Genomic DNA, 72,089 nt, shown 5'->3' with positions numbered 1-72,089 from the left:
GTCCACCGCAGCACGATTTCTTCGTCTGTGACAATGAAAATTTTCGTGCCATTTCTGCATTAACCTATCGACAAATTCCGTGCCGTAAATTGCATCATTTGCAATCATTTGTAAAGACAGAATGCAAAAAAGAAAAGCTTTTTACTCGTCCCTCCAAAAAAACGACGTGACGCACACATTTTCTTTCTTTTTACAAACGCATTTTGGTGTAGCTGCATGAGATGGCATCACAAACTTTGCGGAGGGTCAAAATGGTAACTGTGTGGTATTCAAAGGTGGAAATTTGCCTTGCATGCGAAAATATGAGGAGACTTAGGTTGTGCCCACATATGTGGCCACAGCGCCTGAAGGGGATATATGGGCGTGTCTGGGAGGGAGAAAATGTGAGGGTGGGGGGAACCTTGAAAAGTGAGGTTTCAATGGTTTTTATCGCAAAACATTCTCTATGGAGGAGGAGAATTATCCCATAAATTGGCCATTGTTGATAATGGGTGTGCACTGTTTCAGATCTTATTTTAAAGGACTATAGACACCTAATATATTTGCATGCTTTCTTTTTTCAAAGAATGTATTAGACGTTGCAATGCGTGCATGACGTTTGCTTACGACTGCAAAATAATTTACAATTGGAATTCTTCCTTGGTGTTCTTGCGATTTCTTCAGCCAAGCGATGGCTGTGCAATGTAGTTCGTGTTAAGGCCTGTGAGGCACAGAAAAAAACAATATAATTAATCACTGATGTTTAGTTTTCATCCACTATAACATGTAAGCCAGCCTGCTTAAATGCTTGATTGTCAACAAATGATATATCATCAGTTATATTTTTTTTTCTCGTGCCTCACATGACCTAAACATCACCTACTCATGAGAGCAATCATTTGGTCACTGAAACCAAAACAGAAATAGCATCATGATGAAATTCAGTTATGAATTTGGCAGTTGTAGGTGAATATCGTGAGGTGGTGGTCCATGTATACTAACGTCTGACACATCAGTTTAAAGAAGAAAACATGCAAGCAAAAATTAGGTGCCTACATTTGTTTAAAACATGATGGAGTGAAGGGTTTCCTGGCATGCTATCACACAGAAGACCACTTGTTAGTGTGACATTTCATTTGTTGGCAGTGGCATAGGGTTCTCAACAAGTCATCCTAAATTGAAGGGGTTGCTGCAAAACTTTCACCACCATATGAGTACATTAGCATTTCTTAGAAGAATCCCTTTTGGATGCAGCTCACTTCGGATGCTACCCAAGTCAGTACTGTAGCACACCTCAGTATATGTGAAAAGGCAACGTGACTCTTTTGGCTGTGAAGATTCTAGGGTTCATGAAGTTGCAGAATGTTGAGAAATAAATTTTACTTCATTCTAGATTTCTGACTTTGTTTTGGGTATGTGGCTTGAGGCAGCTGCTGCAAAATGAAAACGACCATATGAAAATAACTTAAGCGGCTTACAGGTGAATAACCTTTGAAACATTTGGCTAAACAGCTAACAGTGCCTATAGGCTAACGCAAAAGTGTCAATAATAAATTTTTTTCAGTTGTAACTTTTTGCGACGGTATCATTTCTCTAAAGAAATAGGAATTATTGTTTTCAGGAGGGGGGGACCCAATTTATCTCCTGAGGCGCTCACATGGTGCTAAAGAAATAATCTTACGCCAATAAGCTGGCTACTGCGTTCCCTGCGCGAGCTCGTGTCAAGCACAACTGCATTGTATTATGCGCGTGCTAGTCGCAATTCCGACAGTCAAACCTTAGGCAAGCTGGTAAAATGAGCGGGCGATAACTATACATGCCACGCAAAGCCTGCCAAAAAAAGAAATAGAAATGGACGTTACAATTACTCACCGTAATATTGAGTGTGGCAACGGCAATGTCAGTGAAGGAGTCATGGTGGTCGATATGTTCCATGAGCTCTTGCCGTGTCCACGGTGTGTCGAAAGAGGGAACTATGCTCCGGTCGCGGAAGGAGAGCAGGCATTTTTATGTCATCTCGTTCGCTGACTCGGGAACTATGCCCGTGCGCTGTTCCCCGCCCTTCTCGGCTCACTCTCTTCCCCTTCTTTTTTTGATGCTTCGTGGTTAGGTTCGCCGGCGCTTGGCAATGCCAATTTCGCCGTGCTACTTCTTTGAAATGCTTCGAACGTGCTCTAAACAGAGGTTATGTAGCATTTCCACTTATTTGGTCGCCAACCATGAAAATATAACTTTTCGTTGCGTGGACAACTTTTGCAAAAGTACCGAAATGAAACCAGGAGTATGTACGCTGCACGGTAAATTTCCCCGCCGTGGTCCCGGGATACATGCCGTGCCTGCGGTACCTTCGTTCTTGCTACGTACGCTTTCTCGCTATTTTATCATTGTGTAAAAAGGTTGCCTGCTCGTTTCTCTCCGAACAAGCTTTTACCGTGGTGGTACACACTCGTGCGCGGCGGCGGTTCGACGTTGAAATATCTTCCGATCGAGCACCCTGCAGCACGAGCTTGATCAATACGAGACCCGGGGGCGTGTGTACCGTGCGTGTCGTGCGAGTGGATGCAACAGTGGAGATTAAATATTGCCCACGGTGCAATTTTTTTTCCGGCCAACTGACGAAAGTTGTGACTCACATAGGTTTAGTGCACAGTGCAGAGCCTAACTTCAGTGTGTACTGCGGTATTAATGGTTGTGCTAGCAGTTACACGAACTTTTCTTCGTACCGACCACATTTGTATCGCGGTCACAGAAGCGTGCTGGAAGAGAATGGTAGCCGTCAGCAAAGCTCAGCGGCTCGCCAGGCTACTAACAATTCAGAATTGTTAAATGGAGCAAATTCCGAGGTTTTACTGCCAGACAGTGAATGAATGTGTTGAGGGCAAAGAAAGCAGCACTGAACGCGGGAACGGCTCTCAGCATGGCAACAGCTCTCACCCCCAAGATGAAAAGGTGCTGTTGTCAATTCCATGGATCAAGAAGTAGTAACAACTGCTCATGGTTTCCAATGCTTTCTGGCAGTAGCAAAGAGTGCCATCTGGAAATTTTTTTTCAATGTTTCAGAGCAGCATTGTCTTCCTCATACTGCTGTTCGCAGGGTTTTTGCTGCGTGGCAGCTGCTCTTTGAGTGTATGCTTAAGGCATATGCAGATTGCGTTTCACATGCCATGCAAATGCTATCAGTGTCTCCCGACATGGAGTCTCTTTTGAAGTGCAGGTTTATACCCGAGCTCTTCAGTGGAATTCACAGCAAGGACACTATGGAACGTTATGCCAAAGAAATGTTTCCACATGTCCCACCACAAGAGGGGCTCCTCATTCAAAATGCTAAATACCACTATATTTCGTTGCCTGATCTGCTGTCGACACTTTGTGCAATCCCTGACATTGTGGCCCATTTAGTCACGTCAAATGTCGAAGCTGATGCTCCCACTGTGTATAAAGATTACACAGATGGTCTTCTTTACAGGGAGCACCTATTGCCACTAACTAAGGAAGACGTCACGCATAGTATAATCCTGTTACTGTACTCTGGCGAGATAGAAATTACAAATTCATTAGGAGTGAAACGAGGCATTTACAAGCTGCTGGCTATCTACTGCTCCCTATTAAACCTGCATATGCGTTACAGGCCACAGCTCCAAAACATATACTTGGTCATGCTGGTGCATTACAGCTATGTTAAGTCCTATGGCCTTGGTATAGTACTGCGTCCATTACTAAATGACCTGAAGGACCTACATGAGCGAGGCCTGCAATTTGACCTGGGGGATTGCGAGCACGTGCACAGGCGCTGGTTTTTTGCATCTGTGGAGATAATCTGTCGCTGAACCGCCTAGGGGGCTTTTTAACATGTTTCAGCAGTGGACGTGTTTGTAGATTTTGCATGGTCTTGTCACAACAATTGGCAAGCAAAACAAGTGATTCACAGTGCACAGCAAGCAGGCACCAACACCGCATTGAAGCCCTCGCAGTCAGTGATACAAACAAGTGCCTGTATGGCATTACTGAAGCATCTCCACTGCTAGGAGTGCCTTGTTTTGATGTGACACGCCAGCTGCCCCCAGACATAATGCATGACATTCTGGAAGGAGGGGCAGAATGTGTTCTGCGCCAGGTGCTCAGGACACTTCTTTCATCCAAGCTGTTGTAAAGACAAGACCTGGATGAGATCACTACTTTCTGCTATGGGCCTAATGATGCCAAAAATAAGCCCCCTGAAATAAATATGTCATTCATCACAAGCAATGCTGTGCTGAAAGGAACAGCATCAAGCAAGTGGTGTGTAATGAGGTTCTTCCCTCTGATATTTGGTGCAAAAGTACCAGAAGGAAATGAAGACAGGGAGCTATTCTTGCAGTTTCATGAAATAATGGACAATACATTTTCGTGGGACATGCCATCTGAGCGTTTGGCCCACCTTGATGTCCTGGTTCAAACATTTTTGACGAGTTTGCCGAGTGGTATGGCTCTGCTGCTGTAACTCCTAAGCTCCATTACATGACTCACCATGCAAGGTATGTGCGTGAGGTGGGGCCACTGAGGACCTTCTGGTCAGTGCGCTTTGAGGTAAAGCACCAGGAGTTCAAGAAATTAGCAACAAGAGTCAACAATTACAGGAACATAACACTGACCCTCGCCAGGCGCCACCAACTGATGCAGAGTTACCAGCTTCACACCTTCCAGCTGTACAAAGGTCTTGTAACAATGCACAGCAAACCTATTGGTCAAAACATCCTCCCGGCATGTGCTAAAGAAGTGTTGCCTGAAAATGTTTGTGAAGTGAAATCTGCAACTATTGATCATTGCCACTATCGGTCTGGGAGTGTTGCAGTGGTGCCGAATCGAGACAACCCAGTTTTACGAGGTTGAGTCCCTGTTTGTTGCTAAGGGAAAGCTGTACCTTTTGACAAAGACTTTAGTGCTGGAACACTGACAGGCACCGATTCTGTTACTGTGTCTACTGTGTCAAGTGGTCAGATGAGCAGCAAATGCAAGAGCCTACTGAAAAGTTTCACCACCACCTGCTCGACTTGTATGGACAAGGCGACATTGTTCCGAAGTGGGAGATTTGGTGAAGTTACTGTCATAGTTTCTACATATTTCGGGCTGAAGCTTAGCAGTCATACAGCACTTTGAACTGAAACGTTTCTCCGATTTCTGCTGTACCGTTGCTAGCTCCTTTTAGTAAAATGAGTAAAAAGTAGTAAAATTGCATAACCTTTGACTTGAGATCTCTAGCTGCCTGATTTTTATACATATAAATGGGGGTGGAATGAACAAATGCACTATATATCCTGAGCAGGATCAGCTGACTGCGAAATTTGATGGTTTCGTCCACGAGAGTGCTACTTTTTCCAGAAAAAGCCCTTTCGGCGCTAGTCAGGCTTCGAAGTTTTCTCTTTCGCATCCTTCTTTCGGCACGCCTTCTCGATGTGTCCCTGTGACTGCAGTAGTGACAAATGGCGGAATGGTAGGAGCAAGTATGTGCGTCTTGCTTGTCGGTGAAATGCCAACATTGCTGGCTCGGAGAATGGTTGGCTGACTTGGCATCCTGGCGATTGGGGTTCTTCTGCATTTGATGTGTTTCAGGAGGCGAACTCAACTTTGAGCGACGAAGCTCTTCGGTGTTGGTGGCTGCTTTTTCCGCCGCACGCATGATTAGGATGGCCTTGGACAGCCTGAGATCCAATTCAGACAGGATCAATAGCCGAGCGCACTAATCCGGAGTTCCCGGGTTCGAACCCGACCACGGCGGCTGCGTTTTTATGGAGGAAAAACGCTAAGGTGCCCGTGTGCTGTGCGATGTCAGTGCACGTTAAAGATCCCCAGGTGGTCGAAATTATTCCGGAGCCCTCCACTGCGGCACCTCTTTCTTCTTTCACTCTCTCCTTTAACCCTTCCCTTACGGCCTGGTTAAGGTGTCCAACGATATATGAGACAGATACTGTGCCATTTCCTTTCCCCAAAAACTAATTATTATTAATTATTATCCAGCCCTGAGCACCGCTGTCAACATGGCAGCACTTCTGCCTACGGCCACGATCGACGAATTCTCGCCTGCCGAGCCTACCGCCTGGCCACTCTACCTAGAACATCTTGAGTTCTACTTCCAAGCCCACGTCACCTAGTCTGATGACAAGAAATGGGCTCTCCTCTGCAGCGTATGAGGCTTCGATGCGTATACCCAGCGCTGGATTAAGAGGGGGGGGGGGGGTGGCTAAGGGGGCTGCCGCCCAGGGCCTCACCTTGGACAGTAGGAGAAGGGGCCCCATTTATTCTAACCTGCTTAGTATATGGAACCATATGGGCAACAAAACTTCGAGCAACATGTATGAAGCGAGAAAACCAGAATGAGCAGACGAGCCCCCCGCCTAAAGTAAGGGCTGGATCGGATCCAGGAGTTTTACCAGGGGCGGTCAGTATTAATTATGAACCTGAGTGCACTGATCGCGGGGATCGCATCCTCGTCGGCAGTGAAGTGTTCTCCGGTCGGAGCCAGCAATAAAACTTTATTAGAGCGGGAACATACAAGCAGGGTAGATAGTCTCGTGAGAAAGAGGAGAGGGAGTCAAGAGATTTCAGTGCCTTCATGTAGCAGCCTACACGCTGAGACCGGGAGCCCGGAGCCGTGGTAATGCGAGGGGATGAGGTGTTGAACTAAATACGGTGCTCAGGCTAGACAGTAGGCATTATACTTGAAGGGGCATTCGGAGCAGCAGTACCACAGTGATTTCGGGTTTGCTTTGAAGGTGGGTGACATGACCGCCAAAATCATATTTGTTACTGTAGCTTTGCAATTCCAGTGCCGCACACAGCAGCCTATGGTGTCTACCGGGCGGGCGGACGGGTTACGGCCCTCCATGTTGGGGGTCCGTACCCACGGCTCGCCGCCCGTTCTTGACGTTTCCCGGGTCGTGACTGCGCTACCACATTTGTGGCGGTTGTAGTAGTCTTCATCAAGCGTCTTGACCGTGGCATTAAGGTGATCGAAATGAGTGCCGATAGAGTCGGTGGACGCTAGCGATGATCTGGTTGTATCGCATTTGGTCTTCCATCCAGGATGTGAAAATTTCAAACAAGTCGCGCCTTCTGCAGAATAGGATTTTAAGCGCTGGAGTCCTCAACCCGCGGAACTTCCTCAACCCACGTTGGATGCAAGACCAAAACGAGAAATACAACCAGATCATCGCTAGCATCCACTGACTCAATCGGCACTAAATTCGACCACCTTAATGCCGCGTTCAAAATGCTAGACGAAGACTGCTGCAAACGCCACAAACGTGTCCGCGCAGTCACGACCCAGGAAACGTCAAAAACGGGCGGCGATCCATGGGTACGGACCCCTAACATGTCTGGCGGACGGATCCTCGGACGCAGGTTGAGGACGTTGCGCGGATGAAGGAAGTTGCGCAGGGTTAAGGGTGAAACTTATTCGCCAGTTCCTCGTAGCTGTGTTTCCACGGGTCCTTTAATTTCACGGATGATTTCCTCATATTGGTTTCGGTTGCTAAGTTGTTCAAACCTAGCAGTGAACCTGGCAGTAGCCGCGGATACAGTTTTCTATCATGGCCGCCACAGCAGTGGGAGGCAAAGGAGGCCCACTTGCCCGTGCAGGCGGCTTCTGTCGCTCGGGTGCTGCCTGGCTGACCAGGCTGCGAGAGGTAGAGCGGCTCTGGCCCGTGGGTCTGGATTCGGAATGCGATCGGGCTGGGGAATTCTTGGATTTGGAGTGGCCCTGCTCCTTGATGTTGCTCGAGGGTGAGTGGTTGTTCAGCAGAGGGGGTAATTTTCAGTGGTCACTTTGGGCGGCACGTGGCTCCTTGTTGGTCGTGAAACCCACGGTTTTGCTCTCGTTCTTTGGTTTACAGAAGGCCGCTGCTATCTACTACGACAGTCGAGTCCACTCGTGGTGTGGTCGCCGCTACAGAAGCTGCACATTATGGCACACTCATGGGCTCCTCCGGGTTCGGGTTGGCCGTAGTGGACATGCGTCCGTGCAATGGTTTTGCATGTGGCACCGCTTGCAAAGGAGTTCTTCGGCCAACCGATGCCATTCATGCCATGGGCGCTTTGGGTACCTATGCGGAGCACAAGGAAGCCCTCATAACTGCTCAAGAATGCCGCCTGTGCCTCAGCTGTACAGGCATCAGGGCACTTAAGCGGCTGGGACGTCACCTCCACACAGAAAACGTTTACGCACCATGGACCAGCTACCCTTGGCCACCCGCGGAGAGTATCACGTCCTCCCAATTCCAACCTATTTGGAACCCATACACCATGGTGCACGACAGAAGGCCTGAGCTAAGTAAAACAACACAAGGTCATACGTCGTAAAGCAGATATTCTTTTCACTGACGCCAGGCGCCCAACCGAGGTAGGGCGGCTGCGGTAGCAACCGTCATAGCCAACCTCGGGAAGGAGATAGCCAGCGCCACGATTCAAAGCCGAAACAGCACAGCGGATGCTGAGGAAGTCTCAATCGCGCTTGCCATCAAGCACACTCGCACCACCGAGCAATTGACTACGATCATGAGCAACTCACAGCAAGCCTGCAAGGCGTACCTCAATGGAGAACTCTGCCAAGCGGCCGCCCACATCATGAGGAATCGCACTCCCGGTACACGCACCCGTCACAGTATTCTGTGGATCCCTGCTCATCGAAGGCATATAGGGCAATGAGGCGGCTGACAGGATAGCTCGAGACCATACATTCCAAGCCCCATCGCCATCCACCTCCGAACCTTCGTCTCCTCTAACATGCGGTGAAATTAGAGTACCACCGCCTTATTCGCAGAAAATACGCAGCCCCCCACAAAGAACTCACTCGTCAGGAAGCCACTATGGCGAAACATCGAAGCCCGCACACTACCAAACTTAGTTCGACACAGTAAGATTTGGCCCGCGCAATACCCAACAAAGGCATATATGGACGGCCTGTGGAGAGATTTCAGACATCCTCCACATTAATTGTTTGGAACTGCCATGAGCAACGCAAAAGCGTACAGTTTATAGGAACTCAGCCATGGGCAGACGGATGCGAAGCTGGCTCACACAGAGCTCCCCCTTCAGTGCCAGCTGATCGGTCGAGCCTGGAGGGCCGTATTCACCAATGGTTTCCCAAACCTGTGTGAACCACGCGCCAATTATATTATATTAATAAAGTTTATTCTCTCTCTCTGGCTGGCATTGCTCGCAGTCCCGCGTCCGGTCTGGAGAAGATCACGCGCGCTGCGCCGCCGCAACTCCAGCCCGGCCATGGCAGTTCTTTATTGGTAGTGGCCTCTTCCGCCTGATGGGTGTTGTTGATCCAGAGCTCAGGTTCTGGGCTTAACAGAGTCTCCCAGGCTTCTCTACTATCAATATTTTTGCCCGCCGCTTGAAAGAAAGAAATAAAGAAGGAAAGTGTTACATCCTTTCAGGGAGGCAGGGTACAGACTGGCGGGAAAGCCGCCGTCACGTGACACATGGTAGCACAGGGTTGCTTGGCTCAAGATTGTCCCGCTATAACACTCCTCCCCCCTACATATCGAAGGCCTTCAGATATGCGGGACGGCTGCGTTGGCGGTGTGGTCGCTGGACTTGAAGGGATGCGCTCACTTTACGGTCCTCACCACAGGAACCAGATTCGGTTCTAGGCGTTGCAGCCTCCTCTCGTATTTCTCCTTGGTCCCGTCTTCCAGGGTCCTCTGGGCTTGAAAGAATGTCATGTCCGGAACACCCTGCCGGGGAAGCAACCAGTGGTTCCTCCTCTTCGCACATCCCAGAAGTGGAACTGTCCAATGCGTAGCTGGCAGAACGACTTCTGAGTTGATCGACATGACGTCTCCATCGACGTCTATCCTTGGTGACGACCAAGTACGACACTGGTCCAATGACAGCATTCACAATGCCTGGCATCCACTTGGGCCCATAGAGATAGTTGCGCACAAACACTTGACCTCCCACTTCAAATAGTCGCACTGCGTGTTACGGCGCTGCATCACCTGCTCCTGTTTCTGCTGCACACCGGACTGCAGGTCAGGGTGCAGATGCTCCAAAACAGCTGAAAGTTTCCTGCCCATTAGCGATTCGGCTGGGCTCTTGCCTGTTGTAGCATGAGGCAAGATATGCTCGGTTATTAAAAACCTAGCCAGACGTATGTCGATATTGCCTCCAACCATGCGCTTGAGTACTTCCTTGGTTTCACGCACCATCCGTTCTGCTTGACCATTCGAAGAAGGGTGATATGGGGCAACGGTCACATGTCGGATTTGATTTCGGCACATGAAGTCTCTGAACTCCTCCGAACAAAATGCATTTCCATTATCCGAAACAACAGTTTCTGGAATGCTATGGGTAGCAAAAAGAAAATGAAACTTCACACAAACTGCAGCTGCCGACATGGAAGTCATTCGGCACAATTCCAACCACTTTGAGTGAAAGTCCACCACAATGAGGAAGACGTTGCATTGGAAGGGCCCAGCAAAATCGATGTGTAGTCTTGTCCTAGGACACTTGGTGAATTCCCATGGGTGAATTTTTGCACCTGCTGGTGCAGACCTGGATTCCTGACAACGTGCACAGTCCCTCACTTTCTGCTCAACATCTGTGTCAATTCCTGGCCACCACACAGCTCCTCTGGCAAGCCCCTTCATCTTGACAATTCCTGGATGAGATGTGTGAAGAATGTCCATGACATACAGTCGAGCTGGCTCCAGAATGACCACACGACTGCCCCACAGGAAACAACCTTGGTACACCGGCAGTTAATGCTTGTGGCTCACAAACGCTGCAAACTCATCTGGTAGCTTGCCCTCTTGCCACTCATGCTGCACTCAATTGCAAAGTGTAGCCAACAGTTTGTCCCTTGACGTAAATCTTGCCACCTTCCTAGAGTTTCCTGTTACTTCTGGCACCATTTCCAGCATTCCTACTTCCAAAAGACGCTGCTCCTCTTCCTCTGCCTTACTGGCCCTCCATGGTAAACGACTGAATGCATCGTAGAACTGAGGATTGCGCGAGTTGGTGGTGATTCATCGCATTAAAAACCAGCGCTAAAAACACACACAGATGACGAGACAAGACACACGGAAGAGTTGTAAGTTCAGCGCCTTCCATGTGTCTCGTCTCGTCCTCTGTGAGTGTTTTTTAGCGCTGGTTTTTAATGCGATCGACTGAATGCGTCAGCATTGGAAAGCTTCTCCTCTGGTCAATACTCAATTTCATAGTCATATGCCGATAACATGAGAGTCTAACGCAGCATCCGTGGGGATAGCACCTGGGGAATAAGCTTGGCATGGTGCAATAGTCCTAAGAGAGCTTTGTGGTCCGTCACAATTTTGAAATGCCTCCCATATAGAAACTGATGGTACTTCTTTACGCCAAAGCCTATGGCGAGCGCTTCTCGGTCTGTCTGGGCATGATTCCGTTCTGCCGCGCTCATAGCTCTAGATGCATATGCAACTGGTTTCTCGCTGCCACCTTCACCCACATCACTCAACACAGCACCCATTCCATATGGGGACGCGTCACAGGCCAGCACTAGGGGCTTGTTGACATCATAGTGCACAATAACATGCGATGACTGCAGTGGACTTTCCCCTGGTGAAATGCGTCTGCCTCGGCTTCCGTCCAGCGCCACTCGCGACCCTTGTCCAACAGCCGGTACAGTGCTCCAAGACATGAGCTGCTCCTTGAAGAAACGATGTAAAAGTTCAGAGCTCCCAAAAAGGCTTCAAGTTCCTTTTTGCATGTCAGCTCCGGGGCCTCGTGAATAGCACGCACCTTGTCTTCCGTCGGCTGCACACCTGCCGAGTTCACGCGGAATCCCAACTAACACACTTCCTCAACACAAAATTGACATTTGTCAAATTTAAGTCGCAGACCGTCTTCATGGATTCTTTTGACCACTTCTTGCAAATGAGCATGGTGCTGCGCCTCATCTTTTCCATCGATCAAGATGTCATCCAAGAACACCATCTATTCCATGCAACAGTTCTTTCATGTACCTCTGAAAAATAGCCACTGCCACGCCAAATTGAAGACGGGTTACGCGGAACAGTCACCGATGTGTTGTAACCGTCAACAAGTCACCTATTTCTTCATCAAGTCTTTTGCTGATACGCTTGTCCAATGTCTAGCCTTGAAAACTTCGAGCAACCTGCCAGCCTGGCCAACAGCTGCACTGGTGTCGGCAGGGGATACGCTTCCCATTGCACTACACGATTGACTTTGCTCTTGTAGTCCCCGCAGATCCTTATCGATCCATCTTTTTTGAAAGCTGGAACGACAGGTGTTGCCCACTTCGAGTGCCGTACAGGCTGGAAAATGCCTTGGCTCACAAACCTGTCCAGTGCATCGTCGACCTTCGGTCTCACTGCAAACGGTACTTGTTGTGGCTTCGGAAATCGCGGTGGAGCTGCCGGGTTCACCTCTATGCGTACAGGAGGCCCTTTACTTGTCCCAAGTCCAGGCTCAAAGACTGAAGAATACTTCTTGATCAAGGCAGTTGTTCCCTTACTGCCAGTTCGACTCGGCTCGCACACACTGTGAACACCACTCAGACTTATTCCCAAGGACTTGGACCAGGCGTGACCGAGAAGTCCAATACTAGCACCCTTAACCACTACCAAATGCAGGCGATGCTCCTGCCCCTTCAATTCCACCGTGAATTCCACCGTCATGGTCAGTTCACCCAACACTCGTAGTTCCTTGTTATTGTAAGCTCGGAGATGAAGACTACTTGGGCGCAACGCCCCTTTCAATATTCGCAGCTTCCACATAGTCCGGTCGTTGATGACTGAACACGCTGCACCCGAGTCTACCTGCATCTCTAGGGGACTTCCGTTGACGCGCACTTCCACTCTCACGGCTGGCTCCTCACCAGACAGCACGAACACGTCGTAAGCGTCCGACGCAGCATACTTGTGGCGGCCTCCATTGGCCCGTTTTCTGTTCGGAAAGTTGGGTTCAGCCGAAGCGCGAGATGCAGCCTTCCTCTTGCATGCTATTACTATATGCCCTCATTGTTTGCAGAAGTGGCACTGCACATTAACGAATGGGCAACTGCTTGGCGAATGCGCACCCTTGCAGCAGAAACATCCGCTTGTGCTCCCAGGCAAACCAGCCTGCTTCTGGGTACCCTCCTTGGCTGTCACTGGCGCAGAGACCTTCGTAACACGTGGGTCGAAACGCTGCCCGCTCACACTGCAAACTTCAGACAATGTAGCACTGCTGCGAATTTGTTCGGTCTGTCGCTGCACAGATTCCATTGCAATGGCTTTCTCCCGAGCCGTCGCAAACGTAAGCTCCGGCTCCGCCAGCAATCGATGCTGAAGAGTCTCGCTTCGCTTCCCCTGTCCCTAAATTAATAAAATATCCCTAGCCATGTCCTTTTTCTGGCAATTGTACCTGATAGCCAGACATGTTATTGGGAAGTTCATTTTATTCTTTGCCAATTTGTTCACAGGTGTATCAGCATACATACCCCTCCTCCATTCCTCTCTGTTGCTCTTCTGTAGCCCCTTCCCAGACGTAGCCATTGTAACGACCCGCGAGGCTGGCAGTGCGCGTGATGCCGCAAGGGATGAAGTGTCCCCAGCATGTGCTGGAGAGAATTAACGCTCATGACCTTGGCCAGGGCCGGACACTGCCTCCGCCGCTCCGCTGCTGTCTCCTCTTTGACAGCACTCAATAAATGTGGCCGCGGTCGACTCCCTGGGCAACCTCCACAGCATCAATAAATGGTGGATCTTCATGATCTCTGAGATGTCTCGCATAGCGTGTATACACCTACTGCTTCGTCCTTTAACTACTGATCTATTTCTAACCATTTCATTCTCCTTCTGCCCTCGGGTGACTAGAGTTCAAGCGCCCCATGGTATGTAAACTTGAGCATCCCCTCGGCAGCAGCGGAGTCTTCCCCGTGGCGGCGGATTCAAGCTTGGGAAAGAAGCAAGGATGGAAAGGAGTCTTCTCGAACGTGGAAGTCCTCCCGTTTATTCCTCTCGAGCCCCTTGTGGCTTGCAGGTGTTGCCTCTTGTTGTGCATTCTTTCACTCCCATGGCGGCTTCCTTACTTCGTATGGAGTCCTGCACATATCTTAACATTTTCGCACGCCCAATGCATAGCCTTTGCCACATTGCTAGCATTTCACCTCGCATTGGTGTTCTCGTGGTGGCTTCTCCCTTCCGCAATCTTTGCATTAATTGTCGCTCGTGTCCGGGCAGAAGTCTTGCCTGTGGCAGTCTGCCGCAAGCATTGCAAACATCGTGCTTTTTACGGTATACATGACATCTTAGAGACACCCCGTTCAGAACAATGTATCTTGGAACATCTCTTTCTTCTTCGAAGAGAATAAGCATGGTTCTCGATTATTTGCCGAGCCTGCGAACGCCCAAAATCTTCGGGTTGCCGCGCTGGTCCAGTCTGTACATAATTTGTCGACGGAATGTACTCTAGTGGCATGTCATCGATCACGCCTTTGACGCGGTCCTCCGAAGTCGCCATGTAGGCTGTCGTTGCTATCTTCTCGTCGACAAACGTAATGGGCATAAGGCTCGCATTGTGCAGCTTTCTCTCTGCGCTCGCAGTGACTACAAGAACCGAGGGTTGCTTCATATCCATGTCATCCTCCTCCACATGTGAGTTGACTCCCGCCACCCTCTTAACTGCATCAGCCAAGTAGGCGGTGCCACACTAGACGGTGCACCAGGCCACCACATGGCAGCAAAAAGATCTTTTCGGCCGTATTCGGGATCCGCGTTATCTCCTTCTTTGTCAAATTCTCAGCCATCTTTCCGCCCGCTCGCATTTCATCAGTGCGTTGCTTCGCAAAGAGCTGCGCGCTCTTCTCGACTGGCACGTATTACCCTTTCTTGCTAGCCTACCACTCGCCAAGCACTTCAAATTCCTCAGGTCCGCTCGGTGTCCCCTCTACTACTTACATATTTCGAGCTTGGTCGACATCACAAGCTGGGTGCGGTGCCCCGCAGGGGTCGCCGCGACCCCGATCTGCCTTGCAATGCTGGACTGCTTTAGGCCTAGCTTTGCCACATGGTGCGCTGAACACCAAAACTCTAAGGAAATCGGAAAAAATAGTCTTACATCGGACATATTGGTATCCGTGAGCTCCTCTCGATGAGATCCGCCGGTTCAACAAAGAATTCCGGTGGCCATTCGCGAACCTCCATTGGGAGGCTATCCATAGAGTTCACTGATCATTGAAAACCGCTGTGCGGCATTGACAGATCCCCAATGAGTGCGACGTCCATTGGCTGATTGGGCATTGGAACTGCCCATGTGACAGGGGTATAAAAAATTAGGTGAATCATTGAATCTCGCTCAGTAGCTAGTACGGTATGAAATGGCAGGGCAATACATCCTGCAATGACTTTCATGTACAAATGTGTCATCAAAACTTACAGCCAAGAGCAAGCATCAAAGACAAAAAGGATTACTGAACTAAGTTTCCTGTGTACTACTACGCATCCGACAAAGCAGGCAATTAATATGGACCAGCAAGGATCAGCATTACAATTTATATTGCAATGCCTAAACGTAAAAACAACGTATCATTATGAAACAGGCATTACTAATCTCCGAACATACACCAAACAAGCGTAGAAATAAATGCCAATAAATGACAGAGTCAATACCAAGGGTGAACATCTTTGAGCACCAATTGCTCGTAATTTCTCCAAGTTTGGGGCGGCTAAGTGGAAGCGGTAGCTAACAAGAAAACAAAATTTCCTTTTCCAAAGACAAATGTCAACTCCGGTTAGTTTATTTGTTCCATTCAAAAACAAAAAAGCGGCGGCACAGTTTGCAGAACTTATGAGCTGATGAAGGTGGTTACATGGAGACAACATAGTTGAACACTATGAGCTGATGAAGGTGGTTACATGGAGACAACATAGTTGAACACTGCACCACCAATTTGGTTGCAGCAGACACATGCAAAGAGTACTTGAACGTATTAGAAGGGCACAACATGCCGCTTTGACATTAACTCCAGCAAAACAGCAACATAAATTTCAAGCAGTCTTCTAGCATGTTCAGAAGAGAGGTCACATAACTGTAAACATGTCCTGTCAGCACTCAATGTAGGTAAAACACATCACAGCTTAGAACTTAGAACGGTTTTTTGCGGGTGTGGATTCGCACATGACGATTCAGCTCCGAACTGCATGCAAAAGCCATGGGACATAAGTTGCATCGGTATGGCCTCTCGCCTGTGTGGATACGAAGATGCCGTTTCAGGGAACCAGTCTGAGTGAAGTCCTTGCTGCAATGTGTGCATCGGTACGGCCTCTCGCCTGTGTGGATGCGAATATGATCCACCAGGCTGCACTTGGCGGCGAAACTCTTGTTGCATTGGGTGCACCGGAAGGGGCGCTCTCCGGTGTGTGTCCTCTGGTGGCCTTTCAAGTGAGCGCTGACATTTGTGGAGTATCCACACTCAGAGCAAAGGAACCGGCATCTTCCTGCTTCTGGCCTATGTTGAGGCAGTACGTCGCTCCTGCTGCAAGTTCTGGTTGAGCCTGGGCAATAGAAGAAAGCACATCTTTTGTAAAATGGAATGGATATGTTTCAGGGTATGGATGACTGCTGACCCACCTCCCGAGAGGATTAACATATTGTGACGACACTTTCACAAAGATTTAGTTATGGCGTCAGAATATCTGCTGTCAAATTGAGTAAGCAAGACTTGAAGAAAATTTGATCCTCATATGGAAAATTTCACCTAGCAAGGTAGCATTCAGTCGTCAGCATGAAAAGCCACCCCAGCCCAACACAGAAAAAAAACTGAAATTCTAGGCAACTAGAAGCATACAGACATTATAAGACACTAGCATGGGTTCTGACAGTGTGCAAAAAGCACCAAAGCAGCACTATATTTCACACCTTCATCTTGCCCACCAGTTTCACCTCATAAAAAAGTCAGAACAGGATCAAGCACATCTGAAAGAAATAGATTTAAGGGGCAAAGTACCCATTGCAAATTAGCAGCCAAAATATGGGCTCTAAAGAAATATAATTTATGAATGCTGCGTGTGAGCCATACATACATGAAACCATGGTCTCGCATCATGGAAAGCTGCAACCAGACACATACAAAAAAAAAATTCCCCTCACAACATTGCCTCAAAAAGTAATTTTCAGCCACAGTCACAGCAAGCAGACAATGAAGCCATGGATGGACCATTGTGTAATAATCTTCCCAACCAATCTCATGGAATAACAGCAATATACGTCCCTCGTTAAAACACTCAGAGGTGGGGCTCATTAGAAGCTGACTGGGAGCTCTCGGACTGCACAACACAGGTTTAATCCCAGAAGCATGTACAAAGACAAATTTTTGATTGCAAACACTAATGTGTGCTAACGATTATAATTATTACCTGTCACACCGCATCTAGAAGCCTGCTGCGAGCTTACTCAAAAACAGCACAGCACATGGAAGCACATAGGCGAAATCTAGAAGCTGAGAAAGAAAGAATAAGAACTGCTTTCACAGTTAAAGAAGTCATTAGGAAAGAATGTTGGTTACACTTTCTAATCAACATTCCCTGTTGCTCCTTAAATTTGGATGCGCACAATTGTAGAAGACATCTAGCAAGCGCAAATACATCAAGGAGGGGATTGAAACCAAAAACAAACACGTAACACAGTATATGTAAATAAGTTCACTGAATCTCCATCCCGCAATTCGCTTATTTTAGAATCATCAACTAAAATTTGTGCTGATCAGTGTCGGCTAGAGCGCCTACTACTAATTAGACGTGCGTGATCTCTGAACAGGATTTTCAAGCGACAACTAATTTCATGGCAATGTCTGCAGCTTCACTTCAGGATTAAATCAAAGCGCACCTTGAATGTCAGAAGGGAGATGAAACATGGGCAGAAATTAACTGCCCACGAGTACAGACAGTGAAAATGGATGAAAATCTGTAAATATTGGAAAGCAGTAAAATATCTAAAATGCATAATGAAAGAGGCATAGGATTTTTCTAATACTCCTTGAATGTGAAGAGCATGTCATCACAAACGCCAAAACATGCCTGAACACAGTGCACTGCACCAAGAACAGAAGGCGCGGAACATGTCTTGCCAGAGAGTTATAACACGGATAGCTAAAGTGGAGACTTGGACTTAATCAAAAATGTGAGAAGATGGGCTTTCAACCTGAAAAACAAAGAAAAACAAGATAAATGTCAGCCAGCAATTCCTGTCTCAACTTATTCATTTTTTTTCCAAGCATTTTTCTGCACAAACACATAATGAATATTGGCGAAGGTACTCAGTGAAATTGCAAAATACTACAGCAAAGAAGGTGGGATAATTAAATGTCAGCTGAAGAGTTTAGACACCAGCGATGGACTTGGACACCAACAAAAATGGCTCAGGGCAGAGCATGTTCAAGAGTTCAGATACTTGTGCCATACCTTCAAGCTTCTGGAGACAACCATTCAGACTAAACAATTACTTTGCTGATCCCCACATACAAGATGGACACATTAAATAAAAAGTCGACCCTCTTTTGAAGAGAATAAAAATAATGCACACAGTGATTAAAAAATGGGATTAGTCTTATCTGCCACACCCAAACACAGAACATGCAGAAGGAAAAAAAACATTTGCTCTGCTTCCATCACATGTGCTCGCTATTAGGAAGACGTGAATTGAACATTGGGAAGAAGTGAAAAAATGAGCGTGGCATCAGAAGAAGGCAGCAAAAGGATTACTGCAATAGTTTCGCATTAACTGTGCCAATGCACAGAGAAGTGGCTTTTATGCTGCGTTCTTATGAGAGTCGCCCAGCCCAGTGTATTTCTCTTCAAAATTAGGCAAATCATTGAATGTCACTCAAAAATTAGTGTGCCATGAAATGACACGGCAATAAAGCCTACAATGAGTTTAATGCAGAAATGTGTCATCAAAACCTCCAGTCAAGAACAAGCATCAAGCACAATAAGGATCATTTAAATAAGTTTCCTGTGTACAACAAAGCATCAAACAGAGCAGGCAATTAATATGGGCCAGCAAAGGTCAACGTTATAATTTCTATTACACTGCCCAAACATAAAGACAATACATCATATTGGAACAGATATCTCTAACCTTAGAATACAGTGCAATGCACTTATAACATTGAGAAAAATGTAAAATCTTGTCGTTATAAGCGATGATCATTATATCTGGACCAGAGTCAGAGAACATCTACACAAGGAATATTCAAAACAAAAACCCAACTTTCTTGAGCAAAAAACAGATAAGTAAATTGTCAGTATATATGTTAGTATCTTTCAGGCTACTCTTCTTGAGCACAAAACTAACATATTGTTGCAGTCTAGAAAAAAACAGAGGGCAGTGGCATGGCGCAGAGCACTCGCGCTAGGCCCATCACCATCTGTCATGTAGTCCTGTCTTCATCAGCCTCCCGTCAGGTAACAATATTGATCACACTGACATCTTGAAATTTTTCTTACCCAATGCAATACATTAAACGTGGTCATTGTAAAACTTTCTTCCAGAGTACACATAACAGTTGAGCTTGACAAAGACTACATAGCCAAACTAGCACATCCAAACACCTGCCCACTCGAGAAAAAGTTCATGAGATTCTCAATGAAGGAGAGCTCAAGAGACAGCGATCAGCCTGTTCTAATGCACCACTTGTGGTTGCGAAGAAAGCAGATGGTTTTAAAAGGCTATGAGTGCATATAAGTTTCCTGGAGAATGTACCGCTTTCAGACTCAGACCCAATGCCAAGAGTGAACATCTTTCAGCAGCAATTGCTCATAAGTTCTCCAAGTATGGCGTCGCTAAGTGGTACTGGCAGCTAACAAGAAAACATAATTTTCTTGTCCAAACACAAATGCCTTCACCGGTTAATTTACTTTACAGTCTGTCAAATTCCCTCAACGAAGCCAACATGGATTCTTAAAAATCCTTTTCTGTTCAACTCAGCTAGCTCTAGTTGCTAATGATATTAGTTTGAGCATGGATATTAATATACCTGTGGATGCACTTCTCTTAGGCATCGAAACACAATTCCATAAAGCAGCCCACAAATGTCTCTTACACAAATTGTCACGCTTGAAATTAAACATATTTGTATTCAATTGGCTAAAAAATTTTTTGACTAACCGCCAGCAATTTGTATTCGGTAACAACTGCGGGTCGTCAATGTCCCCTATAACTTATAGTATTCCACAAGGCACCTATCTAGGCCCTCTACTATTTTGGTCTACATTAACAATCTTCTCCATGATCTCGCATCGACTGTTTGGTTGTTTGCCAGCATCTATCAGAGCATCACTAACAACAGTGACTCATTCCATCTGCAAAATGACTTAGCACTGAAAATTAGTGTACCAACAGGTGAATATCTTTAAATGCTAATAAGACAACTCTTGTCTCATTTCACTGTTGTCATTGCTATCATCCATCAAATTACAGCATATGCAGTGGCGCAATAGCACACACACCATCAAATACCTAGGAATAAGCCCAATACACCACCTGACTTGGTCTTCTTACCTTATGAATATAACAAATGATGCTAACAGTGTTCTTGGCTGCCTAAAATGCAACACATGGCTTACTCCGCCCACAGTAAAACTAACCGCCTATTCAACTTTAGACAGGATGAAATTTGTATACGCATTTGCCATTCTGGACCTCCATCAAGTCAACCTTACCAAGGCCCAGGAATCCATCCACAATCGCAAAATGTGTCTCATACATACAGATTATTCGTACCACAACAGCGTTCACCATTACATCACTGAAATCTCGAGCTAGCCTCCCCTGACTTGAATTGCACAGAAATATAACTAGACTTTGCCTTTATCATAAAATCTACCAATCACCCCTGAGCACTTCCGTCATCACCCTAGCCCACCGTCACTCACGTCGAATTAACGACATGAAAGTGTGCATAATCCTCGAGTGTCTACCTCCGCCCATCTGAAGTCGTTCTTCAGCAAGACTGTCAGGAAGTGGAACAACTTGCCCATGGAAACTCTTCTACATAACATACCTAACCGCTTCAAGGCACCGATCGAAGAACAATAATTACTTATATAGATCTGAGCGCACCTCTCATGTAATGGCTCCCTGCGGGCCTTTGATGTATAATTAAATAAATGTGTTCTAATTTTAAAAAAGCTGAGGTATAGTTTACATAATTCTGAACTGATGGTCGTTACTTGGAGAAAACAAAGTTGAACAGTGCTCCATGAATCTGGTTCCAGAAGACACATGCAAAGAATACATGATCAGGTTCGAACAGTACAACAATCCACTTTGACAATAACACTAGCAAAACAGAAACATATTTCAAGCAGTGTGAGAAGAAAGATCACATAACTGTCAAAGTGACCTGTCACTACTCAATGCTGGCAGAGAACACCACGGCTTAGAAGTAATGTCAGTACTGTTTCTGCAAAGGTGCTGGAGCACAAGCATCACACAGATGGTTTTTTGTGGGTGTGGGTATCACATATGATAACTCACCTGTGCACTCCTAGCAAAAGCCATGGGACATAAGTTGCATCGGTACGGACTCTCGCCTGTGTGGATACGATTATGTTGTCTCAGGTTGGCCCTCAGAATGAAGTTCTTACTGCAATGTGTGCATCGGTACGGCCTCTCGCCTGTGTGGATGCGAAGATGATGTGTCAGGTTGCCCCTCAGAGTGAAGTTCTTGCTGCACTGTGTGCATCAGTACGGCCTCTCGCCTGTGTGGATACGAAGATGTTGTCTCAGGTTGACCCTCAGAGTGAAGTTCTTGCTGCACTGTGTGCATCAGTACGGCCTCTCGCCTGTGTGGGTACGAAGATGTTGTCTCAGGTTGACCCTCAGAGTGAAGTTCTTGCTGCACTATGTGCATCAGTACGGCCTCTCGCCTGTGTGGATACGAAGATGTTGTCTCAGGTTGACCCTCAGAGTGAAGTTCTTGCTGCACTATGTGCATCAGTACGGCCTCTCGCCTGTGTGGATACGAAGATGTTGTCTCAGGTTGACCCTCAGAGTGAAGTTCTTGCTGCACTGTGTGCATCAGTACGGCCTCTCGCCTGTGTGGATACGAAGATGTTGTCTCAGGTTGACCCTCAGAGTGAAGTTCTTGCTGCACTGTGTGCATCAGTACGGCCTCTCGCCTGTGTGGGTACGAAGATGTTGTCTCAGGTTGACCCTCAGAGTGAAGTTCTTGCTGCACTATGTGCATCAGTACGGCCTCTCGCCTGTGTGGATACGAAGATGTTGTCTCAGGTTGACCCTCAGAGTGAAGTTCTTGCTGCACTATGTGCATCAGTACGGCCTCTCGCCTGTGTGGATACGAAGATGTTGTCTCAGGTTGACCCTCAGAGTGAAGTTCTTGCTGCACTGTGTGCATCAGTACGGCCTCTCGCCTGTGTGGATACGAAGATGTTGTCTCAGGTTGACCCTCAGAGTGAAGTTCTTGCTGCACTGTGTGCATCAGTACGGCCTCTCGCCTGTGTGGATACGAAGATGTCTCAGGTTGACCCTCAGAGTGAAGTTCTTCCTGCAATATGTGCATTGGTACGGCCTCTCGCCTGTGTGAATACGAAGATGTTGTCTCAGGTTGCCCCTCAGAGTGGAGTCCTTGCTGCAATGTGAGCATCGGTACGGCCTCTCGCCTGTGTGGATACGAAGATGCTGTCTCAGGTTGACCCTCAGAGTGAAGTTCTTGCTGCAATGTGTGCATCAGTACGGCCTCTCGCCTGTGTGGATACGAAGATGTTGTCTCAGGTTGACCCTCAGAGTGAAGTTCTTCCTGCAATATGTGCATTGGGACGGCCTCTCGCCTGTGTGGATACGAAGATGTTGTCTCAGGTTGCCCCTCAGAGTGAAGTTCTTGCTGCACTGTGTGCATCAGTACGGCCTCTCGCCTGTGTGGATACGAAGATGTTGTCTCAGGTTGACCCTCAGAGTGAAGTTCTTGCTGCACTGTGTGCATCAGTACGGCCTCTCGCCTGTGTGGATACAAAGATGTTGTCTCAGGTTGCCCCTCAGAGTGAAGTTCTTGCTGCACTGTGTGCATCAGTACAGCCTCTCGCCTGTGTGGATACGAAGATGTTGTCTCAGGTTGACCCTCAGAGTGAAGTTCTTGCTGCAATGTGTGCATCAGTACGGCCTCTCGCCTGTGTGGATACGAAGATGTTGTCTCAGGTTGACCCTCAGAGTGAAGTTGTTCCTGCAATATGTGCATTGGGACGGCCTCTCGCCTGTGTGGATACGAAGATGTTGTCTCAGGTTGCCCCTCAGAGTGAAGTTCTTGCTGCACTGTGTGCATCAGTACGGCCTCTCGCCTGTGTGGATACGAAGATGTTGTCTCAGGTTGACCCTCAGAGTGAAGTTCTTGCTGCACTGTGTGCATTGGTACGGCCTCTCGCCTGTGTGGATACGAAGATGTTGTCTCAGGTTGCCCCTCAGAGTGAAGTTCTTCCTGCAATATGTGCATTGGTACGGCCTCTCACCTGTGTGAATACGAAGATGTTGTCTCAGGTTGCCCCTCAGAGTGAAGTTCTTGCTGCACTGTGTGCATCAGTATGGCCTCTCGCCTGTGTGGATATGAAGATGTTGTCTCAGGTTGACCCTCAGAGTGAAGTTCTTGCTGCACTGTGTGCATCAGTACGGCCTCTCGCCTGTGTGGATACGAAGATGTTGTCTCAGGTTGACCCTCAGAGTGAAGTTCTTGCTGCACTGTGTGCATCAGTACGGCCTCTGGCCTGTGTGGATACGAAGATGTTGTCTCAGGTTGACCCTCAGAGTGAAGTTCTTGCTGCACTGTGTGCATCAGTACGGCCTCTCGCCTGTGTGGATACGAAGATGTTGTCTCAGGTTGACCCTCAGAGTGAAGTTCTTGCTGCACTGTGTGCATCAGTACGGCCTCTCGCCTGTGTGGATACGAAGATGGTGTCTCAGGTTGCCCCTCAGAGTGAAGTTCTTGCTGCACTGTGTGCATCAGTACGGCCTCTCGCCTGTGTGGATACGAAGATGTCTCAGGTTGACCCTCAGAGTGAAGTTCTTGCTGCACTGTGTGCATCAGTACGGCCTCTCGCCTGTGTGGATACGAAGATGTTGTTTCAGGTTGCCCCTCAGAGTGAAGTTCTTGCTGCACTGTGTGCATCAGTACGGCCTCTCGCCTGTGTGGATACGAAGATGTTGTCTCAGGTTGACCCTCAGAGTGAAGTTCTTGCTGCAATGTGTGCATCGTTATGGCCTCTCGCCTGTGTGGATGCGAAGATGCTCCACTAAGCTGTACCTGTAGGTGAAGACCTTGTTGCATTGGGTGCACTGGGAGGGGCTGTCTCTGGTGTGTGTCCTCTGGTGTCTCTTGAAGTTAGTGTGGATATTGGTCGTGTACCCACACTCAGAGCACAGGAAACGGGCTCTTCCTGCTTCTTGCCTTTGTTGAGGCAGTAAGTCGCTCCTGCTCCAAGTTCCGGTTGAGCCTGGGGAATTGAAGAAAGCATAAGTTTTGTAAAATGGAAGGGATATGTTTCAGGGCATGGATGACGACTGGCCCATCTGCCAAGAGGATTAACATAAGGTGAGGACACTTTCACCAAGATTGATTTGCCCTGACAAAATTGCACTGTAATATTGAATAAGAAAGTAAGACTTGAAGAAAACTTGATCCTCGTGTACAAAATTTAACCTAGTAAGGTAGATAGCATTTTTCAGCATGGAAAGCCATCACCAGCCCATCACAAGAAAATAAAGCACTGAAATTCTTAGCGACTAAAATTCTTCAGATTCTATGGCACTAGCATGGGTACTGGCCACTTTTATTAATAAGAAAAATTTCAAAAAGTAGCAAAACCAGCACTCTTGGCCACACCATCGTGCCACCAGTTTCATCTCATCAAAAAAGTCCGAATGCCATCAAGCACATCTGAGAGAATAGTTTTAAGGTGCAAAGTTCCCATTGCAAATTACCAGCCAACCTATGGGCTGTAAACAAATATAATTTGTGATTCTATGTTTCAGTCACTTATACATAAAACCATTGTTTCACATGATGGAGAGCTGCAACAACATACAGAAAAAAAATTCCCCTCACAACAAGACTTGAAAAAGTTTTTTCGGCCGCAGTGGTGGAAAGCAGACGATCAAGCCATGGATGGAGCATTGTGGGATACACAATCTTCCCAACCAAACTCACGGAATAACAATAATACGTCACGCGTTACAACCCTCAGTGGTGAGGCCCAGTAGAAGCTGACTGGAAGCCCTCGGATTACACAAGACAGGCTTAATCTCAGAAGCACGAAAAAATTTGATTGTAAAAACCAATGTGATGCTGCTAACGATTATAATTATTACATGCCATACCATATCTCAGAGACTGCTTCGAGTTTACTCAAAAACAGCACTGCACATGAAAGCGTATAGGTGGAATCTAGAAGCTGAGAAAGAAGAATAAGAACTGTTTCTCACAGTTCAAAAAGCCAATAAAACAAACATTGCTTACGCCTCCTAATCAATGTTCCTTATTACTCCTGAAATTGTGCATGCATACAATTGGACTACATCAAGCAAACGTAACTACATCAAGGAAGGGATGGGAACTCAAGTCAAACTCATGACATAGTATTTGTAAGTAAGTTCACTGAATCTCCATCCCGAAATTCGACTTAAAATCATCAATTAAAATTTGAGTTTATCAGTTTTGCCTATAGCACCTATTACTAATTTGACGGGCCTGATCTTTAAACAGGACTTTCAAGCGACTGCAACTAATTTCATAGCAATGTCGACATCTTCGCATCAGCAGTACATCGAGGTGCACCTTTAATGTTGCAAGGGAGATGAAGCAATTGCCCATGAGAACAGATAGTGAAAATGTGCAAAGAAAATCTGTGTAAATATAGAAAAGCAGTAAAGCATCTGAAATGCATAACGCATAATCTAAAATGCGCAATGAAACATGCATGGGATTCTTGCAATGGTCCTTGGACGTGAAGAGCATGTGATCACAAATGCTGGAACACGGTCCACTGCACCAAGAACAGAAGACAGGTAGCATGTCTTGGCGGAGAGTTAAAAGAGACTTGGACCTGATCAAAAAAGTTAGAAGACTGGCTTCAAACCTGAAAAAGAAAGAAAGGGAGAAAATAAATCTGGATCCAACATTTCCCTTCTCAACCAACTCCTTTTTTTCCAAGCATTTTTGTACACAAACACATAAAAAACTTAAGGCTCAGGTTCTCATCGAAAGTGCAAAATGCTACAGCAAAGAAGTGGTGGTAACTACAATGGCTGCAGAAATGAAAAATGGCTTATGGCAGCACTTGTTCAAGGGTTCAGATACCTGTGCCATTCCTACATGCTTCTACTAGGGACTTGTCCATTCTATCAAAACAATTATTTAGCTGCTCCCCACTCACAAGATGGACACATAGAAGTATTAAGTTGACCCTCTTTTGAACAGAACAAAAAAATGCACAGTCAGATATATAAAAGAATTGAATTGGTCTTATCTGGCACCCCCAAACACAGAACATACAGATGAAAAAAAAACACATTCGCTCTGCTTGTGTCACATGTGCTCGTCACTGACAAGAACTGGCTTGAATATTGGGCACAGGTGAGAAACATGCGCATGGCGTCAGAAGACGACAGTAGTGTTTTAGAAGAGCCAAAATAAGAGGAATACTGCAACAGTTTGGCATTAAGTGTGCCAATGTACAGACAATGAAGTGGCTTTCATATTGCATTCTTCTGACAGTCGCTCAACCCATCGTATTTCTCTCATACCCCTGTCACACGGCCAAACTCAATGCCCATTCAGTCAATGGCCATCGGAAATTTTCGATGTCCACCAAGAGACAAAGAAGCACCACTGGCACACGGGTGACGCTACTCATGCTACGGGTAGATGATGCTACAGGTAGCAACATTACACAAAAAATGCTACGAATTTAAGCCGAGTGAAACAAGCTGAATGTTGGAGTAAGTGCTACATTAGACGACATTTTTTTTATGGAAAAACTATTCAAATACTTCACAGTTCGGTACAATCCAGAGCCAGCGATGGCGCCGCAACGATGGACAGCGATGCGCACTTTGTTTCAGAATCATTCACTTTTCGCTGGCGAAGCTGCCACAGATCAGTGACTGTCGTGTTCATAGCTACTACCGTTGCAGCATTTGTGGGGCACTTCTTGGCCTCGCAATACAACCCGTGGTGTGGAGAAAAACCCACGTTAATGAACATAACGTGGGTCTGTCAGAAAAACAAGGATCTAGCTGCAATAAATAAAAACCCGAGTGCGGAACAGAGGGAGTGGATGCTCTCCAGCGAGGAATCGGCCATCCAGCGCGGGTTGGTGTGAAGAGCCTACCTGGCGGCATACCTCAGTGGAGCCCTACTGGACCTTAAGACGGACCGAAGCAACTCATCGGAAGATGAAGCAGCCAGCCCAAGACCGCTAATAACATTTTGCTAAATATCAATAAAATTTTTTCTTCTCCTCCTGGCCTCGGTTGTCACGAAGTGCGCTTTGAGGCGGGAAAAAAAACCGAAGCGGAACGCCGCGACGCGTGTTTCCAATGGGCCGAAGCCGCGGCAGCAGAAGTTCCGGTTACGTCAGTAAACACAAGAACAAAACGACTACGCGTTTACGTTTGTTTGAGCATGCCACTTGTTGCACAGACTGAAATGCATTGTTAATAAAATTGTTTGCTGCATTAAGATCAGCACGAGCGGTGTACAGGTTGACAAAAGTGCCGGAAGGTGAGCTATGCCGAAACTCCGTCTCGATAGTTGTCGCGCGATCCTGTACTCATTGGTGTGCAGTGCGTTTATTTTTTTGGTGATATGCAGGATGACCGTGTCTCCTCTTACGACCATATTTTTCCGTCCCATGCCAAACATATGGCCGCAAATATCCTAAATGGTCTTCTTGCTCATCACCTAGAGAACTTTCCCCATCGTAGTTCATCTCGGCGGCGATTGAGATACATTCGTAGGAATGGCTTGGAACTAGCTGTTCCGTTTCGTATCCGTGATCACACTCCTATATTCTTTGCAGAGTTGCTGGCTATTGGTTTGGCTCTTCTGAATATTCCGAGACATGTAGCACGGGTTCTTACCCAGGTGAAAATTTCCTGCTGGTTTTCTACTGGTTCCAGCAGTGCTGGTTAGCACATTCTCAGCAGCTACTGGAACCAGCAGCTACTGGGACCAGCAGCTACTGGGACCAGTAGGTGATGGAACCAGTAGCTGCTGGTTCCAGCAGAGGGTTGCAGGAAGTCGGCCGTATGTTCTGGTACACTTTTCAGCAAATTTCGAGCTACGAAGTATGCAATCATGATTGCTATCCTGACTGCTCCATTCTAACAATCAACCTGCTAATCGCGTGGCTAAGCATCTTTGTGCTATGCTGACAGCGTCCATGTGGATCTTGTTCAAGCACATAGTTTTTCAGATTTTAATCTGCTTGTGCAGCTTTGATTAGTACACCCATCCAAGTAGGCTGTTTTACACTCAGAGGAAAACTGGGAGCGCATGACTGCCACGCTTTGCGAAGAGCTGCTGCCGACAGCCGGGGACAATCAGCAGCAAGGGCGCATGCGCAAAGAACGAAGCCAGCTGCTCTTTCTGCGCATGTGCCTGGTGTCGCCCAATCACGCCGGCTGTCGGTGGCAGCGCTTCGAGAAACACGGCGGCCACACACTCCCAGTTTCCTTCCAAGTGTGAAACAGTCTGTACATTAGAACATCCATCAAGTTTTTCAAAATTTGATCTGCTTGCGCAGCTTGGACTTTAAGAGGTCCTGAATTTTTTCAGTTAGAGTTCTTGTTAAAGTCTTCTCAGCTTCCTCGGTGCTGACAGACTTCTGGGCGCCCCAGTGCTTGAGTGTTTCTAAAAAGAGACAAGTCATTTTCCAGCATTACAAAACAAATACCAGTTGTTGCAGCAACTACGACTGCCAGTTATGCAGCTGGAGCTTGGCAGTCAGCCATGAATTAGATTTATGGCATAAAGGCTTCAACACTAGACGGAAATGCACATTGCTTGTCAGCTTTACAAAAACCACCAAGCCAAGCTTTCCTGTATGTCATCTGAAGCAGTGCAGTTTCATGTGCGCCAGAATACTGTAGGAACACAGCAGCCAGTGTAATGCACCCCATTCAAATTTACCTGAATGCAGAGGCTTGGGGTGTAGCGATATACAATTTTGATAATTCCATTATTACTAAGTACAAGGACCTCTGTTCTCACGTAATATATATTGACAGAGGTAGTTTGGCAACATGCTATGCCAAAAACATGAATCCTGCTACTGCATTTTTGTTCATGCTGCCAGGCTGCGAAAAGATAACTTATGGCATGCAACAGTACAGGCAACAGAAATTATTCATGCCAGCTGTACCTGAAACAACAAGAAGTTTCTCAGGCATCAGGGGTTGCTTTGGCAGCTCCCCCAACGCTCTCTTCTTGGAACAAGCAGTCCCCGTCACACTCCTGGTTACAAGGACATCATTTCCCCATATTGCCTGTGCTGTGTCCTTAACAACCAAAGTTGTTTTTTTATTTTTAAATATTTTCTCAGCACATGCACCACTTATTATGATGCCTTTTGTCAAATGGAACTGTGAAAAGAGGAAAATAATGGAGGAATTTTAGTTACAGCTTGGTTGAGGTCACAAGAAGAAAAAAAGCATTCAAATAAATAAAAGACTGACGCTATGACAACAGCTGCCCTCAGCATTAATTTATGGCCATGAACTCAAGAAATGAAAATGCCGAGGATAATAACTGTACTGTAAGCAACAATGAAACATGAAAACCACTGCATGTTGCTTCTGGTAACTGTACAGCCAAACTAAGAAACTGTTTGGCCAATGTACATTTCACGCCATTATTGGGATGTAGCACATGAATAATAATGTGCTCCTTGCTATTGCCCCACATAAAAAGGATAAATGCGTTCAGGTCACGCACGTGTTCATGTTTGCCGAACATGCACGAATTGAAATTGTAAACTTGAGCATGCCTAGAAAAGCCCTTGCGTTTGTAAAATAAAAATACGGTAAACATACTGCAGACAATAGGATTTTGGAGTCAGCTGCATTATTTAAGATCCATTGAGTATGTTTAACTTATTGGCATAGTATTACTCACAGAACCATCTTCCCTATAACTGAATTCTCCAGTTGGAGCTACAAGAGAGAAAAATAAGAATCCATGTCATGTCATACACAAAACAAAGTTAATAATGTTTGTGGTGATATCTGAGCCTACTGCTTACCTGGAGGTGTAAGGAAGTGCTGCTGCTCTCCTCCCGGACTGCTAGTGCGCTCTTCTGCTTCTGTAGCAGCAGATAAGCACAGCACTGCACAAAATTCAGAAACATTTAAAACTTGTGCTTTTGAATTGAAGACAAATGTACCGTCAATGAAAATAGAACTACTACTCGCAGGGAGCGCATTTGCTGGGGGCCGTGTTGTCGATCTCCAATGGTTCTAAAGTTAAAAAAGGTATACTGATAATAACTGTACCTCCTGTTTTTAAATGCAGGGAATTACATGAAAAACCAAAGTACTTACGCCCAACCAAGTCTTCATCGGCAGCTGCCACAGGAGGTGCTGCAACAAAAATGGGTTGGGAGTAACAGTAAATGTTATGAAGAGGTGTCATCCACGTCAGTTTGCTGCTTGAAACCTCAAGCCTGTTAAATTTGGCTGTACACGCTGAAATCATTCCATAAAGTGCCACGAGCGTGCAGTGCCAGTTCAAGCAGGTAGAGCGCGCCGTAGCACTGCCTGCTTCCAAAACAAATGGTCAAGTGCAGACCTGATAGTTTGCTATCTTTGAACTTTCAGACAGAAAATCACACCGAAGTGTTGCCATAAACCAGACCCAGAAACAGCTTTGTTGAGAAAAGTTATGTGGCTTGACTACTCACTTCCACAGTTCGGCCCCAACTTTGCTTTTACCTATCCCCCTCAAGTTTTCAAGAAAGAACCGTCATTTTATTAGCATGGCAGTTGTATCTTCTCTAACTTACAGATGCTGCCATCTTGCTGCAATACAACTGCTGTATTTGTTAATTTGTGCTACACTTTTGCAAAACAAATAAATGACGTGAAGCACTCTTTGCACTGCTCCAGCAAGTGCACCAGGTACAACCAAACCTCTCATAGCATTTGCTTAGCACATACTGCTGGGCCAGTTGTTTTGGCAAAAAAAGGAAAAAAAACAGACTTCATGAAGCGGGAGGAAAGTCTGCTGTATCATGGCATGTGTCATGTAACCCATGCATAGTTTCCAAAGCATCACATGAAGTGCCAACAGGAAACAAACCTGTGGTCATGCCTCGACTGTAGTGCGCCTTGCCTTGTTGTTCGACTGTACAGAAGAAAAAAAATGAACAAGTTTACAAAAAGAACATCAGCTGTCATGTTGAAACATCATACATGAGAACAAAAAGCATTCTTACGCTGAAAAATTTTGCTTTGAAGGCACCTTTGCAGGCTTGCAACTTGCGCTTTCAAAAATATGTTGTCGTCCTGCAGTTCCTGGGCGCGAGATTTCCAATACTCTTTTTCCTTCTCGAGCTCGCTTTCCTGCAGCTCCTGGGCACGTCCTTTCCAGGCTTCCTTCTGCCTTCTCATGTTAATCAGTTCTGGCACACAGGTCATCACTGTCTGACGACGTGCTGTCATACCTCTTTTTCCTTGGATGAAACTGCATTATGTAAAGTTTAGGACGTTTTGATGTTAGTACTTCTTTTGTAACCCAAAATCTAGAGAAAGACAACCACCCTTACCTGGGCTCCTACGTTCTGCAGAGACTGCACTTTTTTGTGAGTCTTCAAGATTTTTTTTTTTAAATCTCTTCATACAGAACTTTTTTTGCATTCCCCTTGTCGTTTTTTTGCCTCTGAAAGAATAGGAACGCGTCGGAAAACAATTTAAATGTGGCAATATCGCAAGTTGGCATGTCTCATAAAAGCAACAAAAGTTTAGTTGTACCAACCTTTTTTTTCAGCCCTTTTTTTTTCGCTTGCGACTCCTCGTCATCTGTGCTCTCTTGCACTGTAATCTTTGGGATTATTACCCGCTTTGCCCGCATTTTGTCGCGGGCGTCGTTTTCGCTCTCTTTAAGAAACGAGAATTTATGGATTGGCAACATATCAGTACATAACATTACTATAACACTACAACGTTACATACCTGCCAGCAACAAAACTTGAGCGTTGTATAGCCCGCTGTTCGTATCGTCAACCGAATCCCGCCAATAGGCGTAATATACGGCGCGGTTGTCGTAATCATTGTCGTTCTTTGGTGCAAAGTCCTCAATGTCATCAACGGGAATGACGTGCAGGCGATTGTCGCGGTCACTAAGGAAACGCACAACGGCAAACATGGTGCCCGACAGTGCACAAGCAAGAAAACTTAGCCTTAAAAACGCACGACGTGCACCACAGAAACAAACACGCTACCGCACTACTCCCGAGCCCTCAAAACACAATAACAGCCCATAGTGGCCAGCGGGCCTTGCGTCACGGCTGATTGTGGTAAATTTCCGAAAAAATAACATAAGTAAATCATTCTTATACAACATAATTAATAATGCGAGTCAGTTAATTAGACTGAACGCATAATCATTACTCAAACGAGTACTTGTTTTGAAATTGATACGTCTGTTGTGGGACAATGAGTGCCCTTAGGTAGCTTGCAATCCAACTTCATCCAGTCTAATCCAAGACGAACATTGAACGGCAGTTCGAGTCACCGTGCTGGCGTTCCTGGCCGCATATGTTTTTGAGTAGTGAGTGCTTGCATCGTGAGTCCAACGTTTGATTGGAACATCACTGGATAGAGTATGGGCCGTAGGAAGGAATACCTCAACCCTGGCAGCGCCTCCTCCATCCCATATTCAACAAAAACTTATCTTCAGCGATCAGCCCAGCGCGCGCAGGAATCACGTGTACCGCAGCAGGCCACCAACGTTACACAACCGCACAGCAGTGTCTTTGCCGGTCATGCGGAGGCTTCGATACCAACTCCACATAGTGACGCGCAGCGGGCGCAGCTGCCAGCACAGACACAACCCGTAGAGGATGCCGAGACTACGGCTGAAGGCTACTTGTACGCTGTATCGGCGGATGAAGTGGTGTCAACTTCAAGTGGCGAGCCAGTGCCTCCCATCGATCAAGAATTACCAGAAGGGCCGCAAGAAGACAGTAGCTTTTCTGCGGACGATTTGCTGGCATTAACGGTGAACTTCGTTTTGGAGTTTGGCCTTCCGTGGAAGGGAGTCGAAGCCCTCCAAAGGCTAATAATGCACGTGCTTGCTCGTCATGATATACCAGCGACAAATTATCGCTTCAAAAAGAGTGTCGGGGCCGAAATTAAAGCCGCCCGTTTCCACTTCTACTGTGGAAACTGTATGAAGCTGCTTGTTGAGACCACTGGCGATCTTGCCGAGAGAAATGCAGTGCGAGGAACATGCTCTGTGTGCGGGCGTCGCTACAGCGGCCAGCAGATGCTGCAGGATGGACACTTTTTTTTAACACTGCCCATTGTGAAGCTGCTTTCATCTTTACTCTCTGGACATGATATTGCTGGTGCACTTCATGAGAGACTTGAGTCCATACAGCAGAGTGTCTGTTGACAAGAATGGGATGTCAGACATAATTGATGGCTCCCTATATAGAGAGCTTAGGCACAAATTGGCTTCCAAAAATGACCTTACCATCACTATTAATACAGACGGAAGCCCGGTCTTCAAATCATCAAAATTTTCTGTGTGGCCAATTCAAATGACTGTGAACGAACTGCCAGCACACATTAGGCAGAAAAATGTGCTTGTATCTGCACTCTGGTATGGCCAGAAGCATCCGGGCATGACTCTGCTATTAAACACATTTGTGGAGCAAATGGACAGTTTGTCAACCAACGGCATCACATGGATGGCAGGCAACGAAACTGTGCGCTCAAAGGTAATTTTTTTCTGTTAATAGAAACTGTTCGAACAGCAGAGCTACAGACCATTCTGGTTTGTATTGTGATGGAGTGTGTAGACTAACTGTAACTTGTAAGGGTGTGTTGCTGGGCTAGCTGGTTTCTTCAGTCAGCATAGAATCCACTGCACTTGAAGAAAAAGATACAATGGAGAATGAATGACATGCACAACTATTAATAGTTTAGTGCAGATAATGAGGGTACAAGTTGAGCAGCTTGTTTTTCCTGCCATTTCAAGCCATCACCAGTGCACCTGAGCAATATGTGAAGTTCTCATGCAGTGCTACTCATGACGCTATTTTGCAGCGTTTGATATTGTTGCCAGCCAATACATGTGCTCAATCATACTGCAGTTGATTAAAGGCAGAGTGCATATACGGGATTACAGCAAAGGTAACAAATTAGAAAACTATATAAAATGTTCAGTTTGTACTTAGAGTGCCTTGATGTTGTTAGAGCACATGGAATAGTCTATAGCATTCGTTGCAAATTTGGTATTTTGTGATTTTTTTTTAGCACGAAAAAAAAATGTTGCGCTTGCTTATGCAAGTATACTGCTTCAGCTGCTGTGCTGATGCACCTGCGCTGGCGGCCATGCAGCACTTGACCCAGTTCAATGGCTACTACGGCTGTGGATGGTGTTTGAACCCTGGGACATCTGTGGACGGTTAGTGAAGATAACAGAACTGAGAATGCAGTGTCTGCTTTCTGATAAGATGTGTTGAGGCAGATTTTCGGCTTTTCTTTAAGCACCTACCTTAGTATATAGTGTATTTGGCCTTGCCACTTCTCAGCTCTGAGGCAAAATTGTACCTTATTTGGAGCAGCAATATCATTTTTCAAGATCATTGCACATTGAGAGTTTTTATAAATGTATTGTAGAAGTGAATTCTTAGAAATAGTCTGTTGCAAACAAACGTGCCAAAATTTAGCACTGAATTATGTGAAATCTTTATAAAGTTCTAAATTTGTGTGGTTTTCATTTTTCTTACTATGCCAAACAGGAACCATCAAGTACCTTGTGAATACTGTTGTGCCTGACAGGACTGCTGAAGACACAAAGACAACGATTATCGAGGTTGCTAGAACTGGACAACCAGTTCAGGGTGTAAAGGGCCTGACACGTTTAATTAATCTTCCACACTTTAATATAATCTGGGGCTTTACCCCAGATTATATGCATTGTGTGCTGCTGGGTGTGTCGCGGCAGTTAACCGAGAACTAGCTCTCTGATGTAGGGGAGCAGCACTACATTAATGCACCGGAAACAGTGGCAGCGATAGATGAGCGTTTGTGTGCTATAAAGCCACATCGTTGTGTGCCACGTCTTCCGCGCTCAATTTTGCTGAGGATGTACTGGAAAGCCTCAGAGTGGCAGCAGTGGCTTATGTATTTTGCATTGCCATGTTTGCAAGGCATCCTTCCACGGCAATACCTTAAACATTTTGCATTACTTGTGAAGGGTATTGCCCTTCTTCTGCAGGACATAGTGACCTTGAGTGACATAGCTGTTAGCACGGACTGCCTTGTAAAGTTTGTTGTTGATATGCAGTTCCTCTACGGAGAAAAACAGATGACATTCAAAGTGCATCAGCTGTTGCACATTCCTCGGAGTGCTGTGCACCAACGACCACTTTGGGCACACTCTTGCTTTGCATTTGAGTCCAACATTGGGCAACTTAAGCAGCTAGTCACATCAGCAAAAGGTGCCCCGCTGCAGATTGTAGAGCGCCGCATGATGGCCAGCAACTTTAGGAGTCTGAAGGCTTTAGCTAGCCCTCGTACACTGAAGTTCTTGACAAAAGCTGGCCTACCAAATAGTAAAGGTGCTTTACTTCTCAGCAGGCCCCGAGCTGCATCTGACCAACTGCTTCACCTTGTTCGAGACCAAGTTGGCAACATCATAAGTGGCCCTGTTGTGGAACATGACCGAGTTATTGTGTCTCCAGGTCTTGTGTTTCACAGTGAGCAATACTCAAGGCCAAACAAGACAGACAGTACAGCCTTACAGACATGTTTGGGTACCTGCGTGAAAATAAAGCACATTGTCTCCTTTAAGGACATGACAGGCAATATAAGGATTTTTCTACTTTCAAACAAATTCTTGTCCCGTAGTGCATTCAGTACAGAGCACATAATGAAATCTGAGGATGCTAATTCCCAACAACTAGTGGAGCTTTCTACCAGTGTTGCCCCATGCAACTATATAGAGTTCAATGGAGAGTTATTGAAATGCTCTCTGGCAGTTGCTAATAGGACAGTGAGGCAACTGTTTTCTACTTGAACTGTGGGTTTTACTTTCATTTCTTCTTTCACTGTTTGTTCTGCATCAGAAATGGTTAATTCACCCCCAAAAAATTGCTTGCAATACGTTTTCTACCAACTGCTGTTGATTTGTGGGTCCTAAGTGTTGTATCGTAGTAATGATAATTAGCAATGAAACAGTACACGTAGCATACGGTCGAGCCGATCTGTATTCTCCTACTTCGTCGTCTTCTCTCCCCCCATGCACGCGAGTGCGTGCAGCGCACTTGCCACGCTTCATCTTTATCACACTAAGCTTGCAATATGCAGGTGTTCTGTAAGATCATAGCCCAGAACATGATTTGAAGTCTATTCTAACAGCAGCCAGAAATGCATCCACTTCTAACGATATGCAGCTGGTGACCACAGTGGCTATTTTCACTAATATAACTTTTTATCTTGACAAAAATACTTTGCTATTATTGTTTTGCTTCGGCTTTAATGTCCCACGACATAGCCTATAATGGACGTCATTAGTGGAGAACTCTGCATTAATTTTCACCACCTGAGGCTCTTTAACATCCATTGACAATATTGCCGCACTTAGTTTAGCCATCACGCTACCGGCTCCCCCGTGCGGTCTGTCTTTGACCTTGGTCGCGCGCCGGACTTCGTCCTCTTCTGCTCGGTGCTAGGCCCGGCCGGCTACGCTCTGCGCAGTGTGCTCGCCAAGTACTGTTCTGCCAGGGATTGAACGTCCTACCGGCGTCCATGACATTTTTGGTGCAGCTGCTGGGTACGATCTATGTACGAAGAGGTCCCAGGAACCTCCAGCGCTCAGCCACACCCCCTGGACACGACACCTGTCCACAAGTCAAGCCGCCGCTTGAAAGGCTTAGCTCCCGAGTACAATCCCCTCGCCGCGCCTGCCCGCAAGGTGACCTCTACGGTGGCCAGCCAGACCTTCCAGCAAACTGTGAGTTCGCCACCGCTGCTTCTTCATTCGCCTCGGACGCCCGCGCCGTTTCATGGTGACAAGTTTGAAGATGTGGAGGACTGGTTGGACGGGTATGACAGGGTCTCTGAATTTAATCTGTGGGACGAGGACCGCAAGCTTCGGAACGTCTACTTTGCCCTCCAGGACGCCGCCAAGACGTGGTTCGAAAACCACGAGTCCGCCATCCACACCTGGCAAGACTTCCGGCGCCAGTTGCTGGATACGTTCAGCAGCAACGAGCGGAGGGAGCGTGCTGAATTGGCCCTGCAATCGAGAGCGCAGCAGCCAAACGAGAGTGTGGCGATGTTCGTGGAGGACATGACCCGGCTTTTCAACCGCGCTGATCCTTCGATGTCGGAAGCCAAGAAGGTGCGCCATTTGATGCGGGGCGTCAAGGAGCAAATTGTTCGCTGGGCTCGTGCGCGATCCTCCGGCTACAGTCGCCGATTTTGCAAAGGAGGCGGCAGGCATGGAGCGGTTTGCAGCAGCGGTTTGCGCACTACGGCCGTTCCTCAAACATCACTGCTGTGGAGTGCCACATGCCGAGGCCCGGGGATGAGAACACCTCCCTCCGAGAGCTCATCAGGAGCATCGTTCACGAAGAGCTGCAGAAGCTTCGCTCTGTGGAGCAGCCTCCTAGTGTCACCGCCATCTCGGAGGCTGTCCGTGACGAGATACGCCGCACGGTGCAGCCCACTCCGCCACCGCCAGCGCCCTATGTGATGACATACAGCGAGACATTGCGAAGTCCTGCGCCACCACCGCCGGCATTCTACTCTCCTGCCCCTACCGCGCCGTCCCACCGATTCCCGCATACGACAGCGCTGACAGACGACCGCCCACCCGTCACGAAGGCAAACATGTGGCGAACGCCGAACAACAGGCCCCTGTGCTTCCATTGCTGCGAAACAGGCCACATCCGTCGTCACTGCCCGTACCGCCGGATTGGCCTGCGCGGCTTTTCGCCCGACGCACCCCTGCCGCGCTATGGTGAACGACCCCGCGAGATCGATCAGTACCTAGCGGCCAACGTCCCACCTGTACCCACAGCCCAACGTCAGTCCAGGTCACCGTCGCCTCGACGGTTTTCTTCACCAGTTCGCCAGTCCTACGTCCGGCAGTCCTCCAGCCCGCGCCGGGAAAACTGAGGTCGGCGACCCCCGGAGCTAGGGCCGCCGTCACCGGACATAATGACGAACATCCTCCGCTCACCGACGTTAGCATGCGACCCGACCTCCGACCCCACGCCGCGACGACCTTTCGACGCCCGGAGACGCCTTCTTCGCTTGACGCCTCAATTGGACAATCTGAACGACCCTTAAGTCCGACGACTTTTCGACGAACGGAGACGCCTCCGCTTGACGCCCCAACCCGACCGCGAGAACGATCCCCTAGTCCGACCTCCCTCACACAGCGTTTTTCTGACGGTGACCAAGCTTCGGCTGAAATCTCGGTCATCGTTGATGGCCGCCGCGTGACTGCTCTCGTAGATACCGGCGCCGATTTCTCCGTCATGAGTCGTGGTCTGACGCTTGTCCTGAGGAAAGTACTGACACCTTGGCCTGGAACACACATCCGGACAGCTGGAGGCCATCTGGTGACACCGCTTGGTGTCTGCACCGCTAGAATGGAGATTCGTGGTGTCACCTTCACTGCCTGCTTCGCTGTGTTGGCTCATTGCTCGAAGGACCTCATCCTCGGGTTAGATTTTCTTCGGGAACACGGTGCGATAATCAACCTCCGCGAACTTGTCGTGACGTTCTCACCTCATTGTGCCATAGCCGACAGCAGCGAGCCCGACAGGCCTGTTTTTCGTGTGTTTGATGACAATGTCACGCTACCATCACGCTCCAGTTTGTTTATTACGGTGGAATGCTCCAACCCACGCACTCCTCACGGGGTTGCGGAAGGTAACCTGTCGCTACTGCTGAGTCAACAAGTCTGCGTTGCGCGGGGTGTTACTTCCCTCCGCGGACTGCGTAACGCAGCTTTTTGTTACGAACTTTAGCGCCGAATACCGCCACTTGCCGCAAGCAACCGCCATAGCCTATTTCGATGAAATTAGTGACTCAGTCTCCCACTGCGCCTGCTCCCTCAACGATACCCATGCATCGACGTCTGACGCCCCCGTTATGACTGACGTGAACCCCGACCTAACCGCCGATCAGAAACACCGCCTCCACATGATCCTCGACTCTTTTCGTGACTGCTTTGCGACCACTTCTAAAGTTCGACAAACATCGGTCGCTAAACACCGCATTGTAGTGGATGAAGGCGAGAGGCCTATACAACACCACCCCTATCGAGTGTCTGCGAAAGAACGGGAGGTGATTCGGAGGCAGGTTAAGGAAATGCTCCGCGACGAGGTTATCCAGCCGTCAACAAGCCCGTGGGCTTCGCCCGTTGTGCTGGTCGCCAAGAAGGATGGCACTCTCCGATTCTGCGTCGACTATCGTCGCCTCAACAAGATTACTAAAAAGGACGTTTATCCGTTGCTCCGAATTGATGACTCGTTCGATCGCCTGCGTCATGCCCGATACTTTTCCTCTCTTGATCTACGCAGTGGGTACTGGCAGATCGAAGTCGATGAACGTGACCGTGAAAAGACCGCGTTCATAACGCCTGACGGTTTGTACGTGTTCAAGGTGCTCCCCTTTGGCCTGTGTACCGCTCCTGCCACCTTTCAAAGAATGATGGACACTGTCCTGGTTGGCCTCAAATGGCAGTCGTGTCTCGTCTATCATGATGATGTGGTTATTTTCGCTGCGACCTACGAAGAACATCTCAAACGCTTGAGTGCAGTATTGACGGCCATCCGATCAGCCGGTCTATCTCTAAAACCCGAAAAATGCCACTTCGCGTACCAACGGCTTTAGTTTTTGGGCCATGTTGTGACACCTGAGGGTGTCAGCCCCGACCCCGACAAGACGGCTGCTGTAGCTGCGTTCCCGACTCCCACTGATAAGCGAGCTGTGCGCCGGTTTCTTGGCCTCTGCGCTTATTACCGACGCTTCGTGCAAGACTTCTCCAGGCTGGCTGAGCCTCTCACACGGCTGACAAAAGACGATCAGCCTTTCGTCTGGGCACAGAAACAGCAGGACGCCTTCGAAAAGCTCCGCAAACGCCTACAAACAACACCCATTCTTGTCCATTTTGACGAGTAGGCGGATACAGAACTTCACACCGATGCCAGCAACATTGGCCTCGGTGCAGTCCTCGTCCAGTGGCAAGATGGTGTTGAGCGTGTGATTGCTTACGGCAGCCGCACGCTGTCTCGGTCCGAGGCCAATTACTCAACCACTGGAAAGGAGTGCCTAGCTGTTGTGTGGGCGATAACGAAGTTCCGGCCCTACTTGTATGGTCGCCCGTTTCGGGTCGTGAGTGACCACCACTCACTGTGCTGGCTCGCGAATCTTAAAGACCCCTCGGGCCGGCTAGCTCGTTGGAGCCTTCGCTTGCAAGAATTTGATGTAACAGTTGTCTACAAGTCGGTCAACAAACACAGCGATGCAGACTGCTTGTCCCATGCTCCTATCCCGTCCAGCGCTGATGACCTCGAAGATGACCCCCTCTTTATTGGTGCTCTGACTACGTCCGACCTCGCTCAACACCAGAGGGACGACACGGAATTGCGGCCACTCATCGATTATCTTGAGGGTACCGCCTCGTTACCGCCTCGTCTTCGCGCGTGGCTTGTCGTCGTTTTGCTTGCGAGATGGCGTCCTCTACAAACGAAATTACGCCCCGACGGACTCTGGTTACCTGCTCGTGGTTCCAACGGCGCTCCGCACTGACGTTTTGCAGGCATGCCACGACGAGCTTCCTTCCGGCCACCTCGGGTTTTCTCGAACGATGGCACGAGTTCGTCACCGTTATTACTGGCCCAGGCTTTCTGCGACTGTCAAGCGTTATGTACGTACTTGCCGCGAGTGTCAACGCCGGAAGAAACCACCTTTCAAGCCGGCTGGCTTGCTCCAACCCATTGCTCCGCCGAGAATTCCTTTCCACCAAGTCGGCATGGACTTACTGGGCCCATTTCCCACGTCATCATTGGGTAACCGGTATATTGTGGTTGCCACCGACTACCTCACCCGGTATTGTGAGACGAAAGCCCTTCCCCGCGCCACTGCTGCTGAAATTGCTGACTTTTTCATCATCAGCATAGTCCGCCGCCATGGCGCCCCTTATGTTGTTTTAACTGACCGAGGCGCAGCGTTCGCGTCCACGCTTACTCAGGAAGTTATGCGGCTCAGTGGCACAAGTCATCGTAAGACCTCAGCTTACCATCCTCAAACCAACGGCCTAACCGAGCGCCTCAATAAGACTATCGCTGATATGATTTCTATGTACGTCGACGACGACCATAAGAACTGGGACGAAATCCTTCCGTACGTCACGTTTGCCTACAATACTGCCCTTCAAGAGACGACGGGGTTCACGCCATTTCGTTTGGTACACGGTCGTGAAGTCGTGACTATGTTGGACACGATGTTGTTGCCCGATATTGCCCGCCCATCCGTTGCCGACGCTGATGCATTCGTTCGCCATGCAGAGGCTGCCCGCCGGCTGGCTCGGCAACGAACCTGCATGCGGCAAGAAGTCGATGCTCACCGCTATAACCTCCGTCACCGCGAAGTCATTTTCCAGCCTGGCGATCAAGTGTGGGTTTGGAGCCCCATCCGTCTGTGCGGTCGCTCCGAGAAGCTTTTGCGCCGTTACTTCGGCCCCTACGAGGTACTCCGCCAACTCAGCGACGTTACGTATGAAGTGCGCCCTCAAGGGAGTGTTCGTTCTTCCAGACACCCGCCGACATCCGAAATTGTGCACGTCGCAAGACTCAAGCCATACCATGCCCGCTAGGACAACTCTCACCACGTTCGGTGCCTGGGATTCTGTTAACACCAACACGTGGCTCCCCCTCACTGTCAGGCATCGTGTCGATGCCTTTCCAGAGGGGAGGGGCAATGCCGCACTTAGTTTAGCCATCACGCTACCGGCTCCCCCGTGCGGTCTGTCTTCGGCCTTTGTCGCGCGCCGGACTTCGTCCTCTTCTGCTCGGTGCTAGGCCCGAACGTCCTACCGGCGTCCGTGACAATATGCAGTACATCCGTTCTTGCGGTTAACCTCCATCGAACCTGTGTCTCGGGCTCAGCAGTTGAGTGATCTAAACACTGAGCCACTGTGCATTGGATTGAATCCTCGTCATAACAGGCCCTCATTTTGGTGGAAGAAAAATGCGGAAACGGCTGTGCATTTTTTGCATTTTCGTTCGTGGGTGTTCACTCTAGACGGTCGAAATTAACCTGGAACTGTATTCTACGATTTTTTTTCTACTTAATTCTTGTTTTGCTGTGTTCACATTATATGATGTCATACCAACAGTGTTTTGAAAATTCAATTTTATTTTCATGTATTGGTTTCAGCTGAGCACAGCTATTAATGCAGCACAAGTTGTGTGTAGGTCTCGTTACCATAAATGCCTCTCCTGTGATGTCTCGTAAATTCTGGTCATGGAATAGCACTTGCCTTTTCACTCTGGTGCTGTATAATTTACTTGTGCGATTATTTTCAAACGCTGCCTTTTTAGGAATAATTTTCTTAACCTCAAGTTGCTAAAAGTCATCATTTTTCAATCTTCTAGCCGCTCACAAACCTACTGTATATAGCCAACAGCCAGATGTTCCAAGGGTCACTAGTAAGACACTGTTGCCACTCTGTAGAGTTGCTACTTTAGGACCAAGTGTTTGTCTCTTTGTGCCTTGTTTCTGCATGCTCAGTTCTTTTGTTATGATAGTTATATACATCAATGGGCTTTTTGTATTTGTCATTGTATAGACATGTATAGATTGTATAATGTATCAATTACATCAGCGCTTTTTGTATTTGTCATTGTATAGACATGTATAGATTGTATAGTGTATCGATACTTTTTTAGAGGAAATTAGCAATGACATTTTCAGTGTGCATAAAATTTCTGCAGTCAATTTTTGAGTGCTTCTCGAATCAACAATAAATTCCGTGAATGTGACTTGCGTGCAATGTTTGACATTTCACATTATTTACACTCAGCTTCAGTTTGGCCTCTGGAGGCAATACTTTTTTATGCATGGATGTGTGCAGTATAGGCATTTCCAAACTTTGTTCTTGAGTTGTATTTCACTATGCCACATCCTTTCCTGAAGGGACCAGTATACAGAGTTCTAAAGCAGTAGGCTCTTAGCTACAAACAGCAGATCCAAATTCCAAGAGTGAATAGTTGGACTAGTTAATTTATTGCTTATATAATTTAAAAAAAACTGAAAATAAGACGAGGACATAAGACGTGCACTTCCAAAGTGTGCTGAAATTCCTTCTTGTGCCATCATCCTTGCGCTGTTTTTTTTCCCATGAAAAATTCAAACCAGTTTATTTCCTGCTGTGGCCAACAGCCAGTTCAAAACCAGTAAGCCGTCAAATTGGACCATTAGAGTCCGAACATAAAACCAGCACGTTACCTGCTGGTTCCAGCAGCATCCCATGAGGAAACCAGTGAGCACCCTGCTGGAACCAGCACAGCCAGCAGGTTACCTGCTGGTTCCAGCAGCATCCCATTAGGAAACCAGTGAGTACCCTGCTGGAACCAGCGCAGCCAGCACGTTGCCTGCTGGGACCAGCAGAAAACCAGTAAGCACCCTGCTGGGACTAGCAGAAAACCAGCAAGCACCTTGCTGGAACCATCAAAACCAGCAGGAAACCAGCAGAAAAATTTCACCTGGGTATAATCCTTGCACAATGCCTCCCAGTATTATCTCTCCAAACTTAAGGAAAATCTCTATTGAATCGTTCCTTTAGATTCTTTGTTCCACTCTCCGTTAGAGAGCTATATTTTTTCCAAGTGCCTGTTCATTCGGGAGTCTATTTTACCAAGGTGGTCGATTTATTGCAAGGTCAGCTGAGCAGAGGAGGAGGAAAGAAAATAGAGGAGAAGGAAGAAACGAGGAAGAGGAGGGCAGCTGGGGAGGAGAGGCGGCGCTGCGAGAGGGGTTTTCATTAGTAGGAATGCAGCTGTCATGAAAAATAGGGCACTGTGGAATTACAATAGGTATGAGGTGGTAAGACGGATCTGGAAAGGGGTGATGGTCCCTAGCCTGACCTTCGGTAATGCGGTCCTGTGTATGAGGCCAGATGTTCAAGCAAGGCTAGAAATTAAACAACGGGTAGTAGGGAGGTTAGCTTTGGGAGCACATGGCAATACACCAAATCAGGGGGTACAGGGTGATATGGGATGGGCGTCTTTCGAGAGCAGAGAGGCTAGCAGTAAAATGGCATTTGAGGAACGATTGAGAAAGATTGAGGAAAAGCAGTGGGCTAGTAAAGTTTTCAGATACCTGTATATAAAGAATGTTGACACGAAATGGAGAAAGCGAACTAGAAAATTGACAAAGAAATATCTGGACAGCATTAAGGGGGCAGATCAGCAATTATCGGCTAAGAAAAAGGTTAAAGAAACAGAGAGCACTGTAGAAAACAGGGATGCTGGCGAAATCGCCACTGGGAACATACCGGACCTTTAAGCAGGAAATTGCCTAAGAAAATATCTATGACATTTGTACGGGAAGCTCTTTGTTGTTTGAGGCCAGGACTGGAGTTTTGCGGACTAAGACGTATAGAGTCAGGTACCACGAGATAGACACTTTGTGCATTGCGTGCGGAGAGAAGGAGGAAACGGCTGAACACTTGATACTTTTCTGTAAAGGGCTGCACCCTACAGTGGAAAGCAGCGGGGCTGACTTACCCAACGCATTGGGGTTTAGGGATAGTGAAGGGAAAGTGGATTTTAAGAGGTTAGAAGTACCCAAGCGAAGGTTATCTAATTGGTGGCTAAAAGCAAGACAGGAGTAAAATTTCACAAGACATGGCTAGGTGGCTTGAGCCACCGCCCGATTTAAAGGTTTCAGCCATATCCATCCATCCATCCATGGAACGCCAACGAGGAAATAGCCGCAGAAATAACCTTCCGTTGATCAATCCACACTTTTTCTTCTGCTAAAGGCTAGAATAAAGAGCAGGCACTTTACGAGGAATTTATTTAGGGGCAATAGCCATTAACCGGCTTTGTTAAGGTTGTTTATAGCTACTAATATCATCAACTCTGTCGCGTTCTCGTCTTTCTCTGTAAACGTTTATCTTTGTACATGCTTTTAAATAAATTTACCTGTTTTAAAACCTTTACCTTTCTTATTTCAGTGCCTACAATTTTATGGAGCACATTTATAAAGAGAAATGCAGCACACTTGATTAGCTTCACAGCTGCGGATGCAGTTTTTTTGGGACACGTATTATAATTTTGCTCTCAAGACAAATATATACACTTACTTCTTCCGTCCACTTAATTACAGCATAGCAAGCAGATGTCTTCGTTTGCGGATTTGGGATTTCGACTGGGGTCGACGCAGCTGTTCTCAATGCTCACAAGTAGCTCCACCGCCGATTTCTTGCTGTTTTGCTGCAGATGGAATAGATAAATTGGTGCCCATTTTCATTATCAGCGTCTTTACAAAGTAAACTGTCATGATAAGGTCAGCTTTTACTGAAACTGGATATTTGATGACTGGAGCTTGGTTTCCAATATGTGCAGTAAATAAGGCGTTCATTTCCTTAGATAATATGCCGGAATGTATCTTGCTGGTTGCATAATCTGTCAATTTTAGAATCTTATTCTCTTCCTGTTCTTTTCGGAATACTTCGGCAGACTCTTCAAACGCTTTTTTTTTTCAAAGCAGCAGACTCAACACGCGTTCGCTTCGAGTCGAGGACATTCCTTGCAGACGGGCCTTCTGGAAACTTTGTCGTGATTGTGGCTGTGCGAAAGCGGCGAAGTTGTGGTGCTCTCTGTAAGCTCGTAGATGTGGGAGGCCTCTCGCACGAGTGAAGTTTGCAAATCTAGAGGGAAGTTCAATTTTGTTTAAATAGCAGCAGTAAATAGGTAAGAGAGCTATATCTTTAACTTCTGGATTTGCTGCTTACAACTGTGTCATGCTTCCTGGTTTACAGACACTTTTCTATAATACAGCTACTTTTCAGAAGATACTATTATTTGGAGACGTTCCAAACAACTTACCTTGGAGTGCTGTGACACAACGAAATTTCACCCCGGGGAAATTTCAAAACATTGTCTTTGGGCCCCGATTTGCAATTAATCCGGCAATTGGGCACGAGGCACATGTTAGGCATATCCTGGCAGGAGGGTAATCCACATTCCGCTCCAATGAAGGAACTTGCACATCACCTCGACGGACACACAACCGCAAGCGCGGTACAAGGCGTAGACTCTGCATGCACCGTCAGCGTACAGAAAAAAAAGTGCGTTCGGAAGCATGTCGCGAAGTGCCCCGACTTCGCTTTCCCGGAGGCAATCAAAGGAGTGTCACGTGTTTGCGGAACCGATCTCATTGTCGGTGCCGCCGTCTCCTACTTCAACTTCTCCAAAAAGGTGAGGTTAACCATTGTATACCTTGCTGGCCTCATCTGCAACACCCCTACATCGCTCGTAGCTTCGAAACGTGCTGCACGGAACTTCTATGTAGGCCTCTTTTGCATGACGTAGCTCAGGAGGGGAAGGAAGAGCCAGCAGGCCCAACACCACCTAGACGAACTTAAGGCCTCAGTGCTCCTCCAGTGACGTCACAGGGATGGGGCCTCACCGGTTTTTCCGAGGAGCATGCATGTTTCTTTTTTACTGCGCGAGGATATGAGGCGGCAGCACAGTTGGCTGCAAAAGATTGTTTTTACTCAAGTTGAGACATCAGTGGAGAGATTTACAGGTACAAAACATTTATTTACATTTCGATTATTGTAACACTGTTCTTGATGCGGAATAATATATACATTTAAAAGTCACCAGCAACAAACAAACAACTTTTCACTTCCTTGAAAGCGTTGCAGCTTTTCTTTCCTTGGCCTTAGCATTTGCATCGGCTACATCATCGTTGAGCTTGCGGCAGAAGTTTTTGAGCAGAATGTTAGTACTGCTCCACAACACATGCTTCAACAGAAGCTCAACTGTGTGCCCATCTTCGCAGGTGTCAAAATCTGATGACTCTTGATATGCAAGCAGCTGTAATGTGAGTTCGGTGACTAGACGGCGCTGGTTCGGGCTCCTTAAGAACTCCGCTTTCTTGGACACTTGTTCAACAACAACATAGTTGTGGGTTACAGCATTTACAGCAAACAACGCTGGGAAAATGAGGCCACCTCTGTCTATATCTTTCACCAAGTGATAGTACTTTTGAGCTGCAGAGACAGTGATAGTCTTGCCGACTGTCAATGCTGCCCGACATTTCATGCAGTTTAATTTCTTAAGAGTCGCGTAGACTGCATATCCTGCCACGTACACCAGGACGGGGATAATGTCTTGTATTTTTGACAAGGCATATCTCGTAACTACAACGTTACAGTTAGGATGCGGTGTTTCTATCTGCTTTCGCAGATCTTCCCATTGCTCATCGAAGGAGCTATTCGTTCCGCAAGCACTTGCGATTGTGGGCAAAGTATTTTGCAGCCGTAATTTAGTTTCGCTCTCGTAAACTTGCCTAATAGAAACATGATATTGGGAGCCAGCAAGTTGCCTGTATTTCCCGAAGCGGTCCTCTAAGCTGTCCGTCTGGAACTTGCCGAGCAGGACGTATGAAAGCTGCAGCTCATCGAAGCAATACCTGCTGACTTCAACCAGTGCATGGATTGTTTGATGCAGAGAAGCATGGGTTTCCTTTGCGAGCACCCCGTTGTCCAGATTCTTCTCTTTCCAAGAATCAAGCCAGTCCAAAATTTTGTAGAGGAAAGCCACCCTCATGTCATTCTCCGAAGGAAAAACTGGCTCTTGAACTCGGTCATTCAGTCGTTTTCCTTTCCATGGGGTTTTAACAATCACAACCTTCCACCACTTCGCTATAACTTCAATGAAACTCGCCGTATCTTCAGGAAAGAGTAAGCTGTGTTTTTCTCCAAGAGCACGAAGCGCTGGTGGCAGGGAGTCATTAAAAATCTGCAAGGCGAACTTCACATTCTGCCGCTCAAGGCTAGACGGGTACAAGGCTTTTCTAGAGAGCGAGTAACCGTACCTCAAAAGCTGATCACTCTCCAGCTTGTAAGCTTCTCTGATTGTAGCAAACGATGCTGTGCGCATGCGTGGAGGCTGGTTGGAATTTTCATTGAAGTCAGGAAAATAAAAGCATAGTTGGTCGCTTTTTTGGTTGAGCCAATTATTTCGGATGCATTTGAGTGTATGCACTGGATCAATTACAAAAAAGAGAGGTCTCGATGGGTCAGAGGGGTGCGGATATAAAATTGCATTTGTTGGCGGCGTTGTAAACTGAGACATTGCCTTTCTGTACACAGAATGATTGTCACTGACTACACATAAAACTCTGTAGCCAATGTTTTCTAGCCCACATATCACATCTTTCAGTAAATTGTGCAGAAACTCCCCATCGGCTTTGTGCACTGGCACAATGTGGGCCACTTCCTTGAAAGGGCATGCGACGCTCTGTATCATGAAGATGAAAGCGCTGGTAGCGACTTCCGATGAATTCAGTGCTGCACCAGTTATATTGGCCCATTTGTAATCAAAATAAGGTTTAATATGGACTTCATCGACCATCAAGGTAACGAAGCGCTGGCGATAATCGAGTTCCGAGATCCTCTTTGTAACATAATTCAGGAACGTCGGACCATGATGTTCCAGTCTTGGGTTCATACCAAATGACGAACATATCGACCGAATGGTCATAGGGTGGGGCAGGGTGACATATCCATAGCTGCGGATGTATTTATATGCGTGCGGTGATACCGTAAAAAGAATGCAGCAATAAACCATGAATTCAACGGAGTACCGTCTCCGCTCCTTCTTCAAAAAAAGCAGGTTCAGCTGCTCGCTCAGGAATTCTATTGCTTTGGCTTTGTCGTCGGCTGGTGTCGTGGAAAACTTGTTCAGCAGCAGACGAATAGTGTCGCCGATGTCTTCGTTTGCATCGCCAGAATTGGAATTTAAGCCCTTGTCCCAATTCTCAACGTTTTGGAGGAGTTCTATTATTTCTCTTTTGCTTGTGGCTGCACTCGGAATAGGCAAGTTAGGGCCCAGTCTTGTGAGCGGCTTCATCACAAAGAACAATGTGATACTGAGGTCTGATTTTATTACAATTGAATATTTATTCCATGGAGCTTCGTCCTCTATGATGTGCACCAACATGAGACGCTCACTGGCCTCAATTACATGCCAGAACTGTGACTTATGGCTTCTGTCTTCGCTAGCAAGGTCCCTTAAGGTGGTGATTTTGTCCGCTTCCTCGGCATTGCGAAATGTCTGAATTGACTCAGAAATTCCTCTGCATTGAAGCAGCTTCCAGGCGTGTTCGCTTCGCCTCTGGCTCCTCTCTTAAAGTCTTTGTGCTTGATAGGTAACTAGGGCAGCCTGGAAATAATGATGAAATTGCACCTGACCGAAGGCGCAGATGCGATGACTCTGCTGTCGTCACTCGACCTGTAGCATCGTCGACATATGACGCCTCTCGCACGATGTCGTCGTCTGTGAAGTGATGCTCACAGACCTAAAAAAGAAATATTTGTCTAATATAAGTAACAGCCTGCTACAAATAAGAACCCGTGATCAAATATTAAATACACATTTAGAAGGTACCCAAAACGTTTTGCAAGTTTGGCGGTGCTACAATTAAAAGCTACAAAAGAGGACGAATGGAAAAAATTATTCATCTCTTACCCTGGAATGCTCAGAAAGGACGAAGTTTTTCCGTGGAATGGCACGTATCCATGATTGCTGCAGCTCTTTATCTTGCGGGAACTTAAACACATGAACCTTTGGTCCCTTTTTATAGTAACCTCGGCACTGAGGCACACAACATTTGTTCGGCATTTTTGCGTTAATGTCGAAGCGTCATCACAGCACTCGCGCTCAGAAGAAATAGACGGCAGCCAAATAAGCCGTGAACACACCATCGGACACGAAAGGCGACTGACCGCTCCTGCCGGAGCCACGTGCAGTGGCTTCCCGATTCCCGTCTAGGAATTCAAGGAAGGCATGCTTGGGGCAGACCGGTTTCTCGCGCCCCGTCGCGACTTCCACGGCTAGGGTGCCTCGATGCGCGCCCGCTCTAGAGGAGCAGAGCCGCGTCGCGACACCGGCCTCATCCTTGTGACGTTGCTGTGACGTCAGCTCTCAGCGCAGAGGCCTTAAGTTCGTCTAGGTGGTGTTGGCAGGCCTTAAGTTCTTTAGAGGGTGTTGGCTTGAGACTCGGCGCGCTCGTCCTCAGTCATTCTTTCCAGCGGGTAAATTAGCTTTCGCCCAATTTTAACCAACAGCAGTGCAGTGGCACCGTATGTGCAAGTGGGCGGGGCCCAGGGCTCCCTCTTCCGAGCCCAATGGACCCCGCACCTCCTGGAGCGTGCAGTGCGCGTGACTCCGCGTACGCAGCTCGCTGCATGTCCATTCCGTCGAGTGCCATGCATCGGATTTGCCGTCTCTGCTGACAGCAAAGGAATGTCTTCCGCAAGACAAGGTCGTCGGCCCCCCTGCCGGTCAGCAGGGGATGACTCGGCGCCAGAGCCGAAAGGATTAGTTCTGTAGCTGGCATCGAGGCACCCCAAGCGCGGGCGTCACTCCTCGACGTACATTCCTCTATTTCCCCCGGGCATGACCGCTCCTGGGAACAGGTGCGGGGGAGGGGGAAAGGGGAACGACCCATCGGCGCCTTGCGCTTCTAACTTAACACCTCCCCACCATGAATGTTGGGGGGGGGGGACGATTGCCATACACGCAACATACCGAAGCCCACAATAGCACAAAGGATCCGGCCTTCAACATCATGCAGAACGGGCACAAGCCTAAGGCACCCGGCCCCCACTGGACGACGCCGTACCAGCACAAAAAAAAAGCAAAGGAGGGGCACTTCACATCCTACTTATTACAATACCGAAAAGAGTATGTTCAAAAGGATATCTTGTTGCAGGCATCTACACTTCCAGATTTACATATTTTTCTCTTTGCGAACAAAATAACAGTCGAAACACTCATCACATAAGAAGTCCAGCATTAAAATCACCCACACACTCGGGTTGGGCCACGGTGTCCTGTACGTTCCTTGGCCCCCGCGACGTCTGACCCATCTACCTAGCGCAGGCGGCTCCCCTTCTCTGCTCCCCCTTTTTTCTTTTTTTTGCGAATCGCTGGTACTCACTCGCATTTGCAGCGGTTCGTAGTTAGAACCTCTGTGGAACGTGTGGGGCAGAGTCGGTGTCCAACCTGGATAGGGCGTCGGCGCATTTATTGAGAGAGCCTTTTATATGAGCGAACCTAAGGTTGTACTTCTGGGGAGCCAGGCTCCAACGGGTCAACCGGGCGCTCGAGGAAGCTTATCTTGTTAAGTAGGTCAGGGGGTTATGGTCAGTGTTTACCTTAATCCTCGCGCCGAAGAGCCATGTATCCAGACGCCCCAATGCCCATATGACTGCGTAAGCTTCTCTTTCTATGGCGGACCAGTTAGCCTGCTACGGCGTCAGTTTCTTGCTCAAAAAGGCAATTGGTTTTTCTTGCCCGTTCATTTCCTGTACCAGACATGCCCCGACCGCTCTTTCCGACGCGTCTGTTGTCAATACAAACTCTTTGTTGAGGTCAGGAGCCGTGAGCAGGCAACTCGATCAAGGCGGCTTTGACGGCGTTAAACGCCCGTTCCGCTTCCTTTGTCTACGCGATTATATTCGGGAACCGCCGGTTGGTGAGATCCGTTAATGGGCGGACTATCTCCGAATACGAGGGGGCGTAGTCGCGGTAATAGTTAAAAAGTCCTAGCGCGCTACGCAGCTTTCTTGGTAATCGGTGGCTGAAGGTGTCCCATGGCCTGAACTCGTTCCGGGTCCGGTGAATGAAGGCCTGACCCGACTACGTGCCCCAAATACCGGACGCTTTGCTGTGCAAACCTGCATTTTGTCTAATTAACTATGAGTCCAATGCTCAAGATAGTCGCCAGCACACAACCCAAATGGTCTAAGTGTTCCTGCCAAGTTTCGGAGTAGACAGCCACGTCATCGATGTATGCGCATGCGTAGCCAATGTGCTTTTGTAGGACGCCATTCATTATTCTTTGTAAGGTGGCTGCCGAATTACGCAGTCCATAAGGCATCACGCGCCACGCAAATAGACCTCTGGGTGTCGCAAATGCGGTGTATTGTGAGTTGTTTTCACCGCTATTTGCCAGTAGCTCCGAGTTATGTCAAGGACAGAAATGAACTTCGCCTTATAGCTACCTCGTAAATCAGCTCTGTGATGCGAGCCTGGTCGTCTGCTAGCCTTGGCGTCGCCACCAAATTGCAGCCAGCAGCGTGGCGCCCATATCAACGGCCGCCAACATCCCGAACCGCGTGAAGAATATTCAAACAGCACATCGCAGCGAAGTGTTTCCATGAATCAGCCTCGATGCAACCTCGCGGCAGCTAAGCGAAACGCACGTGTGTTCTTTTACTGAACACGACTGAGGTGTGCGCGCGCCGACTTGCATGCGAAGCGGTTGTTGCAACAACGTCCATCATGCTGCGCATACACGTGTTTACTTTTTAGTTAACATAACCGGCTTCGAGTAATAATGTAACTTTATTAGTAGAAAGGAAAGACGCCGGTTACGGGTCCGTCGTGAGCATGATGGTCGAGAGATGCAAGGTGCCGGCTAGGGCCGCCGTCCCCACCTCCGTCGCCGCCTTCTCGGATGGCCACTCACGTTCCAGGAAAGTCGGCGGGCCCGTGTGAGGCAGTAGTCTCCTAGCCATTGAAGCCGAAATTGGATAGATGGATCGATGGATGGATGGATGGATGGATGGATGGATGGATGGATGGATGGATGGATGGACGGACGGACGGACGGACGGACGGACGGACGGACGGACGGACGGACGGACGGACGGACGGACGGATACGGCTGAACCCTTTAAATCGGGCGGTGGCTTAAGCCACCTAGCCATGTCTTGTGAAATTTTACTATTGTCTTGCTTTTAGCCACGAATCGCATAACCTTCGCTTGGTTACTTCTAACCTCTTAAAATCCACTTCCCTTCACTATCCCTAAACCCCAATGCGTCGGGTAAGTCAGCCCCGCTGCTTTCCACTGTAGGGTGAAGCCCTTTACAGAAAAGTGTCAAGTGTTCAGCCGTTTCCTCCTCCTCTCCGCACGCAATGCACAAAATGTCTATCTCATGGTACCTGACTCTATACGTCTTAGTCCGCAAAACTCCAGTCCTGGCCTCAAACAACAAAGAGCTTCCCCTACAATTATCATAGATATTTTCTTTGACAATTTCCTGTTTAAAGGTCCGGTATGTTCCCAGTGCCGATTTCGTCAGCATCCCTGTTTTCCACAGAGCTCTCTGTTTCTTTAACCTTTTTCTTAACCGGTAATTGCTGATTTGCCCCCTTGCTGCTGTCCAGATATTTGCTTGTCAATTTTCTAGTTCGCTTTCTCTATGTTCGCTTTCTCCATTTCGTGTCAACATTCTTTATATACAGGTATCTGAAAACTTTACTAGCCCACTGCTTTTCCTCCATTTTTCTCAATCGTTCCTCAAATGCTATCTTACTGCTAGCCTCTCTGCTCTCGAAAGACGCCCATCCCATATCACCCTGTACCCCTTGATTTGGTGTATTGCCATGTGCTCCCAAAGCTAACCTCCCTACTCCCCGTTGTTTAATTTCTAGCCTTGCTTGAACATCTGGCCTCATACACAGGACCGCATTACCGAAGGTCAGGCTAGGGACCATCACCCCTTTCCAGATCCCTCTTACTACTTCATATCTGTTACAATTCCACAGTGCCCTATTTTTCATGACAGCTGCATTCCTACTAGCTTTATTCATTACATATTTTTCATGCTGTGTCAGATACTCAGCACTGTTATTTATCCACACCCCAAGATACTTGTACTCATTCACTACTTTTAGCACGAACCCCTGTATTCTATGCTCGCCGCCCTCCTCATTAAATATCGTGACTGCAGATATTTCCTTACTATACTTGAAGCCTAATCTATCTCCCTCTGTACTGCATATGTCTAACAACTTCTGCAGGTCTTCCTTGTTGTCAGCCATTATCACTATATCGTCCGCGTATATTAGTCCCGGTAATGTCTGTTTAATCCATTCCCATTGCTTGAAAAAAGATAGGTTGAAGCCTAGTCCGCTCCCCTCTAGCTTGAGGGTCATCTTTTAGCGCCGCCTAGCGGCTACTCTGCGCAATGTCGAGGCGATCTCGGGGCCCATTGAAATCGAGGACAGGCTTCAGGCATGTTCTTCAGGAGGCATTGTATTGAATAAAAAATGGTTTATGAACTAGAAAATGTAGTCTAAAAATTTTCAATGAAATAAAAAAGCATGTTTTATTTTGAAATTTCTTGGTTGTTTTTTGAACGTATGTTGAGTGCGAGGTAGTTCCAATGGCCCTTTTGCGTGTGCGCAAAAAGCCTGCTGCTCTTGCCTAGTCACTAAATAAAGCTTTATTTAGTGACTAAATAAAAATATTTTCGTGACGGCGGCTGCGTTTTATGGAGGCAAAACGCTAAGGCGCCCGTGTGCTGTGCGATGTCAGTGCACGTTAAAGATCCCTATGTGGTCGAAATTATTCCGAAGCCCTCCACTATGGCACCTCTTCCCTTCTTTTTTTCACTCCCTCCTTTATCCCTTCCCTTTCGGCGCGGTTCAGGTGTCCAACGATATATGAGACAGATACTGCGCCATTTCCTTTCCCCCCCCCAAAATTATTATTATTACTCTACCCTTACCTTTTTTCCTCCTTTCCACTTGAGGTAGTAGCTAGCGATCCTTGTGGCGGCCGTTTGCAACATATGCGCGCATGCGCACATCACCGCGCGGTCGTGGCGCGCCCGCGCCGTAGCAGACGACGTCTCTGCGCCAGACGGCGCCTTCCGCGCGTTTTCGACTGTTTAAGCAAACGAAAACAAAAGCATGCAGAGCTGAAAGAAAAAAGTCGCAAATAAATTTATTTTATTTATTTTACTCTCTAATAGGCTACTTAATCCCTCTTTAAATGAAGTTTAAATCTTTTGAGAAAAATACGTTGGCAGACCTATTAGCAGAACTCTTTAACACGTCTGCTGACTGCTGCCGTTCGCTGCTTGCAACTTTTCCGGTATTTTGGCACTTCAGCCGCAGTTTTACTTGCTCATTGTGCGTATATTGAAAAGATTTTTGTTTTGTAAAGCACTCTGCGCTATTGTCGCGTCCCAAACTGCACCTCAAGCGAACGAAGAAAGGAGCCCGGAGTCTCATTGCATGAGCTATATCTGACAGCGCTACGCGGGAGCGGTGGATAAGGGCAATAGCGAGAAAGTATTGGGTGCCAGCATGTGATTACACTGTTGTGTGCAGCCTGCATTTCAAACCGTCTGATTTCCGAGACGACTGCAAGCGACGTCTACTGGAGCCAGGTGCAGTGCCTTGTGTGTTCAGTGCCAGAACGCCGCACACGGAGGAATCCGCCGTTCCGACGAAACCAGGTGGAGGAGCGGAAAAATGCAAGCGCGAGCCTTCGCCAAGTGTGCCTTGCGTGTTAGACGTGTGTGAAGATGAGCAAGACAAGGCAGCCCCTTCAGTTGAACGACCGAGTGGGCTATCGACATCAGATGCTGCTGGGCCATTCAACGGGCAATTTACAGACGGTAGAAGCAGCGCACTCCACATTGAACATGACGTGACTGCACCGAGTGGCGCATCGCATGAACCTCTGCAACATGGCAAAGAACCGGACACGGCTGTGGAGAAGAAGAAACGAAAAACCAAAGCTGATGCTAAAAGGTCATTTCAAACACAAACAGCGCCAACACCCTCTTAATCGTCCAGTGCAAACGATGGCGACATAGATAACGCGCCCTGAGAGCGAAAATTGACAGGCTGAACAGAACAATAGACGCGTACAAGCAAGAGCTTCACAAACTGAATGAAAGCTGCTTGCTCAGTGCATTTTTAGAAGCTGCGGCTGATGCAGAAGACGGAAGTGCCAAAGCAGTGCTACTTCGAGACCAAGCTAGTGAAGAATTATAAAAAGAATAAACCGCAGTGGTCTGAAACCACAATCAGACACTGCATCGTTATTCGACACCTGTCGACAAAGACGTACGAGCATATCAGGTCCGAGGGACTCCTCCAACTACCACATCGAAGAACTCTACAGAAATTTATTGGAACAGTCGCCGGAGAGGTTGGGTTTAATGACCTGGTCCGCTGCCGCCTGGAAGCAGAACTAGAAAATCTGGAGACGTCTCAGTCGAAGGTATGCGGTCTTGTGGTAGACGAGATGAGGATTCAGAAGCTGATCTACAACAAGCAAAGAGATGCATTTGTAGGTGATGTTGACATGGGCCCCGAACTTCATGATATCAGTCCCAGCTCAGAAGACGAGGTCCTAGCGAACTCCCTTTTGTGCTTTTTGCTGTGTGGTCTTCACGCAAGGTTTAAGATACCTGTAGGGTAGTTTTTTACCAAAGGCTGTGCAGGAGAACAACTGGCTGTAGTTGTGCGCCACGTGCTCAAGCACACAGCCGATGTAGGATTCGACATCGTCCGGCTGGTGACTGACAACCACAAGGTGAATGTCGTGGAAATGGATATTCTGTGCGGAGGCAAGGCGAACATACAGACATCGCACCCTGCCGATCCCGCTACGGAGCTTTTTCTTTCTTTCGACCTAAGTCACGTAATAAAAAATGTGAGGTCACAGTTCCTGGCGAAGGACTTCGGCAAAGAAAAGCAGATCCCATCACTGTATGTCAAAAGTCTCTACAGAATGCAGAAAAACTCGACGGTGAAGCGGGTTAGGTTCTTGACTTGAAAACACGTGTGTCCATCTAACAGAAAAAATGAATGTCAGACCAGCGGTTCAGTTGTTTTCAGTTCCTGTAACTGCCGCTCTTAGCTACCTCAAAGATCAGGCCTGCCATACATGTGATCTGGACTTCGGTCCACACAATTGAATGCATGCAAATGATACAGAAGTGGTTCACAATAATGGACGTCAGCAATTGCCAACAAGACATGCATTGCAATAACGCTGACGCCCGTCTGTTTACGGACGCAGATGACCCAAGATTAGAATGGCTTGAGGTTTCTTTCCTTGCTTACATCGAAGACCTCTGGAACGAAAGCCCGGCTGGAAGCTTCTTAAGCAGGGAAGCTCACCCGCTCTTGTCTTTGCGACCACGTCAAATGTGAGGTGCATTTATCACTTACTTGCCATCAAGAAGTTCCGCTTCGTGTATCGTATCACACGCAAATTCTCGAGTGACCCGATAGAGTCTATATATGTTTGGCTTCTTGCGACGAAGTAATAGCAAGTAGAGGAGTGCGCGGTGTCGGTTTCAAACGGCGGCGGCGTGGCGGTCGTTTCTAGTCGGCGTCGGCGGCGCGGCGCCTGATTGGCCTGGTATTCATCGGCGCCGGCGCAAGGCCATTTTTCGACGGCGGAGGCGGCGCCGGCGGCGTGGAAAGCTAAATCACAAATTTAAAAAGCTTTGCTAAACTAGTCGAAATTGTAGGGCTTTTCGCACTTAGGGCTCAGAATACAGAGGGGTTGAAGGGTGAGAGAGATGCAAAATTTTCCTTAAATCTTTTGTTCTTTAGGCGCCATATTAAAAAATACGCACATATTACAAGCGCGTATGTTGATTGTGTTGAGATGTTTCTTGCTCACGAACGTGCGTCGTAGTCGCAATTGTTTTCTTTTTTGCTATGCTTCCATTATACAGCCTACAAGTATTTTTGCACTGTGCAGAGTAAGTGAATTCGTCTAGAATTGTTAAGCAGACACCGACGCACGTGACACTTGATCTCTTAATCGTACTTCCACTTGTTCTAAATGAGATTGTGGTAATACATTATTCTTAACATAAAAATAAACAGACCTCTTCTATGACCAACTTTTGCTTCGTTCAGCCCTTTTTTTCAGTCAGTATATGTTATAACACAAACATTTCTGTCTGGACAGTTTGTGAAATCAGTTGTTCTGAATATTAATCACCATTTGTTTAAAGTAACTGTTATTGTAAGGGCCTTCTCCCGGAATAAAAAGAAATAAAATACTTTTTTGCAGCAGGTGAACATTTTTATAGCTGAGATATGTTACGATGCGTTGATGCCGTTTTGGGACATATCTCTGATTTCACCCGCAGCCACAGTGCCCGCGACCCTCAAGTCGTGATTCCGACGTTCCGAAACCCTTGTTTCTTCTCGTTGCGCCATGTTGCGCTTTTGACGAAGTTTCGGAACGCCACGTTGCGTTGTTTGGGGACGATATACACATGCGTAGACGCGCGGAGAGCAGGGTTGCTCTTGATGGTTTTGTGTTGATTCATGGCAACACACTTGACATGTTGACACTTTGAAATGATTATTTGCCTCAGACAGGGAAAAGAATTAAAGACAAACCTCAAACGCAGCTAGATTTGAGAGGGAAAATATATTCATATTTAGAGGGCGTACCATCGCGCCGAGTGAAAACGTCGGCGGCGGCGTTTTTTTCGACGATGTTCGCCCGGCAGAAAACGTCGTGGCGGCGCGACGGCGTCGGCGGTGGCGGCGCAGCGATGCCTCGGCGCACACCTCTAATAGCAAGACCTACTGAACTAGAGACCTGCACACTTGGGGGGATCCTATGGGACGGCGTGCGCCAACTTTCGTTAACTTTTTGGCCGTTGAGGGCGCTCGGTTGACCTGTTTGTCATGACCGTCATCATCGTCTGTTTTTCACAAATGATTTCTCTCCTATCACTGCCTCCCTGTGCATTTGTCCTGTCTTATTATTTGGAAACCTAGTAATGAAAGATGAAAATATGGCATTTCTTTAAATCCTAGAGGTGAATATTCTGTTTGCGTGCATGCATGCGTGAGACTTTCTGACATCTTTGCTAAGGCAATGGATGAATGATGAATACTCAAAACGTAAACAAATCACAAAACTATTACATCCTTGAAGTAAAATAACCGACGCCATCTTGCTCAACAGGTTAATTGTAGCGCCACGTCACCCGTAGCTGCCCTTCCCTAGCGGCAAAAGGCATGAACTAGAAGGTACGCGCTGGAGCAGTGCCAAGTGTGCATGTCTCTAGTTCAGTAGGTCTTGGTTAATAGTAAGAAACTCTATGCCTTGAGCCAACGTTTATACACAGAGTTTCTTGCTGTTAATAGTAAGAAACTCTAAGCGTTTATATCTATAAAAAAAAACGTTGCCTTCAGCACGGTGCCCTTTAGATTCCATTTTATTGATTGATTGATTGATTGATCGATCAACTTTTACTTCCATCAGAAAAGACTTTTCTCCCCGCCCCGGGCACGCAGTACTGGGGGACGGGGAGTTGTGCGTCGCGTTGAGAGGCTGGCTGGCAATCGGCTGGGGCACAGTTCGGAAGACCGAGTGTGGTTTTATACAACCTTTGTCCGCAAACTTTCGAGACTGATTTATTTACTTCTCTAGAAATTATTCCCCAAAACAAATGTTGTTGCTAGTGTTCCTGTATATGCTCCCGCAGGGATCCCTGCGGGAGCATATACAGGAACGCTAGTCTTGTTAACCCCCGTCGATCGCTTTGTCATGGTAGGGAACGCTGTGCAGCTTGTCAAAATAGCGCGCCAGCACAACGTCACACACCATAAGCTCGAGCAAAAAAGGAAAGCAGAAATCCTTTCAGAAAACAGCCCAAGCAAGAAAAAAAGGAAGAGCTCAAGTCCATCCAAGTTCTGAGTAAAAACCTGCGCGCACGAACATAGACAACCGAGAGGTGGGTGTTAGAGTATAGTAGCGACAAAAATATGCTGATGCCAGGTGGAGCCACGTCGCAGTGGTTACATATGGCGCGAATTTCAAATCCCCGCAGAAAATACACAACTTTCAGAGCCTGTAAAACGCAAACACTAGGCTCGATAGGGATGAAAATTGCGGCTTAACAACGATGAGAGAAAAAGGAAGGAAATGTTGCGGACGAAATTTTGATATCTGGCTTAGTTTTTTCACAAGATGACATGAAAGACCGACATATCTAAAAGCGCAATTTTCCTGGATATTTACCTCTGAATTGTAAAAAAATTACACTTATAAAATAAAATCTGTCCGCAACATTTCCTCTGTTCACTAAAAAAGAAAACGCTGCCGCAAACCTCATGAAAATCTGTCCATTTTTAGACACGATACAGCTCTAAAAGTTCCCATGTATTTCCTATGGACACTGTCACTGGTGAACCCTCTTAAGGACAGTGAAGGGAAAGTAGATTTTAGGCGGGTAGAAATAACCAAGCGAAGGTTATCTGATTTGTGGCTAAAGTCAAGAGAAGAGTAAAATTTGATAAGTCATGGCTAGGTGGCTTGAGCCACCGCCCGATTTAAATGGTTCAACCGCATCCATCCATCCATCCATCCATCCATCCATCCATCCATCCATCCATCCATCCATCCATCCATCCATCCATCCATCCATCCATCTATCCATCCATCCATCCATCCATCCATCCATCCATCCATCCATCCATCCATCCATCCATCCATCCATCCATCCATCCATCCATCCATCCATCCATCCATCCAGGATTGCAGGTTAACTGATTGGTGGATAAAATCAAGACAAGTGAAAAATTTCATTAGTCATGGCTAGGTGGCTTGAGCCACCGCCCGATTTAAAGGGTTCAGCCGTATCCATCCATCCATCAATCCATCCATCCAGGTTACCCTAATAGCTTCACTTGAGCAAAGAGAGCGGGAAAGGGCAGAGAAGAAGGTTCCTAGTGGCACATCAACAGGACCAGGTGGTATGCCGATTATGTTAATAAAGAAGCTAGGACCAAAATCCAAGCAACCATTAATACAGGTAGTGAATAAAATGATAGTGCATGGGAAACTCCCCGGCGAATGGCGATTAAGTGGAATTAACATTGTATATAAGGGAAAGGGGAACAAAGCTGACGTAACTACTGTCCCATAACAGTGACATCTGTGGTTTACAGGGTGGTGATGAGATTATAAAGGACAGATTGCAGGCTTGGGTGGAGAACGAGGGGGTGATAGGGGAGCTACAAAATGGGTTCCAGAAACAAAGGAGGTTGGAGGATAATCTGTTTTCATTGACACTGTATATTCGTTTCGGAAGTAGGCAGCACTTGAACTGCTGGTACTGGCGCCGCACGCTCGTGGCACCGCCACGGTACCGCTGCGGAACTTTACAGAACTGGGGGAGGGAGTGCAGGCGAATCGAACTGTCTCGCACCAAGTAGCTCATCGCCCCATGATGATTTGTGCGCCCATGGAAATTCAGGTGGAGCGCCGCCAGCTTTCCCTCTAGTATGAAACTCTATGCTCGCCGCAGCTCGTGGCCTTGTCCGTTGTGCTGTCAGTTCGCGCCGTGTGTCTGTTTTCGTGCCTCGTGAGACCATGAACGACAACATCGCCGAAGTCTTTTTTATGGTTTCTGGAGTCCTCCGACAGTCAGGATGAGGAAGCCGATGCAGTGCTTTCCTTCGCTGCAACGCACTTGTTCGGACAGTCCGCAACAGAATTCCCAATTACTACGAAAGCGTTGTAGCTAGATATTTCAGCTTTGGATTTGTGAGACTATTCATGTAGTCACGAGAGACGTTTGAGGAACTTTCAGCGCGCTGCGAGGCATCTGTGCATTGTCCGACGCCTCGATCGAGGGCGCGCACAAATTCCCGCCGAGAAGTCGTGCCTCATTGCCCTCAGCTACCTGGGCACGCAGAACAGCATGTATAGGGTCGCCGACACGTTCGATGTGTCCAAATCGTCGGTTTCGCTGTGTCTGAAAAGAGTTCTGGACTTCCTATTCGACATCAGTGGAAATACGTCATCGTGTGGGCAACACAGTTATTGCACCATCTGGAAAAAAAAATTCGTGTGAACTCGCGCATGCACATATTGGCGGCCTGTCACAACGCTTCTCAGCTAAAACTCAGAACAGTACCTCGTGTTGAGTAGATTTCTCCGCCATTCTCACGGAAATTGACGCCGGATCCGTCTACGGAGGGTAAAACTTCCGTAAGTTGTCCATCGGTGTTATACCACATCGGTGCGCATCGCTGTCCATGGTTGCCGCGCTGTCGCTGGCTCTGGATTGTACCGAACTGGGAAGTATTTGAATAGTTTTTCCGTAAAAAACTGTCAACTAATGTAGCACTTACTCCAACATTTGGCTCATTTTACTCAGCTTAAATTCGTACTTTTTTTGTAATGTTGCTACCCGTAGCATCATCTACCTGTAGCATGCGTAGCGTCACCCGTGTGCCAGCGGTGCGGCTTTGTCTGTTGGTGGCCATCGAAAATTTTAATGGCCATTGACTGAATGGGCATTGAGTTGGCCGTGTGACAGGGGTATGAGAGAAATATGATGGGTTGAGCGACTCTTTGAAGAATGCAACATGAAAGCCAATTAATTGTCTGTACATTGGCACACTTAATGCCAAGCTGTTGCAGTATTCCTCTTATTTTGGCTCTTCTAAAACACTCCTGTCGTTTTCTGATTCCATGCTCATGTTTCTCACCTGAGCCCAATCTTCAAGCCACTTCTTGTCAGTGGCGCACCCATGTGACACAAACAGAGCGAATGTGTTTTTTTTTCATCTGCATGTTCTGTGTTTGGGGGTGCCAGATAAGACTAATTCTTTTTTTATATATATTTGACTGTGCATTTTTTGTTCTGTTCAAAAGAGGGTCGACTTATTACTTCTTTGTGTCCATCTTGTGAGTGGGGAGTAGCTAAATAATTGTTTTGATAGAATGGACAAGTCCCTAGTAGAAGCTCGTAGGAATGGCACAGGTATCTGAGCCCTTGAACAAGCGCTGCCATAAGCCATTTTTCTTTTCTGCAGCCATTGTAGTTATCACCCCTTCTTTGCTGTAGCATTTTGCAATTTCAATGAGAACCTGAGCATTGTAAAGTTATTTCATGTGTTTGTGCACAAAAATGCTTGGAAAGAAAGGAGTTGGTTGAGAAGGGATATGCTGGATCCAGATTTATTTTCTCCTTTTCTTTTCTTTCAGGTTGAAAGCCAGTCTTCTAACGTTTTTTATCAGGTCCAAGTCTCCTGTTTAGCTGTCTGTGTTTTAACTTTCTTCCAAGACATGCTACCTGCCTTCTGGTCTTGATGCAGTGGACTGTGTTCCGGCATTTGTGATCACATGATGTTCACGTCCAAGGACTATTACAAGAATCCCATGCATGTTTAGTTATGCATTTTAGGTTATGCATTATGCATTCAGATGCTTTTGCTGCTTTCCTATATTTACACAGATTTTCTTTGCACATTTTCACTTTCTGTTCTCATGGGCAGTTGCTTCATCTCCCTTGCGACATTGAAGGTGCACCTTGATGTACTATTGATGTGAAGATGTCGACATTGCCATGAAATTAGTTGTAGTCACTTGAAAGTCCTGTTTAAACATCAGGCCCATCTAATTAGTAATAGATGCTATAGGCAACACTGTTAAACACAAATTTTAATTGATGATTTTAAGTGGAATTGCGGGATGGAGATTCAGTGAACTTATTTACATGTATTGTGTCACGTGTTTTTATTGAATTTCTATCCCTCCCTTGATGAAGTTATGTTGGCTTGATGTAGTCTGCAATTATGCGCATGCACAATTTCAGGAGTAATAAGGAACATTGATTAGCAGGAGTAAGCAACATTCGTTCCTATTGGCTTTTTTAACTCTGAGAAACATTTCTTATTCTTTCTCAGCTTCTAGATTCCAACTATATGCTTTCATGTGCTGTGCTGTTTTTGAGTAAGCTTGAAGCAGTCTCCGAGATGTGGTATGGCATGTAATAAATATAATCGTTAGCAGCATCACATTGGTTTTTGCAATCAAATTTTTTTTGCGCTTCTGCGATTAAGCAGTATTGTGCAATCTGAGAGCTTCCAGTCAGCTTCTACTGGGCCCCACCACTGAGGGTTCTAATGAGTGATGTGTATCGTTGTTATTCTGTGAGTTTGGTTGGGAAGATTGTGTATCCCTTAATACTCCATCCATGGCTTGATCGTCTGCTTTCCGGCTCTGTGGCTGAAAATGACTTTTTCAGGTCTTGTTGTGAGGGGAACTTTTTTTCCGTATGTTGTTTCAGCTCTCTATCACGTGAAACAATGGTTTTATGTGTAACTGGCTGAAACATTACGTCGTAAATTATGATCCTTTACAGCCCATAGATTGGCTGGCAATTTGCAATGGGAACTTTCCACCTTAAAGCTATTCTCTCAGATGCGCTTGGTGGCATTCGGACTTTGAGATGAAACTGGTGGCAAGATGAAGGTGCGACCGAGAGTGCTGGTTTTGCTACTTTTTGCAATTTCTTTTATTAATAAAAGTGGTCAGTATCCATCTTAGTGTCATAGAATCTGAAGAATTTTAGTCACAAAGAATTTCAGTGCTTTATTTTCTTGTGTTGGGCTGGTGATGGCTTTTCATGCGGAAAAATGCAATCTACCTTAGTAGGTTAAATTTTGTTTATCAGGATCAAGTTTTCTTCAAGTCTTACTTTCTTGCTCAATATTACAGTGCATATTTTGTCAGGATAAATAAATCTTGGCGAAAGTGTCGTCACGTTATGTTAATCCTCTTGGGAGATGGGCCAGCCGTCATCCATGCCCTGAAACATATCCCTTCCATTTTGCGAACGATATGCTTTCTTCTATTGCCCAGGCTCAACAAGAACTTGGAGCAAGTGTGACTTACTGCCTCAACAAAGGCCAGAAGCAGGAAGAGCCCGTTTCCTGTGCCCTGAGGGCGGGTACGCCACCAATATCCACACTAAGTTCAAGAAGAACCAGAGGACACACACCGGAGAGAGCCCCTTCCAGTGCACCCGATGCAACAAGACCTTCACCCGCAGGTGCAGCCTAATGGAGCATCTTCGTATCCACACAGGCGAGAGGCCGTGTTGATGCACGCATTGCAGCAAGAACTTCACTCGGAGCAGCCTCCTGAAACAGCATCTTCGTATCCACACAGGCGAGAGGCCGTACCGATGCACACATTGCATCAAGAACTTCACTCTGAGGAGCCAAATGAAACAGCATCTTCGTATCCACACAGGCGAGAGGCCGTACCGATGCTCACATTGCAGCAAGGACTCCACTCTGAGGCGTGACCTGATACATCTTCGTATCCACACACGCGAGAGGCTGTACTGATGCACACATTGCAGTAAGAACTTCACTCTGAGCAGCCACCTGAAACAGCATCTTTGTATGCACACAGACGAGAGGCCATACCGATGCAAACTATGTCCCATGGCTTTTGCTAGGAGTGCACAGCTGAGTTTTCATATGCGAACCCACACCCGCAAAAAACCATCTGTGTGATGCTTGTGCTCTAGCACCTTTGCAGAAACAGTACTGACAATACTTCTAAGCCACAGTGTTTTGTACCTGCATTGAGTGGTGACAGGCCACTTTCACAGTTATGTGACCTCTCTTCTGGCACTGGTAGTAGACTGCTTGAAATACATGTTTCTGTTTTGCTAGTGTTATTGTTAAAGTGGCATGTTGTACCATTTTGACATGATCAAGTATTCTTTGCATGTGTCTCCTGCAACCAGATTGGTGGAGCACTGTTCAACTTTCTTGTCTCCAAGTAATGACCTTCATCAGTTCAGAAATTTTGTAAACTATGCCTCAGCTTTTTTTTCAAATAGAACATATTTATTTAATTCTACATCACAGGCCTGCAAGGGGGCATTACACTGGAGGCGGGCTCAGATATGTATAAGTAATTATAGTTCTTCGATTGATGCCTTGATGCGGTCAGGTATGTCATGTAGAACAGTTTCCATGGGCAAGTTATTCCACTTTCTGACAGTCGTGCTGAAGAACGACTTCAGATGGGCGGAGATGGACGCTCGAAGAGAATGCACACTTTCATGTCGTTAATTCGACGTGAGTAACGGTGGGCTGGGGTGATGACGGAAGTGCTCAGGGGTGATTGGTAGACTTTATGATAAAGGCAAAGTCTAGTTATATTTCTGTGCGATTCAAGTCAGGGAAGGCTAGCTCGAGATTTCAGTGATGTAATGGTGAACGCTGTTGTGGTACGAATAATCTGTACGCATGAGACACATTTTTCGATTGTGGATGGATTCCTGGGCCTTGGTAAGGTTGACTTGATGGAGGTCCGAAATGGAAAATGCATATTCAAATTTCGTCCTCTCTAAAGTTAAATTGGCGGTTAGTTTTACTGTGGGTGGAGCAAGCCGTATGTTGCGTTTTAGGTAGCCAAGAACAGTTTTAGCATCATTTGTTATATTCATAATGTGGGAAGACCAAGTCATTTGGTTTGTAGGGCTGATTCCTAAGTATTTGTATGATAGTGCATGTGCTATTCCGCCACTGCATATGCTGTAATTTGATGGATGATAGCAATGACAACAATGAAATGAGACAAGAGTTGTCGTATTAGCATTTAAAGATATTCACCTGTTGGTGCACTAATTTTCAAAGAGTGCTAAGTCATTTTGCAGATGGAATGAGTCACTGTTGTTAGTGATGCTCTGGTAGATGCTGCTGTCATTAGCAAATGACCAAACAGTTGATGCAAGATCATGCAGAAGATTGTTAATGTAGATCAAAAATAGTAGAGGGCCTAGAAAGGTGCCTTGTGGCACACCATAAGTTACAGGGGACATTGACGACCCGCAGTTGTTACCGAATACGTATTGCTGCCGATTATTCAAAAAATATTTTAGCCAATTAAATACAAAGGTGCTTAAGTTCAAGCGCGACAGTTTGTATAAGAGACATTTGTCGGCTGCTTTATGGAATTGTGCTTCGATGTCTAATAGAAGTGCATCCACAGGTATAATAATATCTATGCTCAAGCTGACGTCATTAGCAACTAGAGCTAGCTGAGTTGAACAGGAAAGGTTTTTAAGAATCCATGTTGTTTAGGTTGCGAGAATTTGACAGACTGTGAAGTAAATTGACCGGTGAAGGCATTTGTGTTTGGACAAAAAATCATGTTTTCTCGTTAGCTGCCAGTACTGCTTAGCGACGCCAAACTTGGAGAACTTACGAGCAATTGCTGCTGAAAGATGCTCACTCTTGGCATTGGGTCTGAGTCTGAAAGCGGTACATTTTCCAGGCGACTTATATGCACTCATGGCCTATTGAAACCATCTGCTTTCTTCCCAACCACAAGTGGTGCATTAAAACAGGCTGATGACTGTCTCTCCAGCGCTCCCTCATTGAGAATCTCATCAACTTTTTTCTCAAAAGTTGGCAGGTGTTTGGATGTGCCAGTCTCGCTATGCAGTCTTTGTCCATCTCTATTGTTACGTGTACCCTGGAAGAAAGTTTTACAATGACCACGTTTAATGTATTGGACCAGGTAAGAAAAATTGCAAGATGTCAGTGTGATGAATAGATGCTTTACAGAGCGGGAGCATGTGCGCCGCCATATTTGGTCACGTGACCATTTCGCCATCGCCGGCCTTTGGGCCTTCTCGTTCCGATGGCTGCTGGCGCCGGTGCCCGGGTGCAAGATGCTTCTCCAGCTCTCACTGTAAATAACGAGCTGTCGGACGGCACAAAAACTTAGTGTGAGTGCTCATAGAACGTATTGGTTCTGCAAAACGTTTGGTCCAACCAGCTAATTTACTCGTCTCCTTTAGACCGCCCGCATCAGTTCAAATGTGTCAACAAACCGCGATTAGCTACCTGCATGTCCATATTTATTTAGTCAATTCACCGTATTACGCAATTTGTGGACCGCATAACTTGCTGTCGAACTGCAGATTAAAAGCGGGACACTGCCTGAAAGCTTGGTTTTTAGAGCCCGATGTTTTTTCCGAGTGCAGGAATATGGGTTCACAGCTATTAAGAACGTTCACTGCTCAGCACTGTGCACACGGCTTACAACCGAATGTGCGCGTGATCGCCGGCCAATCGCTAAGGTATTTACTTTATCCTCCGTTAACATTCTGGCTTCCAAAAGAAGAATTATGCATGCTTTTCAAAGGCCCGTTCAGCAGCTCGGCGACAGACTGTACGCTGTTGTTAATTACGTAAAACTGAAAACTGCTCCGGAGTTCATTATCTGCAGATGTAGCCAGCTGGAGTAAGCGGAAATATACATGTCTTGATAAATTTCACCTCTTTCCGGTGCATTAGAGTACTTCTGTAGAGCTTTGCACTGGACGAGAGAATTGCATGTCGAAGCGCCTCCTCTGACTTTTGAAAAGCTTCGCTGCCGCTTCCACCATGCATGCGCCAAGTACGCACGACAGTTTAGTGAGCACTGTGCCGACGCCCAGGAAGCACTTATTGCAAAGGTCTAAAATAGCACTGATTATATACAGAAAAAAATCCTTAATTAAAATTTAATTTAGCCAGTGCTGGAAAATCTCTGGCATGCTACGCTGCGCGGGGAAGGGAATTTGGGAGATAAAGGCGGAAGGAGAACTGTGCGGAAAAGGTAAAATAAAACATAAAAAGGGGAGAAAATAAATTGCGGCCATTAAATGCGTATTAAGCTCCATTGGCAAATAATATTGTAACGTGTTCAATGTATTGGATCATTGTTTGTCGAAAATGAGAAAGGTTACAGGCATGTACGCTCGATCTGGCATTCCCGCAGCTACTGCTGGCTGTGAAATAAACTGGTGGATTGCATTTGTGAGATGTTTAACATCAACGTTCTGTTCTCCCTGAAAGTGTCAAGTTGCAAGACAGCTCTTTGAAAGACGGCGGCAGTTGTGTTGCGAAGTTTACCATATGTAACAAGGGTGACTATTTTTACGACACTAGACGTCCGTGTCACAGCTAGATTGCTTGAGTCGCTTGATGTTCATATACAAGAAGCGCAGCAGCGTTCCGCACTGCGCGCCGATGCTGCTAATGACTGCTCCGAAGGCCAGAAGTGGCGGCCGTCCTAGTGGCGCCGCCTGCCGTGGAGAGAGCAAACTGCTCTCTGTAAACGGTCTATATTGCTACCTGATGGGAAGCTGATGAAGACAGGACTACATGACAGATGGTGATGGCACGATTTAATAGTGGCGGGCCTAGCACGAGTGCTCTGCGCCGTGCCACTTCCCTCTTTGTTGTATTCTAAACCGCGACGATATGTTATAGTTTTGTGCCCAAGAACAGTGGCCTGAAGGAAACTGACATATACTGACATTTTCCATATCTGTTTTTTGCCCAAGAAAGTTGGGTTTCTTTTTTGAATATTGTTTGTGTAGATGTTATCTTACTGTGGTCCAGATATAACGATCATTGCTTTAATGATAAGATTTTCCATTTTTCTCAATCTTGGTATTTGTTCCAATATGACGTGTTGTCTTTATGTTTGGACATTGCAAAGAAAATTATAACGTTGATCCTTGCGGGTCCATATTAAATGCCTGCTCTGTTTGATGCTTCGTTGTACACAGGAAAATTAGTTGAATGATCCTTATTATGCTTGATTCTTGTTGTTGGCTGGAGATTTTGATGACACATTTCTACATTCAAGTCATCATAGGATTTATTGCCCTGTTATTTCATGGCATACTAATTTTTGAGTGACATTTAATGATTTTTCGAATTTTGAAGAGAAATACAGTGGATTGAGCGACCCTCTTAAGAATGCAGCTTGAAAGCCACTTCTCTGTGCATTGGCACACTTAATGCGAAGCTATTGCAGTAATTTCATGTTTCATCTCCCTTCTGACATTCAAGGTGTGCTTTGATGTACTACTGAAGTGAAGCTGTGGACATCGCAATGAAATTAGTTGTAGTTGCTTGAAAATCATCTATATTAATTAGGCCTGCCTAATTAGTAATTGGTGCTACAGGCAACACTGATCATCATAAATTTTAAATGATCATTCTAAAATAATCAAATTACGGGATGGAAATTCAGTGAACTTATTCACAAATACCGTGTTACGTGTTTGTTTTGAGTTTCCATCCCGTCCTTGATGTATTTGCGTTTGCTATATGTCTTCTGCAATTGTGCGCATGCACAATTTAAGGAGTAACAGGGGATGTTGATTAGAAGGTGTAACTAACGTTCTTTCCTAATGGCTTCTTGAACTGTGGGAAGCAGTTCTTAGTCTTTCTTTCTCAGCTTCTAGATTTCACCTATATGCTTCCATGTGCTGTGGTGTATTTGAGTAAGTTCGAAGCAGGCTCCTAGATGTGGTATGGCATGTTATAATTATAACCTTTAGCACACATTTGTTTTTGGAATCAAACACATTTGTGTTTGCAATCAAAATTTTTGTTCATACTTCTGGGATGAAGCCTTTCTTCTGCAGTCAGAGAGCTCCAAGTCAGCTTTACTACTGGGCCCCACCGCTGAGTGTTTTAACGAGGGACGTTTGTTGGTCCGTGAGATTGGTTGGGAAGATTATGTACCGCAGAATGCACCATCCATGGCTTCATAATGTGCTTTCAAGTACTATGGCCGAAAATTAATGTTTGAGGTCATTTTATGAGAGAATTTTTTTTTCTGTGTGTGTGGTTGCAGCTCTCCATCATGTGAGACTATGGTTTTATGTAAGGATGGCTCAAACATTGCAGTCATAAATTAGATTTCTTTAGAGCGTATGGATTGGCTGCTAATTTGCAATAAGTAATGTGCACCTTAAAACGATTTCTTTCACATGTGCTTGTTCCTGTTCTGACTTTTTTTTATGATGTGAAACATGTGAAACTGGTGGGCAAGGTGAATTTGTGAAAGAGAGTGCTGGTTTTGCTTTTTGCGATTTCGTCTATTACTAAGAGTGGTTGGAACCCATGTTAGTTTCTTATGATGTCTGTAGGCTTTTAGTTACTTAAAATTTCACTGCGTTTTTTTTCTGTGTTGGTCTAGGGGTGGCTTTTCATGCTGAAGAATGCATGCTACCTTGCCAGGTGAACTTTTCTATATGAGGATGAAATTTTCTTCAAGTCTTGCTTACTCAATTTGACAGCAGATATTTTGATGCCATAACTAAATCTTTGAGAACGTGTCATCAAAATATCTTAGTCCTCTTGAAAGGTGGGCCAATAGTCATTCGTGCCTTGAAAGATATCTATTCCATTTTACAAAAAATGTGCTTTCTTCTATTGCCCAGGCTCAACCAGAACTTGGAGCAGGAGCCACTTACTGCCTCAACAAAGGCTAGAAGCAGGAAGATGCCTGTATATCTGTCCGGAGTGTGGGTACTCCAACAATATCCACACTAACCTCAAGAACCACCAGAGGACACACACCGGAGAGCGCCCCTTCCTGTGCACCCAATGCAACAAGAGCTTCGCCACCAAGTATAGCCTGGTGGAGCACATTCGCATCCACACTGGTAAGAGGCCATACCGATGCACACGTTGCAGCAAGAACTTCACTATGAGCGGCAACCTGACATGGCATCTTCTTATGCACACAGGCGAGAGGCCATACCAATGCAACCTATGAACTTTAAAACTGGCCTTCGGCTTTGAAATCTTTAGAGGTTGGCGCTTAACGAAGAAGACGACGAGAAGCTCCGAAGCTCGAGCTCCGAACGCTCGGTCCCTCGTGCATGCTCTGGACTGAACGCAGCCTCTGGTCTGTGCCTGGACTGTACCGCTGGTTGTTCGCACGCTATGTTTTGCAAGACGTTTCTTATTACAAGTGGTTGAGGTGCCAACGATCCCCTCGCCCTGGAGCTTCGCACCCGCACATTGCCTACCACCTCTACAATGCCCGAGACCGTCACCCAAACCGCTTCACCACTTCCGTCAGCTGTCTTCTGTTCTGGTGGCGTGCGCCAGCGTGACCTGGCCATCTTCAGCGGCACAGATGACATGGATGTGGAGGATTGGTTGACCTCCTATGAG

General features: G+C 46.8%; 1 protein-coding gene, 1 long non-coding RNA gene and 2 pseudogenes across 3 annotated transcripts; 1 reads left to right on the top strand and 3 right to left on the bottom strand.

Annotated features, from left to right (window-relative positions):
* Positions 1 to 21,096: 21,096 nt before the first annotated feature.
* Positions 21,097 to 26,781, bottom strand: LOC144108344 (uncharacterized; annotated as a pseudogene).
* A 1,893-nt stretch (positions 26,782 to 28,674) lies between these two features.
* LOC144106582 (uncharacterized) lies at positions 28,675 to 30,932 on the bottom strand. Its single transcript, XR_013309051.1, has 3 exons — positions 30,252 to 30,932; positions 30,125 to 30,162; positions 28,675 to 29,592 (listed from the first exon to the last, which is right to left on the bottom strand). It is a non-coding gene; the product is annotated as an uncharacterized LOC144106582 (long non-coding RNA).
* A 1,705-nt stretch (positions 30,933 to 32,637) lies between these two features.
* LOC144106581 (uncharacterized) lies at positions 32,638 to 36,361 on the top strand (annotated as a pseudogene). The gene is made up of 3 exons (XR_013309050.1): positions 32,638 to 33,963; positions 34,523 to 34,639; positions 34,977 to 36,361. The product of XR_013309050.1 is annotated as an uncharacterized LOC144106581 (transcript).
* Positions 36,362 to 47,114: 10,753 nt separating this feature from the next.
* Positions 47,115 to 50,120, bottom strand: LOC144106435 (uncharacterized). The gene is given in 3 exon segments (XM_077639246.1): positions 47,115 to 49,572; positions 49,574 to 49,797; positions 49,968 to 50,120. Coding segments are annotated over 3 exon segments (2,835 nt in total).
* Between the last annotated feature and the right edge of the window lie 21,969 nt (positions 50,121 to 72,089).

Source organism: Amblyomma americanum, chromosome 10, assembly GCF_052857255.1.
Source record: "Amblyomma americanum isolate KBUSLIRL-KWMA chromosome 10, ASM5285725v1, whole genome shotgun sequence".
NCBI classification, from domain to species: domain Eukaryota; kingdom Metazoa; phylum Arthropoda; class Arachnida; order Ixodida; family Ixodidae; genus Amblyomma; species Amblyomma americanum.
The sequence above is the reverse complement of the archived record's forward strand: the minus strand, read 5'-3'. Positions and strand labels throughout refer to the sequence as shown.